The sequence below is a fragment of the Hordeum vulgare genome, chromosome 1H (genome assembly GCF_904849725.1).
Source record: "Hordeum vulgare subsp. vulgare chromosome 1H, MorexV3_pseudomolecules_assembly, whole genome shotgun sequence".
NCBI lineage: Eukaryota > Viridiplantae > Streptophyta > Magnoliopsida > Poales > Poaceae > Hordeum > Hordeum vulgare.
The window spans coordinates 403,479,050-403,551,138 of NC_058518.1; the positions used below are offsets into that span (position 1 = coordinate 403,479,050).

Consider the following 72,089-nt stretch of genomic DNA (forward strand, 5'->3'; position numbering starts at 1 on the left):
AGATGCTACTTTGCCTGATGTTCCACTAGGGGTGTTCCTTGATGCTCATATTGCTAGAGTTACTGCCAATGCTCGTGATGCTTCTGAAACTGCCGATACTATTGAGATAGAACCTGCTTTTGCTCCTGCTAGATCTAGCTCTCCTAGATATGAATTGCCTGATATACCTGAGGGTTATGTTATGGAGGGAGAGATAGCTGAGGATTTTCTTGCGTGTAAGGATGCCTATGACGCTGAGAAATTACTTCTCAAGTGGAAGGAAAAATCTCTGAAAGCTAGGATGAAATACGACCCGAAGTTTGCCACTTCACCTATCTTTATCACCGATAAGGATTATGAATTCTCTGTCGACCCTGAGATAATCTCTCTAGTCGAATCTGATCCTTTTCACGGTTATGAGTCTGAGACGGTCGTAACCCATCTTACCAAACTACACGATATAGCCACCCTTTTCACTAGTGAGGAGAAGATCCGCTACTACTATATCCTTAAGTTGTTTCCTTTCTCTCTAATGGATGACGCTAAAGCCTGGTTCACCTCTCTTGCTCCTGGATGTGTGAGTAATCCCCAGGATATGGTCTATTACTTCTGTGAGAAATATTTCCCTGCCCATAAGAAGCAAGCTGCCTATTAGGAAATATATAACTTTGCTCAACATCAAGAAGAGAGTCTCCCACAAGCTTGGGGGAGGCTCATCCAGCTACAGAATGCTTTGCCTCATCACCCTATTAAGAAGAACGAGATACTTGATATCTTCTATAACGGACTTACCGATGCCTCTAGAGACCACCTAGATAGTTGTGCCGGTTGTGTTTTTAGGGAACGAACTATTGAACAAGCTGAGACCCTTCTGAATAACATCTTGATCAACAATAATGCTTGGACTATTCCTGAACCACCTCCTAAGCCAACTCCTAAGAAAAGAGGTATTCTATTCCTCAGTCCTCAAGATATGCAAGAAGCCAAGAAATCTATGCAAGACAAATGCATTAGATCTGAAGATGTCAAAAATCTACCACATATCGAAGAGATCCATGGTCTCGATAACCCGATACAAGTAGTAGAAGTGAATTCTCTGCGTAGGTTTGATGAGAGTGATATTCCTTTTGACAAACGTTCTAGCCTATGTTTTGATGAATTTGACAACTTTGTTGCCAAACAACAGAGTTTTAATGATTATGTTAGCAGACATTTGGAACAAAGCACTCATATGCTTAGCCATTTAAGTGCTTGTGTAGACAGAAATGTCAATGACCTGAAGCTTCTGAGTAAACATGCCTCTATAATTACTACTCTGGTAGAACAAGTACTTAAAGCTCAGAATGACTTGATCAATGAATTAAATGACAACTCTGTCAGAGTCATTACTAGAGGAGGCAAAATGACTCAGGAACCTTTGTATCCTGAAGGCCATCCTAAGAGAATTGATCAAGATTCTCAAGGAATTAATGCTGATACACCCAGTCATCCTAAGGAGAAGAAGAAGGATGATAGAAACCTACATGCCAGTTCACCAAATACTGTCACACCTGAAGAACCTAATGATATTTCTGCGTCTGATCCAGAAACACAATCTGGTGATGAACATGAACCTGGTGACAATATGGACAGCGATGTTCATAATGTAGCTCAACCTAGCAATGATGAGGATGTGGAGATTGAACCTATGGTTAATCCTGATGACTCACAACCTAAGAGATATGATAAGAATGACTTCACTGCTAGGAAGCATGGTAAAGAAAGGGAGCCGTGGGTTCAGAGACCTATGCCCTTTCCTAAGCCATCCAAGAAAAAGGATGATGAGGATTTTGAGAGCTTCGTTGAGATGATAAGACCCATCTTCCTGCAGATGCGGTTAACTGATATGCTCAAAATGTCTCCGTATGCCAAGTATATGAAAGATATCGTGACCAATAAATGGAAGACACCAGATCTTGAGATCTCCACCATGCTTGCCAATTACACTTTCAAACGTGGAACTCCTAAGAAACTTGGTGATCCCGGAGTGCCCACTATACTTTGCTCCATTAAAGGGAACTACGTAAGAACTGCCTTATGTGACCTTGGAGCCGGTGTTAGCGTTATGCCGCTCTCTCTTTATCATAGACTTGAATTGGATAAGTTGACACCCACTGAAATTTCTCTGCAAATGGCCGACAAATCAACTGCTTTCCCTATCGGCATTTGCGAGGATGTGCCTGTTGTGGTTGCTAATACCACTATCTTAACAGACTTTGTTATCTTGGATATTCCCGAGGACGATGCCATGGCTGTCATCCTCGGAAGGCCCTTTTTGAACACGGCAGGGGATGTTATAGATTGCAACAAAGGCAATGTCACTTTCCATGTCAACGGTAATGAGCACACGGTGCACTTTCCGAAGAAACGATATCAAGTACATTGCATCAATGCTATCGAAAAGACTTCGTAGATTCTTATTAGGAGCTTTGAATGCCCTATTCCTCGTGTCAAGATGAAGTATGCTTGTTGGGGAGATACATATCCCCAATGAGGTGACTTAGTGGCTATTCGAAAATTCTCCGTTCTCTTCTTGCAATTCGAAAAGGTTTTGTCATGAGGGTTTGATCAACCCCATTGACGGATTTCTTTCGATGACCATGAAATGGATGAATCAAAGAGTCACATACCTTTGTTTTAAGCTTTCACTTTCCGTTACTTAGAAGAAAAATGATAGATTTAGTTTAGTTTTTCCTGTTTTCTGTTTTAGGGTCCCGGAGAAAAATACCCCGAAAATAAAAGTTCTCCGATGGTCCTGAAAATATAGTATGATTTTTTCTGGAATATTTGAAAAATACTGGGCCTGAGAGCTGGCCTGGGGGCCACACCAGTGGGCCACAAGCCCTGCAGCCGCCGCCCCTGGTGGCGGCTAGCAAGTTTGTGGGGCCCACAAGGACCCCCTCCACTCATTCCAGCTCCCATCCTATTCTTCCACCTCCAGAAAAAAAAAATCGCAGCTCAAACCCGTGTTCTTTCTCATTTGGCTATGATTTTTGATCTCCTTGCTCAAAGCACCATTCTCCGAACCATTTTGGGGAAATTACTCCTTGGTAAGTGACTCCTCCATTTGTCCAATTAGTTTTTTCTCTAGTGCTTTATCCTTCGCGTATTCTTGCTACCTTGGTGACCCTGTTCTTGAGCTAGAAATGTTGATTTTAGCTGGTTCCAAGTAGTTTTAGCGCGTGATACGGTCTCTAGGCACTAGTAGGAGTAGTTGCTACGAATTGGGTTAATCTTTATTCACTTTTCCTTCGAAGTCTCTAAAAATTTCAGAATTTTTCACAGCTAGAAAAGGAAAAAGATGAGGAGGTTCTTGAGAGGATCTTCAAGCCGTAACCCCAAGGAGGATGAGAAGAACCACCCCAAGTACGTGGTTCCTCGAGTCATAGAAGTTCGAGCGTGCGAGTGGCCAAGTGATGAATTTTTGCGCGCCGCTGGGCTTTATGAAGACTTTTATTACTTGGTGGAGAACGCAGGTCTTACTGCGTTCGTTGAATATAAGTGCTCACAATACCTCCTCCTCACCAATGTTTTCATTCAAAGCTTCAACTTTTATCCGAGGAAGAATCCTCCCATGGTTGAGTTCATGTTGTACGATATCCCCCAGTGCATGACACTACATGATTGTTGCAATGTATGCAAATTACCTTATGTTGGGGATATCTGTGACCCTCGTCCACGAGACTTGGAGGATTTCATAGGTTCTATTGCTGTTGGAGAGGAGAGAGGAGGGTCTCGCGCTAGAATTTCTAGCATACATTTTCCTGTGCTTCGGTACTTCTCATTATTTGTGGGAAAATGTTTGATTGGCCGTGGGGAGGCTGGATCACTTAGTTCTCCAGACCTTGCGGTTTTGCGCGAAGGCCTTTATAACGATAAGACTTATAGCCTAGGTGCTATAGTAGCCCAGCAGTTGAACACCAACCGTTCCAAGGGTGTCGTCTATGGAGGTATCTATGCTACCCGTCTTGCCACACACTTTGAGATACCCGTTAGACTGGGAGAGGAAGGAGAGATGCTTCTTCCTGAGAAATATCTGGATTATGACAGCATGGTTCGCTATGATTTTCTGGATAGAGATGCTAGTAGACGGATGATTTATAACCTGGTATTTAGTTAGGGTACTCGAGAGACTATTACTTTGCCTGCTCCTTCTTTGTTCGATCTTCATGCAGGCAGGTACACTATTATGCCCTCGGACATCTACGCATATTGGGGCTTGGCCCAACCACAGGTGCCCGTGCCCGAGCCGCCAGTCGAGTACCAGATGCCAGTTTATCAGTGGGAGCCAGAGGAGCTCACACAGCAGTGGCATCCACAGTCTGCTCCGGAGTATACCGCAGCTGGTTATTTTCCGCCTTGGGAGTAGACCAAGCTAGGCCAAAAGCCTAAGCTTGGGGGACTACGTGTTCTCACCGACCCTACATTCATGCTTATGCTTTCACTTTGTTAGTCGGTGTTTACACTTTGTCACCGTATTATCCATGCTAGTTTATTTTCGTTTTCTTGTTTTCTTGTTTTGTGTCCTTTTGAGAAAACCCAAAAAGATTTTCCTTTCTTCTTTTGCTTTTTGGGAGCTTTCTCGTGTAAATAGTTTTATTTTTCTTTGGGTCAAGGTAGAAGATATTGGTTACAATGTTTAGTGGCTCTTGCATGCATGCATGTTTAGCTTTCAAAGAGCCATATTACTTTGTCTTCTCCTTTGTGTTTGCCTGCAGATTCAGCTTAATCCAATGCACAAGCACTCTTATTATTGTTCACATCGTTCGATCGTGCAAATGAAAGGCAATAATGATGATATATGATGAAGTGACTGAGACTGAAAAGCTGGTATGAACTCTATCTATTTTGTTTTTGTAAATATGACTAGCTTGTCGTCCCAGATTCACCTTTGTTGTGAGAGAACCATGCTTGCAATGACAATTTAGAGATCATAGTTTCTGATGCCATGCTTAATTAGCTGAGAGTTTATAATGGTTTGTCTTGAATGCCAACATAGATTTTGAGATGACTATGATGTAGTATGATAGGATGGTATTCTCCTTTGAATGATTCAAGTGGCTTGACTTGGCACATGTTCATGCATGTAGTTGAAACAAAATCAACATAGCCTCTATGATGTTCGTGTTCATGGTGATTTATATCCTGTTCATGCTTGCATTCAATGTTAGTGAAACTCATTGCCTCTTGATGACTGTTGTCGCTCTCTAGTTGGTCGCTTCCCAGTCTTTTGCTAGCCTTCACTTGTACTTAGCGGAATACTGCTTGTGCATCCACTTCCATATACCCAAAAGTTTTTCCATGAGAGTCCACCATACCTACCTATTTGCGGTATCTACCTGTCGTTCCAAGTAAATTTGCATGTGCCACTCTCTAAACCTTCAAGAAATAATCTATTTTGCATGCCCGAACCGCTCATGTGGTGACAGGGGGCTATTGGTATCTTCCATGTTAGGCGTGTTATCCTAGGCATGTGTTTATTCACTGTCATTCATGAGAAAGGGGCTGGTAATTGGAATGCCCAGTTCCACGCCTAAATCAAAAACATAACCGTAAAACAAGACTCCCCCCGGATTGATGTTAGTATGGACGGTACCCGAGGATTCGGCTAGACGCCGAGTGTGATTGATTGGTGGTGGGGGAGTTAAAACTTTACTTTTCTGTTTGGGAACCGCCTATAGTATGAGTAGCATTGTAGCGACCCGACTCAAGACGAGTCAAGCCTCTGTGTTTCTGTGCCATCCCTGGATCAGTATGCTGGCACACACAGTACATCAATGTATATATCAAAGTGCAATCACATGTAAATAGCGTAAAACTGATATATACCTTAAATATCTCAGCGGAAGCAGTCAAGGGAGTGGAGTCCCAATAAACACCAACGGCAAGTTGAGTGTAGACCGTAACCCTGAATCGTACTCTTACTCGTCGAAGAAAAATATCTGCAACATAAGACATTGCAGCCGTGTGGGTCAGCATATTGAATATGCCGGCAAGTCACATATGAGAGGGGTGAAAAGTAATCATCTATACTATATGCATATATGGCAGGTGGGGCTATAAGTTTTAGCGTAAAGCAAATTTTCTCCTACAACAAGAGGGGCTAAAAGCAACATGTTACTACATTGTTGGTTGTTAACGAGATGGTTCCACCAACCAATTCTCGTACCCATGTTGTCAATAATACCCACATCAATATTATTATTTGTGTTGAGAATTTCAGATAACTTCAATTCCTTTGGCTCAAGTTGTCCATGACCGTGGACACGGCTAATCGATTAGGTTTGAGTACTCTGCAGAGTTTTGCACACGTTCCCCACAAGATTTGATCGCCTCCGTGTATGTCCTTGCAATTCAGGGTGTTTGAAGACCGGATGATCAAAACATGGTCTTTCAACGGGTCCCTCTGAATCCCTGTCGGTGCCCATCCAATCCTACCGTGCTTCTACATCTGCTAGCACCGCCTGTCCAGAGTCGCCGCGTTGTCCCACCAAGCCAGAGCCCATAATGACTTGTGGCTATGCAGGTAAGCCTTGGGTCTTGAAAATATCCGTCCTTCTCTTTGAGCCTGGGTGAAGCTTTCCGCAGGATGTCATGGCCTCTCCAGCATCTCGGGTCATCCACTGGGTTCTCCAGGGAGCCGATCAACCGTCCTTCACCCAGAGTTGCATTGCGTCCGAGGTCTTGAAAATCTTGTCTTAACTGGTCTTGATTATTTAATCAACCTCGCATCACTCGTGTTATGCACTCAACCTAAATCCCGTCTACTCAAGCATAGCAATATGAAATTTGTCGTCCCGGGGCCAAGTATCGGGGTTGTTGTGTGCCTACCACATGATACTACAATCTATACTAAAATTTCCAAGTACCTAAGCAGCATGCAATTGGGAAGAGGATGGTAGAACTACGATGCATAAAACATAGGTGATAGTATGATCAAAGTGACTTGCCTGGTGATGTTGACGAAGAAGAATTTCTCGAGAAATAACTTGATAGACTACTCGTCACTGTCCGATGTAATCTATATAACAAACATAGTATTCACATAAGCACTCACACTAGCAATCATTCTAGCAATCAATTAACAAATAGCAATAAAAGTTGATGCAATCAAAAATCAATAAGAGAGAGCGGATAAAAATCCAAAGGAAACTTCAAAGAAGCTAGGAAGCCTTCTACTACATCAAACACTATATAGTTTTTGTTCTAACTGAAAATAAAACACTAAAATAGAAAAAATAACAGAAAACAAAATATAAAATAACTAAGATAACACAAGTAAAATTTACAAAACAATATTTTTTATAAGTATTTTCAAAATAGGAAATCAAACTAGCAATGCAATCAATTCGCAAGTTAGTATAGAACTAGAATTGATTCCATGCAAACAAATAAGAATAAATAAAATAAAATTTTGTTGTTTTTGAAAAGTTACTGGTAAATATCAAAAAACAAAATATAACTTGTCACAATTACAAAAAAAAACAAATTAAGAACAATTAATACAAAAGAAATAGCAAGAAACCAAAAAAGGCTAAAACAGAATCTATGCTTAAAACCCTAAGTAAAAATATTTAAAAAAATGAAAATTAAACTACTGAATGATATGATCAATACGAAGCAGCAGCAAAAAGAATCAAATTAAAAGCTATTTTTAAACTCCCGGAATAAGCAAAACAAGCTTTAATTCAAATCTGATCTAACTCAATTTTTATAAATCCAAACATAGACAAATTATATATCTACAGAAACTACATAAAATTTGTGATCCAACGCAAAGAGAATCACCTAATTCGGAGTTTTAGACTAATAGATATGAATTTTCTAAGATTGCTATTTTCTGAAAAAACTGCAATACGGGATTTCGTGAATCTCAACATGGGTGACAGAGAGGAAGAACTCCGGCGAAGTAGCTGCTCCGGCGAGGTGGGGAGGGCGATGGGGTGCTGCAGGTTGGTGTAGGGGGCGACGTGGAGTACCAGGAGAGGGCTCGGCAGGGAGCCTGGGCGCTGGGGAAACTCCTGTAGAGCTCGGTGAGGCAGGGAAGTGGAGGGTGATGGCGAGGTGGCTGTGGGTAAGGAGAGGTCGTGGTGAGGGGGAAAATGAGACGAGGGGAGTCGGGGCTCTCTTATAGGGGGGTCAGGAGGCGCCGGGATGGAAAGGAGAGGGAGATCGGGAAGGTGGAGGTTCTCTGTCTCCATTGCTATGGAAGTTCGTGGGAGAGAGGGAGTATGTGAGGAAGAAGAAGGTCCTATTGGGCCAGATTTGGAAAGGCTTTAATGGGCCAGGGCAAAGTTTCCAATAAATTGTGATTTCTTTCCTATTTTCAAAAACCGGAAAGTAGACGATAAAAGGGAAACTAAATAAATTCGTAATATAGAGTTTCTATATACTAAAATTATCAGAAAAATAAAATCTTAATGATGGGCATTTTTCCACGGCAAAAATAAAAACTTCAGAAAAAATAATTTTCACAAAATTGCCTAAAAGATTTATTTTCTTTTGCAAATAATTTTCAAATGACCGTCTAAGTTTTAGGGTTCAAATGACTTTCAAAATGCCCGTGTGTTGGAGGGTCATGTTCCTCCTCTCTTTTCTGTTTGACAGAATTTTATTCCCCGGCATTTCTTGCACGAAGAAAACAAATAGAAATGCAAGAGAATTCAATTGCAAATATCTCCGTTCAAATCCTTTATAGTTGAAGAAGTCATGTCATCTTCTCTCTTTGCTTTTAAATGATTGTATTTGAATTCACCGAAGAAGGGGAAAGTCATTTTATTCCCTCTCATTCAAAAGTTTTTTTAAAAGTTTCAAATTTCCACTCAAGTTTCGATCACTCAAGCAAGCAAACAAACAAACTAATAATTATTTTAACATTCCAAAATTTGGGATGTTACAAGCATGGAAGATATTGAGAACTCTTGGTCATTGCGTCGACAATGAAAGCATGCCACCCAAAATTATTATCTTTGTTTTCAAAGCTTGAGTTCTGGCACCTCTGCAAATCAATGCTTCCCTCTGTGAAGGGCCTGTCTATTTATTTTCCTGTTGAGTCATCCTCTTCTTATATAAGCACCAATTAGAGAGCACCTCTGTCATTTTTATGCTTTGCTTTTGATTGATATTGAGTATGACTATGACTGGGTCTTCGTTGCTATGAATTACAATGTTTAGTCAGCCCTTGATCTTTGAAAGTGCTCTACATTTATGTTTTGCGGTCTCAGAAAGAGCTAGCGAGATACCACCTATTCATATTGCTTCATGCTTGTTTTGATTGAATTGTTGATATTTGAAAATCATTATTATTTGCTCGTTAGCTGATTATGCCATTGATATTAGTTTACCGTGAGACCTTTGTGTCACTTGCTTACGTGGTTAACTTGTGATCTTGCTGAAATTCTGGTTATGAGTTAGACATAGTTGCAACAACAAGATCAAACAGAGTTTGGCGAAGTTTTTCTTTCTCTCTCAGTTTGTCAACTGAGTTGCTTGAGGACAAGCAAGGTTTTAAGCTTGGGGGAGTTGATACGTCTCCATCGTATCTACTTTTCCAAACTCTTTTGCCCTTGTTTTGGACTCTAATTTGCATGATTTGAATGGAACTAACCTGGACTGACGCTGTTTTCAGCAGAATTGCCTTTGTGTTGTTTTTGTGCAGAAATGAAAGTTCTCGGAACGTCCTGAAAATTTACGGAGAATATTTCTGGAAAACATGAAAAATACCTGCGCAAAGATCCACCGGAGGGGATGGGCCAGTAGGCCACAAGCCCTGTAGCCGCCACCCCCTGGTGGTGGCTAGCAAGATTGTGGGGCCCACGTGGCTCTGCCACCCCCAATCTCAGCTTTATAAATTCACTTTCGTCCCAGAAAAAATAAAGATAGAATATTTCGTCGCGTTTGCGACACGGAGGCGCCGCCACATCCTGTTCTTCATCTGGAGGGTAGATCTGGAGTCCGTTTTGGGCTCCGGAGAGGGGAAATCGTCGCCATCGTCATCATCAACCTTCTTCCCTCTCCAATTCCATGAAGCTCTTCATCGTTCGTGAGTAATCTATTCGTAGGCTCGCTGGGCGGTGATGAGTAGGATGAGATCTATCATGTAATCTAGTTAGTTTTGATGGGGATTGATCCCTAGTATCCACTATGTTCTGAGATTGATGTTGCTACTACTTTGCCATGCTTAATGCTTGTCACTAGGGCCCGAGTGCCATGATTTCAGATCTGAAATTATTATGTTGTCACCAATATATGTGTGTTTTAGATCCGATCTTGCAAGTTGTAGTTACCTACTATGTGTTATGACCCGACAACCCCGGAGTGACAATAACCGGAACCACTCCCGGTGATGACCATATAGTTTGAGGAGTTCATGTGTTCACCAAGTGCTAATGCGTTAGCCCAGTTCTTTATTAAAAGGAGAACCTTAATATCCTGTAGTTTCCTTTTGGACCCCGCTGCCATGGGAGGGATGGACAATAGATGTCATGCAAGTTCTTTTCCCTAAGCACGTATGACAACACACGGAATGCATGCCTACATCACATTGACGAATGAGAGCTAGCCACATATCTCTCCATGTTATAACTGTTGCATGATGAATATCATCCAAACAAATCACCGACCCATTGCCTACGAGTTTGTCCCACTGCTGCTGTTACTTATCTTGCTCTGCTGCTGTTACTACTGTTGCTGCTGCTGCTACTTGTCTTGCTCTGCTGCTGTTGCTACTTGCTACTGCTGTCACTACTGTCGTTCCTTGCCACTGCTGCTACTCGTTACACTGCTGCTACCTGCTACAATAATTTTCTAGCGCCATTGATACAATCGTTAGGAATAGTCTGCCGTCAACAGATCGTTTCTGACACTTTTGTTATCATATTACTTTGCTGTTGATACTTTGCTTGCAGATAGTAATCTTTCAGGTGTGGTTGAATGTGACACATTCAACTGCTAATACTTGAGAGTATCCTCTCACTTCCTACTGGCGAATCAACAAATTTGTGTCGAATACTCTACCCTCGAAAACTGCCTCGATCCCACGCGCTGGTGGGTCATTGCAAGACAATTTATAATTGTTGAGCAATCGAGAATAGCATTTGTCTAGCCATTGCCAGAGATCTACTAAACACGCACCCCCTCCTGGTCCTCCGGGGTAAGGTGGAGCTGGAAGATGTTGCGATCCTTGGGGTCAATCGATGAAGTGGTCAGCGGATATTGTTCGAGTGACGCCCCAGCCGAAGCGACCGCATGCACTATAGGAGTCTTGGCCTTGATGTTCACTCAGCTAGGAGTCGGAGCCTGCTTCAACACTTCTCCACCTGCAGAAGGGACATCAACGTCGAGTCCTGCCAGTTCTTCATCGAGTCTGGAAACTCGTCTGGGGGAAGCTACTCTTGCCCCTGAGCTGAATGCCTAAACCACCACAAAGTTGCGCTACGTTGGCGCTCCCCCCCCCCCCCCCCGAGGAGGAAGACTGCTTCACGGTCATCACTCGACACGTGAAAAGGCGCTGAACAAACCCCAATGCGGGTGGCACCCGAGGAAATTCTCACACAGAGACACGAATTCTCATCTAGGGGAGGCAGGTGATGAAGCTGAGCTCCGAAGAAAGCAAGAAATGCTCGGAAAAAGGGGTGCGGAGGCAGAGAAAAATCTCTCTCAATGTGGGTGACCAAGAGCACTCGCTCGTCGTTCTGGGGCGATGGCTCTATCTTGCCGTCCCCACGCAGTCGCCAGCTCCCCTAGGCGATCAGGCGTTCACCCTCCAGCTCCAGCAGCCGCCCCTTCGAGACTTGGGATAGCCTCCAATCGCCCTGGATTCACCCTCGCGGGATCACTCCGACGCTCAAGGAAGATCAACGCGACCCTTTCTTGGCCCGCTCGGCCTTCAACGTCGCTCCCTTCACCATTCTGGGCCACGGAGAAGTTGGGGCCGGGAATCGACGGGGGCAGCCGACGGTTCTAGTCCTTGGTGGCAGGAGGAGGAAGCGGAGATGGAAAGGACCCGATTCTGAGACGCGGTCTCCTCTCCCTTCCTCCTCGCGTCTTAAATACCCGACGGTAAGATTCCCCATCAAGTACATCGCCGGACCGAAGAAGACCTGCAGTATCCCGAGGATGGCGCACACTGTATCATGACAGCGACATCACATGCAAGGGAATCGGGGCATCACCCCACTACTTCCACTACCTGCGTCTCCGCCAACCCCCCCCCCCCCCTCAATTCAAAACCTACGAAAAAATTGTCCCTCTCATTCCCCGAATGGATTCCGTGTCCACGACGTGTGATGAGGTGAGCCGAATGTTACTTTCGCTTGTCCCCCTGCGGGACCCTGATCATTTGGGTGGGGATCCGTCTCAACTCGCCAATTGAGCACGGAGAGTTCAAAGCTTTCGTCCGCCCAACTTGTGGAATCTATCTTCCCGAAAGATAGTCTATCACTACCGACTGCGGGCATACCCTTATGACCGGGTAGTCGGAATTCATCACTCTTGAATCCGTGGAGGTTTGTCGAGAGTCCGAATGACGCAGCCCGAGCTACAGCCCAAGAATCTCCAATTCACCGGAGGCATAGAAGGAAGTCATTCACTCGGTCTGCAAAACCTCAACCGATTTGAGGGTTACTGATGGGGTTGTACATTAGGGGTAGGCCTACGGACTTGATTCCCTATGCCCACCTAGGACCCCTTACGGACATCAGTGTCCTTAACGTCACCATTGTAGCCTCGACCTCACTCGGTTTAGCAACCGTCACTCGGCCTGCTAGAGTCACTAGAATCACCTTGTATTAGTCGGATGCTTCCTGGCACTCGGACCAGAGCAAGGCGAAGGCACCGAAGAGGCTGCAGCGGCTAAGGACCTGATCCATCACATGAAGTGCAGTGAAAGCCCGCGTTACCAGTAATGACGAGAGTTATAGCTGCTGTTTCTAGTAACTTATCTATTTATTAGCATTAACACACCTTGTAATGAAGCTTGGTCGGTCGTGGCAGCAACTATATATGCCACTCCCGGGCTCCAGTTCAAGGGTTCATCACCTTGTAATCTTTCATACCCCATAAGAAAACATCAACCTCAGGGTACGAGACGTAGGGCTGTTACCACTTTCGAGTGGGGCCTGAACTCGTACATCCGAGTGTATCTGTTATGCCTAGTTATACTTCGCCCTTTCGTTCCTACCCCTAGGTACTATTGTTAGGGTCATTCCAGGACAATTGCCCGGAGCGGCGGCAGCGATATTCGATGATTGTTTGATGGTGTATTGATTATCTCTAATGATTAAAGTTTTGGTATATTAAAAAAATGATCTCGGCCATGTGTTGGTGGTGCACTCCCAATCAATGATCTCGACCATGTTTTGGGTTGTTTGGACCACCAGAAACAATTTTACAATAGAATACATCTTTCACTCTAAGTCAGTTGACTGCATTTTCAAATTATCTATTACTCCTTTGGATCAAAATTATTTGTCGTATAAATGTATAAAAATAGATATATCTAGAATTAAAAATACATTTAAACAATTTATTCCTACGACAAGTATTTTTGGACATAGGGAGTATTTTGCAGCAGTTTGGATCATTGATTAAGGAGGGCAACAAGGACGGTGTGAAGCTGATGATCTATTGCGTTAAGGATACGCCGCACTCCATCTTGTTCTTCTGCTTTTACTTGTGTGTTTTCGGAAGCAGACCGACCTTGAACTTAATTGCTTGTTGTGGAGGTTGTACTCTTTCTTCTCTCTGGGTTGAAATATGTGTTATTTGCTTTGTACTGCCTCATGGTGCCTGTTAGATTTATTAATACAAAATAAAACCAGACGTATGTCTTTTATCTCAAAAAAATATATTTAAAAAAGTTCATAACTCACAAGGCTAACAAAAAGAATTCTCCATACATGATTAATGGATGTGAAGAAACATGTGCTCCAACATGTGGCGGACAGAGAGGCTGCCTCCCATTTTCACCTCCGACATGTTCTAACAGCCATACATCCTCATTGCTCCTTGTTTGGCTCCTTCCCATAATAACCTAGAAATGGCATTGCCCCTTCTCTCTGTCCCACCGGCCACCGGAGACCGAAAACCAAAAACCAAAAGAAAGGGAGAGCAAAGAACACGAGGGAGAAGGAAAGCGAAGACTACACTCGGCTCTGTTCGTCGGATTTCGATCAAATGGCCCGAGTTGCATCCAGCTGTGCCATCCTCATGGCACAAAGGTCCTCTCCGAAACTTTGCAAACGTACAGGTCCTATCATTCCGATCCACTCCGACGACAAACTCACCCGGCGTGAGGGTGTATGCATGGTGCAGGAGGGGATTCTCCGCCGCGATAACCGCCATCGGAGTGTCGTCGAAGAAGGTCGAGGAGAAGGCGGTGAAGCTGGGCACGGCGGCGACCGAGGACACGACGGAGGACAAGACGGCGTTCTGGAAGCCTGATCCCAAGACCGGCGACTACCGGCCGGTGACCGGCACCAAGGAGGTGGATCCCGCGGACCTGCGCGCCGAGATGTTCAAACGGAGGTTGCTGCAGCAGCAGCAGCAGCAGTGATGCGCGTGCTGCAAACACGCCACGGGCCCAGGTTCACTTTGGTGCAAGGCCATGTACAGCACAATGTTGACGGGCGTGCTAAGGAAGAGTATATTTTACTAGGCGCCATGTCGGACAACAACTTTTCAGGAAATTGCTTCCTGTATATACACTTTTACGTGTTCTACACAAATCGTCTGAAATTTCTCAGTGGTTTGGCAGACCACGACAAGATTTCAGCAATTCGATTGCAGGAATTGCTATCGAGCAACTTCTGAGTGCGCACGGACGTAGTACCTTCCATCTAAGCTTATAAGTTGTAAGAGCAACTTCAACCGGCCTATTCAAACAAACGTCCATTTTATCCGCCTTTTTTCGTTTGGATCGGTCTGGCGGACAACAACGTCTGTTTTCGTGTTTGGGTTAGCGCATGCGCAATGCCCTAACCCATTTTAACGACGTGCGAAAAAAAATATGCAAACAATTTTTAAAAAATAAAAACAAACATAAATTAAACATAAAGCCGGCCGCGAAGGCCGACGAGAGTCCACGTGTTCCCATTATATTATAATTAAATATAAAAAATAACTAAACACCCTAGGCGTCCTCGTCGTCGGCATCAGGGCCGGCGCGGGGGTGAGCTGTGCCGGCGCGGGCAGTGCTGGTGCGCCACCGCCGCGATCCTCCGCGAGACGCAGCGCCCTCTTACGTTGGAGGTAGGCGACCTCTTCCGAACGCAGCGCACGGGGATAGATGATCTGGAGGGGGGTGTTGCCGTTGTTTTGGGCGGAGCCAACCATGGCTGCTGGTGGCGCAGCACTAGCGTGCTCCTCCGCGAGGCGCAGTGCCCTCCTATGCTGGAGGTAGGCGACCTCCTCTGGGCGCAGCGCGGGGGGATAGCCGACGGCGAGCTTGCAATTGTTTCGGACGGAGCCGACCATGGATGCTCGCTAGGGTTTGGTCACTGAACCCTCTCCGCACGCTCGGATTCAAAAAGGCCGACCATGCTCGCTGACGCGTGGGCCCATGGAGGATGGTCGTCATTCATTAAGTTGACCGCGGGTAGTTGGATGACCGACGGTGTGGATGGGGCGGACACCGCTCGCGCGTGCGTCCGCTTCTTGTCCGCGCAGATGCATTTCAGTCCCAAATTTGGGTCAAAAATGGGTTGGCGCAGACGTGAAGCGGACGTGTTATGGCAATGGATCGGCCCGTTGGGTCATCACTTTTGTCCGCACGGACCTAAACGCACGGCGACGGACGAAATGGGCCGCCCCGTTGGAGTTGCCCTAAGAGCATCTACACCCGGACCCCTCAAACCCTCCTCAAACGACCGGGCAGTCACTGTCCGGTCACAAAAATTTGACCCAGACGGGCCTCTCAAACCGGCCTCAAACAAACGGGTAAACCAGCACCCCCCATTTCCAGCACAAATATGGGGCGGATATGGGGAACCCGGGCGCGTCCACCATGTTGGACCTGACAGCCCAGCCCTACCTCAAATTGCACCAAATCCTCCAAACCCTTTCCCCTCCTCCCGCCGCCCGCCAACATTTCCCGCGCCCGACCCCTCGTCGTCTGGCATCCTTGCTTTCCATCCTCACCACCTGTCCCGATCCGCCGCCATGATGTCTTCCACCCCGTCCCAGACAGTCGCGACAGAGACTCGGTTTGCCTCGTCCGTCGGCGGCCCTTCCCCCGCTTCCTCGTGCAAGCCGGAGAACATCGCTCGTGAGTTGCGTCGTCACCAGCAGCTACACAGGGAATTGGCCGCACATGTACATGCGGGCGTCCTCGGCGAGATGTCTCCCCCGACGCGTCGAGCTCCCCTCACCCCATACATGCAATCGCCAGCGCGTATTGTGCAGTTCCGCATCATCGAGACCGAGGAGGAGGAGGATGAGACGGTCGGCTGGACCCTTCCAGAAAGCTTTTCGGCCACGCAGCAGTCGTCGGTCCATGAGTGTGAGTCCCCGCGGCTTGTTTGGGAGCGGGTGAGCACGTGCAACCCCACCGCGCGGGCTGCACTCGACATGCTCGACAAGTTATCTCAACAAGATCCGGTACGTTTGCTCCTGTCCGATGTAATGATTAATGTTTCATATCGTTCACTATTTCACACAAGAGGATTGCTTGCAAACCATGAACGTTTAGGAGACATACTTGGCAAGTATGATCAATGAGAATGAAAATCCGGCCCATGTGGAATATGAAGTGGAGGAGACGAGTGCATTTGTGATTGGAGCAACATCCGATCCCAATCCTTCCAAGACGAAGAAGAAGGGCAAGACGATGAAGGCAAAAGGGCTTGCTTTCTCAACATATGAGGACATCTTGTTGTTCAAATCTTGGTTGAACACAACATTAGATCCAATAAGTAGCACCGAGCAAAAGTGGATCATTTATTGTGAGAAGATTTGGAAGGACTATCGTGAATGAAAGGAGTATGTGGAGCCGCATCCTATCATGAGCACCCGCAATGTGGAATCTCTCCAACATTGATGGGGGGTCATTCAAGGAGAAGTGAACAAGTACGTCAGTTACTACTCACAAGTGACCAAACGGTATCAAAGTGGGATGGGAGTGGCAACTCATGAAACTCGATTTCCTCATCTTATTGTCATTTCAATATGTTTTTGTGTTTTTATTCTTCTTCTCATACGTATGGTGTATGCTAGGCGGCGGTGGCAACCACTTTGTATCATGAGACTCAGAAGAGGCCATTTGCTTTTAGACATTTTTGGCTCTTATTGGATGGCAAGCCAAAGTGGCAACAAGTTGCGGCTGACCTCGAGGTCGGAAAGAAGAGGAATGATGGCTCAAGCTCCCACCAATCCATTGGGTTGGACGATGATGACGACGATGTTGTCATCACCAAAGGAAAAGCTATCATGCCACAGGATAAACGACTACTCATGGGAACTAAGTGGGAGAAGGCAAGGATCTCCCATGACGTCTCTGCTACAAAAATGTGATCCACATGGATGGGCATTTTTTCGGCAAGGGAGAGTAAGAAAGAGGAGGGGTACAATCTTATGTTGGATGCGCAATGGAAGAGGATGGAGTGGGATTGGACGAGGATAGAAAGGCAGCTTGAAATTGAGAGGGAGAAGATCGAGTTGGAGAAGCAAGAGGCGGCGATCAAATGGGAGCTCCAGAAGTCCAAAACATTTAGAGATATTGAGCTCAAGAAGGAGAGGTTGCAACTCTCACGACACGGAGGATGAAAAATCATGCTCGTGGATGAATTGACTTTGGATGAACATGCCAAAAAATGGCTTGTGGACAGGAAGAAGGAGATCAACGACCGTAGAGCGTTGGAGGCGGCTAGGGCGGCTACGACTACGGCAGCAGAGCAGGAGGCCAGGATGCATGCGGTGAAGGCATCCCGGATGCAATCGGTGATCATTGCGAGGATGCAACCCAGATGCACACGAATATGGATGCCCAGGCAGAGCAGGACGCATGGACGAACTCATCCGGATAGTGATCCTACAACACTTGTCGGTCTAACATTGATTTCATTTTGGCATGTCCGTTTATTAAAAACGATATCATTTGCTTTTGTTTAAAACTGTTGAATTTGAACAATTTGTATCGCTGATCGACGTGCATGGCTTTGTACGCATTTGAGAGTGTGTATATGAGGTATGTGGATACATGGAACGAAATATGAGGGGTTGTCTGGATGCATTCGCGGTCGTGCCCGGGCGCGTCCATGAGCGTATAGGGGGTGGATTTGCTTAGTCCGACTGTAGGTGCTCTAACTGAACTGAATCCACAACACATCCTTGAGAGACAAGTTTGTGGCTTCTTCAATTTGTATGGTCTTAAAACGAGGGAATAGCAATGAAAATTTAGGATCAGAATAACCTAGTCGCCCAGCCGACCCACAAAGCCGTTTTTCCACGAACTGTAAACGCAGTTTTGCGGGTCGGTGATATAAGGGGTCTGCTAGAGATGCTCTTACTAGGTTATTTCGATCCTAAATTTTCTTTGATATTCTCTCATTTAGTGAAATTGTAAAACGGAATACTCCGAGATATTCTGTTTTAAAATCCCGCCATGCGAGGTTTGCTCGGCCACAGCCTGCACCAACCCGTAAATCAGATGGGTTTTATCTGAATTTGACACATATGACACATATTCAGAAATATTAATTCAATATAAGATAAAATTGCGAGGAATGCCAAGACAACCAACGGCCGATCCTTCACGGCGAGGGCCATCACCAATATGTGATGTCGATGGTTCTCAAACAGTGTCTCAATATCCAAGTCGTCGGAATCGGATGAATCATCGAGGAAAAACCTCTCGCAAGGGCTTAATTCCATCTAAAATCACAAATATGAACACCACATGAACCAACTATGCATATCGCATCCGAAAGCACAAGGACAAGTACTCACCGATGGCTCCGGGCGGTGGCTCTGCGACGGTCGATCCCGGGGCGGCGACAGTGACTCAGGGCGGCTCGGCTCGGCGGATCCGGAGAGCCGGTTAAGCGGTTAGCTAGATTCGGGTGAGGGACGCCCTGACGACATGATTCTGTTCGTAGATAAGGGCGGTATCACCAGCAGCGGTCGGGGGCAACCGACGGCACGCGGCTGCAGACGGGGGTGGGGAACATGCGTGGGCTGAAATGTCCCTCCCGCGAAACGCTTTCGTGAGATACACTGCATCGTTGGGTCGAGAAAGAAACCTGTGTTTTCGTGGGTTGGAGGTGGGATTTTATCGCACCCCTCAAAAACAATTACGGGTCCGACACGTTTACATTGTTTGATCGGGCGGCTTTTTCGCATGGACCCCTATTTTGACGGCTATTTTGCGGGTAGGGGTATTATACGGGGGTCTGCTAGAGATGCTCTAAAATCTTCAAATGTTGAAAGATCAATGTAGCATAGAAGTGGTGAAAGTTCACGCAATGTAGCATAGTTCCGAACCCGCAAGTGTTTCAACCACTGAACCATTTTGTGCCCTAAAAATTCCACGCAATGTTTCGAGAATATATTCCGTTTTCTAAAAATAATTTCACCTACAAAACTCTAAAGAATCGATGTCTTATGCCTAAATTCTTGATCTTACTCTTACCTCTGACATAGGAAGACACTTTCTAATCTATCATTCTAATAGCCAGAAGAGTTTCGTGCTTGTAGAGGAGCCGATGAACTAAAACAACAGATGACTCCAGCAAACCTCAGTGGTAGTAAGGCACACCGCAACTTGCAAGCGCAAGTTAACTAATCTGGTCTAAGTGAGTAACTATAACGAAATGCCACTTCCACATCTGAGCCCTATTCAACAAGTTGGTTAATTCAAGTTCTGTCTATCAGTTGTGAGATTTTAAGCTGATGATACCACACTATATACTTGACCAGATACACTAGGCCAACTCCAACACGAGCGACCACAAATGATCCGGCATCGTCCGTTTTAGGGTAGATGGACACAAAACGCGACCCAAAGCGCGGGAGCAAATGAACAAATGCCCGTTTTCTGTCCACTCTTGACTCATCCTCGGTCCAAATTTGGACCGTGTATGCGCCGAAATGGATAGTGCTCGAATGGGTGGGACGCGCGCCCTTGTCCTTCCCTGACCCGCCCGTCTGGGAGATATACGCCCACTTTCCTTTCCATTCCCCAAAACCCTCCCCCACCCTCCCTCCTCCATGGCACCGAAGAAACCCGCCGACCCGGTCGCTACCGCTCCCCCCACGACGAAGAAGAAGGTCCTGAAGAAGCCGCGATCAGAGCTGATGTCGGAGGAGCAAGCGCACCTTGACCATGAATCGACCAGGAGGAAGGGGTGGTGGGTCACCGCGGAGAATAAGAAAGCTGCGACCGGCTATGCCACCGAGGTCGTAACCTTGCAACAGGCCACACACTACAAGGTCGCCGTCGACAAAAACGAGGCCATCCTAGCCAAAGCCACGCACACAACGACGATGTAGGCCCTCTTCGTTCTAGGGTTGGTTCGACCAGGAACGACCATTCTCTTTGCCGCCGCAATGGCCATCGCGAGCACAGGCTCGTCGGTCATTCGCCCTTTGCAGCACTAGCCCCAGTTGCCGGCCTCCTCCACAACATCTCAGACGCGTGGGTTCTTGATACGTCTCCAACGTATCTGTAATTTTTGATTATTCCATGCTATAATATTATCATTCTAGGATAATTTTTGGGTATCTATTTACCAATTAATATTATTTTTAAGCACTAAGCTATTAACCCAATGCCCGGTGCGAGTTGATGTTTTCTGCATTTTTCGTCTTTTGAGGTTTACAGTACCAAACGAACTCCAATTTCTCCAAAACTTTTTGTTGATTTTTATGGACCAAAAGAAGACCTGGAAACTTCGGGAGGAAATCATAGGACACACAAGGGAGCCACCACACATCAGGGAGCGCCCAGGGGGTGGTCGCACCCTGATGTGTGGTGGCCCCCTTGGTGCCTCCTGACGTCCCTCTCTTGCCTATCAATTCTAAAATATCCGAAAACCCTACAAGAGTCATGATGACCCACAAGTATAGGGGATCAATCGTAGTCCTTTCGATAAGTAAGAGTGTCGATTCCAACGAGGAGCGGAAGAAAATGATTATCGATTTTTAGCAAAGTATTCTCTACATGTGTTGTAAGTAATAGTGATAGATAGTTTTGTAGCAAGATAACTCGTAACAAGTAACAAGTAACAAGTAACAAGTAACAAGTAACAATAGTAGCAAAGTACAACAAGGTAGCCCAATCCTTTTTGTAGCAAAGGAGAGGCATGAAAGTACTATTATATAAATCAAGCGCTCCTGAGGACACATGGGAATTTATATCTGGTCATGTTCATCATATTGAGTTGATTCGGGTTCGCTACTTTGATAATTTGATATGTGGGTGGACCGGTGCTAAGGTGTTGTTCTTACTTGAACACACAACAACTTATCATTACCCTGTCTCACAAGTATCCGCAACTATGAAAGAAGAATTAAGATAAATATAACCATAGCATTAAACGCGTGGATCCAAATCAGCCCCTCATGAAGCAACACATAAACTAGGGTTTAAGCTTTTGCCACTCTCGCAACCAATCATCTACTTGTTACTCCACAATGACTTCCCTTAGGCCCATAACATGGTGAAGTGTCGTGTAGTCGACATTCACATGACACCACTGATGACCCACAAGTATAGGGGATCTATCGTAGTCCTTTCGATAAGTAAGAGTGTCGAAGCCACCGAGGAGCAGAAGGATCTAACAAGTGCTTTTCAGCAAGGTAATATCTGCAAGCACTGAAATTATCGGTAACAAGTAGTTGTGTGGTGAGATGATTCGTAGCAAGTAGCAAGTAACAAAAGTAACCACAGTGCAGCAAAGTGGCCCAATCCCTTTTGTAGCAAGGGACAAGCCTAGACAAAGTCTTATAGGAGGAAAAATGCTCCCGAGGACACACGGGAATTTCTGTCATGCTAGTCTTCATCATGTTCATATGATTCACATTCCTTACTTTGATAGTTTGATATGTGGGTGGACCGGCGCTTGGGTACTGCCCTTACTTGGACAAGCATCCCACTTATGATTAACCCCTCTCGCAAGCATCCGCAACTACGAAAGAAGAATTAAGACAAAGTCTAACCATAGCATTAAACTAGTCGATCCAAATCAGCCCCTTACGAAGCAACACATAAACTAGGGTTTAAGCTTCTGTCACTCTAGCAACCCATCATCTACTTACTAATTCCCAATGCCTTCCTCTAGGCCCAAATAATGGTGAAGTGTTATGTAGTCGACGTTCGCATAACACCACTAGAGGAAAAACAACATACAACACATCAAAATATCGAACGAATACCAAATTCACATGACTACTATTAGCATGACTTATCCCATGTCCTCGGGAACAAAAGTAACTACTCATAAAGCATAATCATATTCATGACCATAGAGGTAATGAGTAGCATCAAAGATCCGAACATGAACTCTTCCACCAAGTAATCCAACTAGCATCAACTACAAAGAGTAATTAACACTACTAGCAACCTTACAGGTACCAATCGGAGTCGCGAGACCGAGATTGGTTACAAGTGATGAACTAGGGTTTGGAGATGAGATGGTTCTGATGAAGATGTTGATGTTGATGAGTCCCCTCCGATGAGAGGAGTGTTGGTGATGACGATGGCGGCGATTTCCCCCTCCGGGAGGGAAGTTTCCCCGGCAGGATCGTCATGCCGGAGATCTAGATTGGTTCTGCTCAAGTTCCGCCTCGTGGCGGCGGCGAATCCTCCGAAAAGCCTCCTCCTGATTTTTTCTGGAACGAAACCCTTCATATAGCAAAAGATGAGCGCTGGAGGGGCAACAGGGGGCCCACACAGGCTTGTGGCCTCCTTGTGGCGCCCCTTTGGTACTTCTTCCGCCCAGTATTTTTCATAAAATCCAAAATAATTCCCCGTTGATTTTCACGGCTTTTGGAATTGCGCAGAATAGGTATCTCAAACTTGCTCCTTTTTCATGCCAGAATTCCAGCTGCCGGCGTTCTCCCTCTTCATGTAAACCTTGCAAAATAAGAGAGAAAAGGCATAAGTATTGTACCGTGAAGTGAAATAACAGCCCAAAAAGCGATAAATGTCAACATGAAAACATGATGCAAAATGGACGTATCAACCACTAAGAGAAGTAACAACATACATATCATCAAAATATCGAAAAATACCAACTTCATATGATTACTTATAACAAGACTTCTCTCATGTGCGTAGGAACAATAGTTACTACTCGCACCGCATGAACATGTCCAAGATCAGAGGTGTAATAATAATAATTGAGGATCTAAACATAATATCTTCCACCAAGTAATCCAACAAGCATCAACTACAAGATGTAATCAACGCAGCTAGTAACCCACAGGTACCAATATGAGGTTTTGAGACAAAGATTGAATACAAGAGATGAACTAGGGTTGGAGATGAGATGGTGTTGATGAAGATCGGTCCTCCGACGATGGAGGAAGCGTTGGTGATTATGTTGGCTTCGATTTGCCGCTCCCGGAGGGAAGTTTCCTCGACAGAATCTCTCTGCCACAGAGAAAAAGGGCATATGCACATGTTTCCACCTCGAGATGGCGGCGCTTCGTCCTGAAAAGTGCATCAAAGCCATATAAAAATATTGTAAACATAGGTGGATATGGCATGAATACTTCATAAATTATCGATACGTTGGAAACGTATCAGCATCCCAAAGCTTAATTCCTACTCGTCCTCGAGTAGGTAAATGATAAAAGAAATAATTTATGAAGTGTGAATGCTAGCATAGTATATAAGTTTGATCAGTGATAATTCCAATCACTTTTTCTAGCATCATAACCAGCAATTTTTTCTCATAAAACTTATCATGATAGAGTAGCAATCAATTCACATGTCATGGTTCAAATAATGCATTCTCTTCAAACTTAACAACCCATGTTCTTAGTCACCAAACAACTTCAATGCAACATCAATTCTAAGTAAGAGCTCCACATACTCAATTATCATATAGTCCTTTATGATTGCTAGTGCTCAAAGCATATTTTTAGAACAAACAACATCCATTAAACATAGAGAAAGATAGGGGCTTAATGTTTCGCCTCCCAACATAATTATCACAAAGATAATTGTCAACAATAATGAATCATGATCAAATATATTTGACTCATATATATGTTTGACTCTTTCCCCACCACATGGTGCTTGCAAACTAGTAGATTGAGATTAGAATAATAAGTTGACTCAACATGAAAAGTGAGTAACATGAAAGTAAATAGATTGTCCCTTCACACAGGGAAGCAGGGATTTGCATAAGTGCCAGAGCTCATTGTTCCAACATAGATGAATATATAATTTTGGGTGGTGTGCCTCCCGTGTCAATGCTACGACAAGAGTTTTCAACATCTTCCATACCAATCACATAATTGGCGGTTCCCAAACAAAATTGAAATTTTACTCCCCCTCAACCATTCAAACGCATTCCATGGCTAATCATATCCATGGGTGCCCTCCAAACAAACAAATTTCTAGGGGGGGTTCTTGTTTATTTATTTTTGTATTTATGCAGGACTGGGCATCCTTTTTACCAGCCTCTCTTGTGCAATGACAATTGAATAAACACTCATCTTGAGAATAAGTTTCTTAACATGGTAGATATTGACCGCCCCTATCGCTCCATGACCGGTACAGGCACACAAAATGGATGTTTACTTGAATGTTTAGAGGTGGGACATGCCAATCTACTTGGAATGGAAGTGAAATACCATAGATAGGAGGTATGGTGGACTCTCATGGAGGAAACTTGGCTCAAGGATTTGGATGCACAAGTAGTACCTCTACTTAGTACTAAGTTTTGGCTACCAAAAGGTTCTAAACAAGCAGCACACGTTGGTGGATTCATAACAATATAACTTCTATGCAAATATATCCTAACATAACCATTAAGTTGTTTTAATTGTCCAACTAAACTATTTGATAAAGTTCAAAAATAATTAATGGGTATTCACAATCATAACATATGTCCAAGATAATATATTTATATGTGAAAAATCTCTTTCTTATACTAATCATTCATGAATTGCTTGTATGACCAATATTGTGGTTGTCAAACTACAATAGATTTTACTTTATGAACCACATCTGAAACTACAACTAAGCAAAAAGCACATTGATAATTTCAGATTTATTATATTTTGTTTATTCACCATTTACTCTTAGGATATAAGTGTAGCACAAGAGTAAACATCAAACTACTCTAAAAAGATATAAGTGAAGATCAATGAGTAGTCAAATAATTAGGTAGCTATGTGAGGACTCTTTCCCAATAAATATTTGCATATCTGATATTTTATTTCAAACAGAAAAGAAAACAAAAATGCACCCCAAGAATAGCACATATCATGTCGATAAATAAAAATTTGGACTCAACATAAGCTAACTGATATTTGTTTCATGAAGAAAGGTGTGATGCGTAGCATCCTAAGCTTAGATGCTTGAGACTTCTTTAAATATTTACTTGGGGTTCCTTGGGAATTCACAAGCTTGAGCTTTTGTATCTCATTCAAGCCTCTCATATCCCGATTTCACTTAAGTCTCAGAAACTTCGTCCACACTAAACTTAAAAAGAACTCGTGATATAGGTTAGTATGCATAAGAATAAATCAACTCTTTATCAACTTCCAAGACAAGTTTCATGAAATTTTTAAAACATTATGTACCATATACTATTATTTCCATAATTTATATCTACCAATATAAGTCATGAAAACTCTAGGATAAGTAGATAACACAATTATGACAATAATCTGCCCAAAAAGAACAGTTTGTAGCAATCTATTAAAACAGTGTACTTTTGTAACTACAAAAATTATAAAAACTTAGGAACTAATAAGGAATTTGTGTCATAGTATTGTGTAAAAATTTCAGAAACTTTCCATGTTCCAATAAAATTTGATAATTCAAATACTACAACAAAAGGTTCGGTGTTTGTACAACACACATCACACATGCAATTCAAGCATTCTAAAGGCAATTCTTGGAATTTTTTATTGAAAAATATATTATAAATAACATAAAACATAGAACAAAAAAATAGAATGATGCTCCACGCAAAACACATATCATGTGGTCAATTAAAATAAAGATCCGGGTAAGATATACCAATAATGTTGGAGACAAAAGAGGGGATGTCTTTCTGGGCATCCCCAAGCTTAAAGGCTTGAGTATTCCTTGGATATTACCTTGGGGTGCCTTGGGTGACCCCAAACTTAGGTTCTTTCTGCTCCTTATTCACCTCTTATTGGTATCTCACCCAAAACTTGAAAACTTCAACCACACAAAAAACTTAACGGAACTTCGTGAGATGAGTTAGTGTAACAAAGATAGATCATTCACCTAAGTACTGCCAAGATAAGATTCATAATTTCTCTCACATAGTACCTAGTGTATTATATCATATCCATAATTTGTATCACTCTCTATAAGCTATGGAAACACTAAAACAAGCAAACAATGCACGCAAAACATAATCTGTCAAAAATAGAATAGTATGTGAAGATCTCAATGAACACCATAATTCCCTAAATCTAAAACTTCTGACAGATTAGGACAACTCCGATAATTTGCATGGAAATTTTGTGGAAATATTTCAGAATTTTTTAACTCCCCACAGAAATCACATAATTCATATACTTGATGCCAAAGTTTCTGGTTTTGTTGCACATAATCAAACAAACAAGTATCCACACTATCCCAAAGGCTTTACTTGGTACATTATTGAAATAAAAAGCATGAACATGATTACTAAAGTATATTAATCATGATAACACTCAAAAATAGTAGGTACAAGTGTTGGGTTGTCCGAACAAGCACTTTTCTTTAATGCCATTTAGCTAGGCATGATGATTTCAATTATGCTCACACAAAAAGTAGTAATTGAAACATGCAAGAGAGCATCATGAATCACATAACAAGAATATTTAAGTCTAAACCACATCCTATGCATAGGGATGTTTCGAGCAAACAAATTATGGGAGCAAGAATCAACTAGCATAGGAAGGCAAACCAAGTGCAACTTCAAAACTTTGAACACATAGAGAGGAAACTTGATATTATTGCAATACTTACAAGCATATGTTACTCTCTCAAAATAATTTTTAGTAGAATCATGAAGGAATTCAACAATATAACTATCACATAAAACATTATATTCATGATCCAGAATCATAGAAAAATTATTATTCTCCCCGTAGGCAATTTTCTCATACATAGTAGTAGGAGTGAACTCAACAAAATAACTATCATGTGATACTTGAGTGGAATAATCCAATTGAAAATTAAAATCATGATGACAAGTTTCATGGTTTTTATTACTCTTCATAACATATATGCCATCACCATAATCATCATATATAGCAACTTTGTTATCATAGTCAATTGAAGCTCTTCCAAAATAGTGGACTCATCACTAAACAAAGTCATGACCTCTCCAAATGCACTTCTATCACTATGAAAAGATTCAACAGCCTCTAGAATAGTGGGATCATTAGTATCTAGAGTTGACACTATTCCAGACCCACTTTCATCAATATAATCATCATAAATAGGAGGCATGCTTTAATCATAATAAATTGGCTCATCAAACTTGGGGGACTAAAAATATCATCTTCATCAAACATACCATACCGAAGCTTGTGGCCTTGCATATCATTAGCATGATGAATATTCAAAGAATTCATACTAACAATATTATTATCATGCTCATCATTCAAGGAATTAACATTAAGCATTTTTATAAAGTCTTCCTCTAATAATTGAGCACAAATTTTTGACATCTTATTGTGTGAGCATGTTGGTCTGCGTATCTTTGCTCATTCGAGGATATCAATTGTTGCTATTTGGCTTTTGATTTATATTTTGCCAGTTGGATGGACAATAATGCCTAGGACTCTTCTATAGCTATGTATGATTTCTCGTCTCAACTTATATTCATGCTACATCACAAAACTTGAACAAGCACTTCTCGATCCCTCTGTATGAGAAGAACTCGGAGTTCCGTATCGTTAAGGGCTGCTGTTGGGGATATTACCTGCGGTATGACCCGTCCTATTGGGTCGGATCAGGTAAACGGCGATTCAACATTAGTGATCAAGATAGGCCTTGGCCCAGGGTCTAAGATGCGTCAGGAGAACTTCAATGAAGAGCTCGCCATGGCCCATGAGCCTAGATGGCGGTTTCAGATTAACGGAGAAGATAAGTCGCCGAGGAGGTTTCCTAGCTTGGAAGACACGACGACTTAGAGATATGGCAGGCAACGATTTGTAATGTGGCCAGGACTTTGTAAACCCTAGGGCCTCGACCTGTATATAAAGGAGAGTCTCTAGGGAAGATAGGTTAAGTTAGAATCCATCGAGAGCTAGGTCAGGCGAGTTACACCCTTGTTGTAATCGAATCCACCATCAATATACACAAAGCAGGACGTAGGCTTTTACCTCCATAGGAGGGGCTGAACCTGGGTAAACCGGAGTCTCGCTTCCGCTTAACCCCTTTGAGTCGCCACCAAGGTGCGATGGCTCCATCACTAAGTCCTTTCATGAGGACATTTGCCGTGACAAACCACGACAGTTGGCGCCCACCGTGGGGCTGGCGCACAGTGTAGTTGAGTTCTCAAAGGGAGCCCTTCCAGGGTTTTGATGCTACACGGTCGGCTTCATAACTAAGGGACGTCGTGGGAAGTAATACATCGACAACCCTCAATGGGGGCCTGAGGCTGATTCAATCGAATCTGGATATAGGGTCCCCTTCGGCAAGATTCACGTCTTCATTGCCAAGTTTGGGGCTCCCGTACCTGAGTGAGACACCTTCATTGACACCGTCGAGACGGCCCGATACGCCCATCCTGCCAAGCATCAGGTCAGGAAACTCCATGCTTTCGTTGGTTTTATGCAAGGAACCGACCTACCGGACGAGCCGGTGATCCAGGAGAACACCCCTGTCAACTCGGACGACGAGTCATCCATGGGCGACAGAGATTCAATCTATCCTCTCCACGAAGGACAGCTCGGGGGATTGCCTGAGGCAACAGTTTCCGAGGATGTTGAAGGACCCCATCGTCAGGTCGCCATTTACATGGCGGGAGCAGCGGCCCCTCAACCAGACATGGCTGGCAACAACGAAGCCAGCGGATCAGGGAAGACCCCGGCTCAAGCCATGGCTGAATTGGTAGCAGAGGTGGCCAAACTTATGGTGATTCCTCTGACGGCGGAGAATCAGGAACAAATCAACGCCGAGTTAACAAAACTAAGGGAGGAGATGGCCAAAATCCAGGGCGATATTGAAGGTGAAGCCGCCAGGATGGCAACCCAACAAGCCCTGATCACTGCGGAGACAGAGCGGTTAAGTGTTGAGGGATAGCGGCTTGAACGACAACAGCGGGCTTCCGATGCGATTCACCAGAGGAGGCACCGCAATCGTCTGCCAGCTGATCTGAACCCAACTCGACTCTTCGATAGCCCACATGCGCCTAGGATGGAGCCAACCGGCCATGGCAAGTCGCCTAGCACGTTGACCCAGCTCAGGCGCCGGCCCACCTACATGCACCTCAGCAAACATCGGCTCAATCACCGCGTTTTCAGACGCCATGGGGTCCCTTTTAAAGCCCCGTGGACAATGTGCTAGTAGCAACCCGCAACCTAGAATCTTTACCCATCCACGGAAACTCTCCGGCTGAGGTAGAGGCGAGGAACGCCATTGTGATGTTGAAAATGGCGGTGGTCCAACAGGCGCAGTATACGTATAGCCGCAAGTGGCTACACTCCACACCCCAAGCAGGTCGTACCAGGAGTCGTCATGATGACCCGCCCGCAGTGTCCATCAGTGAATGGCGATGCCCTCCGTCGGTCAACCCGCCCGAATACCTGACACACGGGCTCAAGAACTCGTGGATGCAGCATGAGCTGCCTGCTTGATGGAGACAGCGGTCGCGGCAGGTCAAGGTTATCCGACTTATGTGTTGCCTTCCCTCACGCAGGCTGAGTCAGGTGGTAGGAACATTGGGATACCTTGTCTACCACCCGCCCTCCGCAACGAGCGTATGCCTAAGGATTTCAAAGGCCCACGCAAAGTTCCTAATTACACGCTGGATCTAGAGCCACGGGCATGGATTGAAAGCTACGAGCTTGCAATGGATATGCTTGATGTGAATGAGGCAGTGTGTGCCAAATATTTTACAATGATGCTTGAAGGGACGGCGCACACTTGGCTGAAGAACCTGCCGCCCAACTCCATCAACACCTGGACCGAGTTGAAGGAACGTTTTGGTTAAAACTTCAGAGGGACTTGCAAGCGCCCGATGACTATCGTCGACTTGCAGCACTGTGTCCAGTGCCCGGATGAGTCAGCCCATAATTGGACGCGGCGGGTTGCAGAGGTGATCCACTCATCGGATGGCATTTCGGCGGCTCAGGACGTGCTGATCTTGGAGAGAAACTGTCATTACGAGCCTTTGGTGTTGAAACTTGGGCGACTCAAGTGCAAGGTGTAAGACATGGGGGAATTGATAGACACTCTGACTAGCTATGCCGAGTCAGACGATACCAAAGATCCCGGGGAGGATGATGACAAAATCAGCACCGCCAGGAGGAACAAGTCATCCAAAGGCCACCCTCAGTTCCAGGGGCGAGGCAACTACAACCCCGCGGGACAAGGGAAGAAAAGGCAGCAGGAAGGCGCCACTAATTTCGTTGCCAATACTAACACTGGGAACGGGAACCAGCATAAGAAGAAAAGGGGCTTTAGCGGGAAAAATCCGCGCAACTATCACAAGATGCTCAAGGGTCCCTGCCCACATCATACCACCGCGGAAGGTCCATCCATTCATTCTTGGGAAGACTATTACGTGATGCAAGAGTTTCGTGCCGAAGCGCTCAAAAACGGTCAAGGAGGCAATCATAGCGGACACCCGAATCAGTTCGGTCCGGGCCGCTCACACAGAAACTTGTTTGGTGGTTTTCCTAACCCAGGGCCACAGGGTGGGTCGCAGGCTAATGCTGGGCAGTATCCGGTCCGGAACAGTCAACAGTATAATGCGCAGGGCATTTTTCAGCAGCAACTTCCACAAGGCGGCTCCCAGCAGCAGAATGACAGCGGCGGCTTTCAAAACAATCCTAAGCAGTTGAATGGCGGGCAGTATCACGTGTTCACCACTAGTACTTGCAAAAGGGACCAAAAGGTCAGGCACATAACCTTTAGCGTTATTGAGCAGGCGCTCCCCAAATACCTCAACTGGTGTGAGGAGCCCATTGTTTGGAGTAGGGAGGATCACCCGCCACGGGTTGACAACCCTGGCGACTTAGCTTTGGTGGTGGCGCCACAGGTAGGGGGCTATACCCTCTCCAAGGTCCTCATGGACGGAGGCAGCTGATACGTCCATTTTGCATCATGCTTTCATGTTGATATTTATCACTTTTTGGGCTGTTATTTCAATTCACGGTACAATACTTATGCCTTTTCTCTCTTATTTTGCAAGGTTTACATGAAGAGGGAGAATGCCGGTAGCTGGAATTCTCGCCTGAAAAAGGAGCAAGTTTGAGATGCCTATTCTGCGCAACTCCAAAAGCCGTGAAAATCAACGTGGATTTTTTTGGGATTTATAAAAAATATTGGGCCGAAGAAGTGCCAGAGGGGCGCCAGCAGGTGGCCACAAGCCTGCTAGGCGCGGCCACCCCCTGGCCGCACCTAGGGGGCTTGTGGGCTCCCTGCTGGCCCACTGCCCCCCTCTTTTGCTACAAGAAGGGTTTCGGTGTGGAAAAAAAATCAAGAGGAGGCTTTTCGGAGGATTCGCCGCTGCCACGAGGCGGAACTTGAGCAGAACGAATCTAGAGCTCCGGCAGGACGATCCTGCCGGGGAAACTTCCCTCCCGGAGAGGGAAATCGTCGCCATCGTCATCACCAACACTCCTCTCATTGGAGGGGACTCATCACCATCAACATCTTCATCAGCACCATCTCATCTCAAAGCCCTAGTTCATCACTTGTAACCAATCTCCGTATCGCGACTCCGATTGGTACTTGTAGGGTTGCTAGTAGTGTTAATTACTCCTTGTTGTTGATGCTAGATGGATTACTTGGCGGAAGAGTTTATGTTCAGATCTTTGATGCTACTCATTACCTCTCTGGTCATGAATATGATTATGCTTTCTGAGTAGTTACTTTTGTTCCTGAGGACATGGGATAGGTCATTGCTATAAGTAGTCATGTGAATTTGGTATTCGTTCGATATTTTGATGTGTTGTATGTTGTTTTTCCTCTAGTAGTGTTATGTGAACGTCGACTACATAACACTTCACCATTATTTGGGCCTAGAGGAAGGCATTGGGAAGTAGTATGTAGATGATGGGTTGCTAGAGTGACAGAAGCTTAAACCCTAGTTTATGCATTGCTTCGTAAGGGGCTGATTTGGATCCACTAGTTTAATGCTATGGTTAGACTTTGTCTTAATTATTCTTTCGTAGTTGCGGATGCTTGCGAGAGGGGTTAATCATAAGTGGGATGCTTGTCCAAGTAAGGGCAGTACCCAAGCGCCAGTCCACCCACATATCAAACTATCAAAGTAGCGAACGCAAATCATATGAACATGATGAAAACTAGCTTGACAGAATTTCCCATGTGTCCTCAGGAGCACTTTACGTCCTATAAGAGTTTGTCCAGGCTTGTCCCTTGCTACAAAAGGGATTGGGCCACTTTGCAGCACCGTTGTTACTGTTGTTACTTGCTACTCGCTACGAATCATCTTGTCACACGAACTACTTGTTACCGATAATTTCAGTGCTTGCAGATATTACCTTGCTGAAAACCACTTGTCAGATCCTTCTACTCCTCATTGGGTTCGACACTCTGACTTATCGAAAGGACTACGATAGATCCCCTATACTTGTGGGTCATCAGCAGCAACATCAACATCTTATACTATGATACTTTTCGACGGATGAATTTCTCGGAAGGAGATTTGATGCCATCCTCCACGGTCTTCCACGACATTGTCTCGGGTAAGTCGGCATACCCTATTGGGCGGATCAAGCTTAGTGTGTCCTTTGGCATAGAGTCTAACTACAGGAGTGAGTCCCTCATGTCTAAGGTGATCAAGATCAAGAGTCCTTACCACACGCTTTTCGATCGGCCGGCTTACGCCCGTTTTATGGCCCGCCCATGTTATGTATACCTCAAGCTCAAGATGTCGGGCCCTAAGGGAACTATCGCGATCAGTGGAGACCAGAAGATAGCTCAAGAATGCAAAGAGGGAGACGCATCTTATGTTGAGTCGGCTTGCGCAGCTCAGGAACTCAAGTTTCATCAGGCCAATGTTGACCCGGCGGATATGACACCGCTCAAGAAACCCACGATTGATTCAGAGCCGCCCCTCAAGTTCAAACCGACAGATGACACTAAGTTGGTGGATTTCACGTCCGGTGACTCTTCCAAGCAATTCACCATTGGGACGGGTCTGGATCCCAAATAGGAAAGCGCGCTCATCGAATTCATCCATGAGAATCGGAACATCTTCGCATGGAAACCTTCTGACATGCCGGGTGTATGGAGGGAATTCACTGAGCACCATCTTAACATTGATCCTAAGATGAACCGGTTCGATAGTATCTTCGCCGGTTTAACGAAGAAAGGCGTAAAGCGATTGGGGAGGAAGTCGCCCGGCTTTTGGCCGCCAGATTCATTGTCGAGGTTTTTTCATCCTGAGTGGTTGGCCAATCCGGTTCTGGTACTCAAGAAGAATGGTACCTTCCGCATGTGCATTGACTACACCGACCTCAACAGGGCTTGCCCAAAAGTTCCTTTCGCCCTCCCTCGTATTGATCAAATCATTGACTCTATGGTGGGTTGCGAGCGGCTGTGTTTCTTGGATGCTTACTCAGGATACCACCAGATCAAAATGGCTTTGGAGGATCAGGAGAAGACGTCGTTCATAACTCCCTTTGGAGCCTTTTGCTATGTGTCTATGTCGTTCGGGCTCAAGAGCGCGGGGGCGACTTATCAATGTTGTATCCAGAATTGCATGCACAGTCAAATTGGGCGCAATGTTCATGCCTATGTTGATGACAAAGTGGTGAAATCCCACAAGAAAGAGTCACTCTTGGAGGACCTTAAGGAGACTTTTGACAACTTGCGCGTATATCAGATGAGACTTAACCCGACCAAATGTGTTTTTGGTGTTCCTGCAGGGAAGTTATTGGGCTTCTTGGTGTCGGAACGAGGCATTGAGGCTAACTCGGACAAAATCAAGGCGATTACTTCACTTGGCAAGCCGGCCAATATCAACCAAGTTCAACGCATGGCGGGTCGTATTGCGGCTCTAAGCCGTTTCATAAGTCGCCTTGGGGAGAAGGTCATCCCTCTTTATCAACTGCTCAAGAAAACATCCCGTTTTGTCTGGACGAATGAGGCCAATGAAGCCTTCGAGGCCTTAAAGAAACAACTCGCTGAGCCGCCTATTTTAGTTGTTCCTGTTGACAAAGGGCCTATGCTCCTGTACATTGCTGCCAACTCTAAGGCAGTAAGTGTAGCAGTGGTCGTCGAGCGCAGGGAAGAAGGAAAGGAAGATCTGGTCCAAAGACCGGTATACTTTGTCAGCATAGTCTTGACACTCTCCAAACAACGTTATCCGCACTGGCAGAAGTTGGTTTTTGGGATCTTCATGGCGAGTCGAAAACTAAAGCACTATTTTCAGGAGCATCCGATCATGGTAGTCAGCTCCGCGCCGCTCGGCGACATTATAGAAAACCGTGAAGCAACTGGGCGAATTGCTAAGTGGGCCATTGAGCTTGGTCCCCATCATGTGAAATATACGCCCCGCACGGCCATCAAGTCTCAGGCCTTAGTGGATTTCATCAACGATTAGACCGAGCTGCAAATTCCAGAAGATAGACCTGACCACACGTATTGGACTATCCATTTTGACGGGTCTAGGCAGCTGGAAGGCTCGGGGGCTGGCGTGGTATTAACTTGACCTTAAGGTGACAAGTTTCGCTATGTCCTCCAACTCATGTTCCCGTGTACTAACAATGCGGTGGAGTACGAAGCTTTGCTCCATAGGCTTCGAATCGCCAACGAGATGAATATCAGTCGAGTCAGATGCTTGGGCGACTCAGATATGGTTTCACAGCAAGTCTCCGACACGTGGGATTCCAGAGATCCTTTGATGGCGGCCTACAGGCGTGCCGTGTCAAACGTGGCAGGTCACTTTCATGGTTATCAGGTTGATCATATTGATCATCTACTCAATGAGGCGGCTGATGCTCTTTCACGACTTGGGTCGCAGCGTAAGCCAGTTCCCCATAACGTCTTCTTGGATATTTTGCGTAACCCGTCGGTGAAATTGCCTTTGGAGGAGCATATAGCGGTTCCTGACCCCGAGTCTCACCTTGTGGCGGCTCTCCGTGCCACTCGGGATTGGGCGGTCCCTTACATGGCATATCTGGCGCGAGGCGAGTTACCTGCTGATGAGTTGCTGGCCCGCCAAATTATCCGGCGATGCAAATCCATGGTGATACATAAAGGCGAGTTGCATAAGCGAAGCACTTCTGGAATCTTTCAATGGTGCGTCTCGTCGGAAGAAGGGTGTGCGATTCTTAACGAGATTCACGCAGGTGATTGTGGTCATCACGCCGGGTCGCGCTCTTTGGTATCCAAATCCTTTAGGCATGGATTTTACTGGTTGATAGCTCATGCAGACGCTGAGGACATAGTGCGCAGATGTAACGGATGCCAAAAATTTAGGCATCACATGCATGTGTCGGCTCAGGAACTGCGGATGATCCCAATTACATGGCCTTTTGCGGTCTGGGGACTGGACATGGTTGGCCCCTTCAAGATGTCATCTAACAAAAATACTCACCTATTGGTGGCGGTTGACAAGTTTAGCAAGTGGGTTGAAGCAGAGTCGGTCAGTAGTTTTGATGCAGACACGGCCGTCAAGTTCCTCAAGAAGTTGATTTTTCACTTCGGGTATCCTCATAGTATTATTACTGATAATGGCACTAATCTATCCAAAGGCGTTATGCAAAAAATTTGCGAGAAAGAGCACATTTGGCTTGACGTCTCTGTAGTTGCACACCCCCAATCTAATGGACAGGCAGAGAGGGTGAATCAAGAAAATTTGCGGGGGATCAAGCCCCGACTTATGGTGCCTCTAGAACGTACTGTGGGATGTTGGGTTGAAGAGCTACCTTCGGTTTTATCAAGCATCAGGACCACCCCTAATCGATCTACTAGTTACACGCCCTTTTTCCTGGTTTATGGAGCTAAGGCGGTGTTACCAAGTGACATCGGGAACGACTCGCCATGAGTCGCCGCTTATGTAGAAAAAGACAATGAGCTGGCGCGTCAAGATTCATTGGATGCCTTGGAGGAGGAATGCGACTTGGCAGAGTCACGATCGGCGATTTACCAACAAGAATGGTGACGCTATCATAGCCGTCGAGTCAAAAGCCAAGTCTTTCAGGAGGGCGACATAGTGCTCCGGTTGATTCAGGATCATACTGGTATGCATAAGTTATCCCCTCCGTGGGAATGACCTTTTGTCGTCAGCAAGAGTCTTCACAATGGTTCCTACTACCTGGTGGATCTCCGCCCAGATAGGCCAACAACAAAGGTTGAAACAACCCGACCATGGGACATTTCCCACTTACGACCTTACTATACTTAGAGCCACTCGCTCCTTATGTGTGTATAGAACTTAGTCATTGTAATCTCTTTCTATATATATAAAGCAATAAAGCCGGAGCCCACGAACTTCGGGGTCTCTGCGTTTCAGTTTCTTGAGAGCATGAGTCTTTATTGTTTCATAAGTCGTCCAAGCATGGACTCTATCAGTATCAAAGAGCATAAGTCGCCATGTGATTGCAATCTCTGGCGATGGCTAGACGAATGCTGATGACAACAAACCTTCCCTTGCAACGGCACTAGAAGAATGCTGCTAGCACTCCCCGGCAACGGAACTAGAAGAATGTTGTTGATGGCCCACCAGCGCGTGGGTTCGCAACAGTTTTCGAGGGTAGTGTATTCGACCCAAATTTGTTGATTGGGGGCGGCAGAGCCGTGTGGGCCCCACAAGCGTGCCCACCGCCACCAGGGGGTGGTGGCGGAGCCAGGGCTTGTGGCCCACTGGCCCACCCCGTGAGGTGGAACTTGGCGCAGATATTTTTCATATTTTCCAAAACTACTCCCCATAAATTTTGAGGACGTTTGGAGAACTTTGATTTCTGCACAAAAATAACACCAAGGCAATTCTGCTGAAAACATCGTCAGTCCAGGTTAGTTCCATTCAAATCATGCAAATTAGAGTCCAAAACAAGGGCAAAAGAGTTTGGAAAAGTAGATACGATGGAGACGTATCAACTCCCCCAAGCTTAAAACCTTGCTTGTCCTCAAGCAACTCAGTTGACAAACTGAGAGAGAAAGAAAAACTTTGACAAAATCTGTTTGATCTTGTTGTTGCAACTATGTCTAACTCATAACCAGATTTTCAGCAAGATCACAAGTTAACCACATAAGCAAATGACACAAAGGTCTCACGGTAAACTAATATCAATGGCATAATCAGCTAACGAGAAAATAATAATGAGTTTCAAATACCAACACTTCAATCAAAACAAGCATGAAGCAATATGAATAGGTGGTATCTTGCTAGCTCTTTTTGAGACCACAAAACATAAATGCAGAGCACTTTCAAAGACCAAGGGCTGACTAAACATTGTAATTCATAGCAACGAAGATCCAGTCATAGTCATACTCAATATCAATCAAAAGCAAAGCATAAAAATGACAGAGGTGCTCTCCAATAGGTGCATATATAAGAGGAGGATGACTCGACAGGAAAATAAATAGACAGGCCCTTCGCAGAGGGAAGCATTGATTTGCAGAGGTGCCAGAGCTCAAGGTTTGAAAACAGAGATAATAATTTTGGGTGGCATGCTTTCATTGTCAACACAATCAAGAGTTCTCAATATCTTCCATGCTACTCAAGCTATAGGCGGTTCCCAAACAGAAAAGTAAAGTTTTAACTCCCCCACCACCAATCAATCACACTCCACGGCTAGCCGAATCCTCGGGTACCGTCCATACTAACATCAATCCGGGGGGAGTCTTGTTTTATAGTTACGTTTTTGATTTAAGCGTGGAACTGGGCATTCCAATTACCGGCCCCTTTCTCGTGAATGACTATGAATAAACACATGTCGAGGATAACACTCCTAGCATGGAAGATACCAATAGCCCTCTGTCATGACATGAGCGGTTCGGGCATGCAAAACAGATTATTTCTTGAAGGTTTAGAGAATGGCACATGCAAATTTACTTGGAACGGTAGGTAGATACCGCAAATAGGTAGGTATGGTGGACTCTCATGGAAAAACTTTTGGGTTTATGGAAGTGGATGCACAAGCAGTATTCCCACTTAGTACAAGTGAAGGCTAGCAAAAGACTGGGAAGCGACCAACTAGAGAGCGACAACAATCATCAAGATGCAATGAGTTTGACTAACATTAAATGCAAGCATGAACAAGATATAAATCACCATGAACACGAACACCATAGAGGCTATGTTGATTTTGTTTCAACTACATGCATGAACATGCGCCAAGTCAAGCCACTTGAAACATTCAAAGGAGAATACCATCCTATCATACTACATCATAGTCATCTCAAAATCTATGCTGGCATTCAAGACAAACCATTATAAGCTCTCAGCTAAATAAGCATGCATCAGAAACTATGATCTCTAAGTTGTCGTTGCAAACATGGTTCTCTCACAACAAAGCTAAATCTGGGTCGACAAGCTAGTCATATTTACAAAAACAAAATAGATAGAGTTCATACCAGCTTTTGAGTCTCAGTCACTTCATCATATATCATCATTGTTGCCTTTCATTTGCACGATCGAACGATGAAAACGATAATAAGCGCATTGGACTAAGCTGAATCTGCAGGCAAACACAAAGGAGAAGACAAAATAATATGGCTCTTTGAAAGCTAAATAGGTAAGCATGCAAGAATCAATAAACATTGTAACCAATATCTTCTACCTTGACACAAAGAAAAAGAAAACTATTTACACGGGAAAGCTCCCAACAAGCAAAAGAAGAAAGAAAAATCTTTTTGGGTTTTCTCAAAAGGACACAAAACAAGAAAACAAGAAAACGAAAATAAACTAGCATGGATAATACAGTGGCAAAGTGTAAACACCGGCTAACAGAGTGAAAGCATAAGCATGAATGTAAAGTCGGTGAGAACACGTACTCCCCCAAGCTTAGGCTTTTGGCCTAGCTTGGTCTACTCCCATGGTGGGAAATAACCAGCTCCAGGATACTCCGGAGCAGACTGTGGATGCCACTGCTGTGTGAGCTCCTCTGGCTCCCTCTGATAAACTGGCGTCTGGTACTCGACTAACGGCTCGGGCACGGGCGCCTGTGGTTGGGCCAAGCCCCGATATGCGTAGATGTCCGAGGGCATACTAGTGTACCTGCCTGCATGAAGATTGAACAAAGAAGGAGCAGGCAAAGTAATAGTCTCTCGAGTACCCTGACTAAATACCAGGTTATAAATCATCCGTCTACTAGCATCTCTATCCAGAAAATCATGGCGAACCATGCTTTCATAATCCAGATATTTCTCACGGAGAAGCATCTCTCCTTCCTCTCCTAGTCTAATGGGTATCTCAAAGTGTCTAGCAAGACGGGTAGCATAGATACCTCCATAGACAACACCTTTAGAACGATTCAGGTTCAACTGTTGAGCTACTATAGCGCCCAAGCTTTAAGTCTTATTGTTATAAAGACCTTCACGCAAGACCGCAAGGTCTGGAGAACTAAGTGATCCAGCCTCCCCACGGCCAATCAAACATTTTCCCACAAATAGTGAGAAGTACCGAAGCACAGGAAAATGTATGCTAGCAGTTCTAGCGCGAGACACTCCTCTCTCCTCTCCAACAGCAATAGAACCAATGAGATCCTCCAAGTCCCGTGGACGAGGGTCACGGATATCCCCAACACAAGGTAATTTGCATACATTGCAAAAATCCTGCAGCGTCATGCACTGGGGGACATCGTATATCATGAACTCAACCATGGGAGGATTCTTCCTTGGATAAAAGTTGAAGCTTTGCACGAAAATATTGGTGAGGAGGAGATATTGTGGGCACTTATCTTCAAAAAACGTAGTAAGACCTGCGTTCTCCACCAAGTAATAAAAGTCTTCATAAAGTCCGGCGGCGCGCAAAAATTCATCACTTGGCCACTCGTACGCTCGAACTTCTGTGACTCGAGGGACTACGTACTTGGGGTGGTTCTTCTCGTCCTCCTTGGGGTTACGGCTTGAAGAGCCTCTCAAGAACCTCCTCATCTTTTCCCTTTTCTAGCTCTGAAAAATTCTGAAATTTTTTAGAGACCTCGAAAGAAAAGTGAATAAGGATTAACCCAACTTGTAGCAACTACTCCTACTAGTACCTAGAGACTGTATCACGTGCTAAAACTACTTGGGACCAACTAAAATCAGCATTTCTAGCTCAAGAACAGGGTCACCAAGGTAGCAAGAATTCGTGAAGGATAAAGCACTAGAGCAAAAACTAATTGGACCAATGGAGGAGTCACTTACCAAGGAGTAATTTCCCCAAAACAGTTCGGAGAATGGTGCTTTGAGCAAGGAGATCAAAAATCACAGCAAATGAGCAAGAACACGGGTTTGAGCTGCGAAACAACTTTTTCTGGAGGTGGAAGAAGAGGCTGGGAGCTGGAATGAGTGGAGGGGGTGCCTGTGGGCCCCACAAGCTTGCACCCCGCCACCAGGGGGGTAGGTGGTGGTGGCAGGGCTTGTGGCCCACTGGTCAGGCCCCCAGGCCAACTCCTAGGCCCAGAAATTTTTAAAAAATCCAGAAAAAATCATACTAAATTTTCACGACCATGGGAGAACTTTTATTTTCGAGGTATTTTTCTCCGGGACGCTAAAACAGAAAACAGGAAAAACCAAACTAATTGTATCATTTTTCTTCTAAGCAATAGAAAATGAAAGCTCAAAACTGAGGTATATGACTCCTTGATTCATCCGTTTCATGGTCATCGAAAGAAATCCGTCAATGGGATTGATCAAGTCCTCATGACAAAGCCTTCTCGAATCGCAAGAGAAAACGGAGAATTTTCGAATAGCCACTAAGTCACCTCAATGGGGATATGTATCTCCCCAACAAGCAAATCATACTTCATCTTGACACAAGTAATACGGCATTCAAAGCTCCCAGTGAGAATCGATGAAGTCTTTTTGATAGCATTGATGCAATGTACTTGATATCGTTTCTTCGGAAAATGCACTGTGTGCTCATTACCGTTGACATGGAAAGTGACATTGCCTTTGTTGCAATCTATAACAGCCCCTGCCATGTTTAAAAAGGGTCTTCCGAGGATGACAGCCATGGCATCGTCCTCGGGAATATCCAAGATAACAAAGTCTGTTAAGATACTGGTGTTAGCAACCACAACAGGCACATCCTCGCAAATGCCTATAGGGAAAGCAATTGATTTGTCGGCCATTTGCAGAGAAATTTCAGTGGGTGTCAACTTATCCAATTCAAGTCTATGATAAAGAGAGAGTGGCATAACACTAACACCGGCTCCAAGGTCACATAAGGCAGTTCTTACGTAGTTTCCTTTAATAGAGAAAGGTATAGTGGCACTCCGGGATCACCAAGTTTCTTAGGAGTTCCACCTTTATAAGTGTAATTGGCAAGCATGGTGAGATCTCAAGATCTGGTATCTTCCGTTTATTAGTCACGATATCTTTCATGTACTTGGCATACAGAGACATCTTGAGCATATCAGTTAACCACATCTGCAGAAAGACGGGCCTTATCATCTCAACGAAGCGCTCAAAATCCTCATCATCCTTTTTCTTGGATGGCTTAGGAGGAAAGGGCATAGGTCTCTGAACCCACGGCTCTCTTTCTTTACCATGCTTCCTAGCAGTGAAGTCATTCTTGTCGTACTTCTTAGGTCGTGGATTATCAAGATTAACCGTAGGTTCAATCTCCACATCCTCATCATTGCTAGGTTGAGAATTATTATGAACATCATTGTCCATATTGTCACCAGGTTCATGTTCATCACTAGATTGTGTTTCTGCATCAGACGCAGAAATATCATTAGGTTCTTCAGGTGTGACAGTATTTGTTGAACTGGCGTGTAGGTTTCTATCATCCTTCTTCTTCTTCTTAGGATGACTAGGTGTATCAGCATTGATTCCTTGAGAATCTTGATCAATTCTCTTAGGATGACCTTCAGGATACAAAGGTTCCTGAGCCATTTTGCCTCCTATAGTAATGACTCTGACAGAGTTGTCATTTAATTCATTGAGCAGGTCATTCTGAGCTTTAAGTACTTGTTCTACCTGAGTAGTAATCATAGAGGCATGTTTACTCAGAAGCTTCAAATCATTGACATTTCTGTCTACACAAGCACTTAAATGGCTAAGCATACGAGTACTTTGTTCCAAATGTCTCCTAACATAATCATTGAAACTCTGTTGTTTGGCAACAAAGTTGTCAAATTCATCAAAGCATAGGCTAGCAGGTTTATCAAAAGGAATATCACTCTCATCAAACCTACGCAGAGAATTCACTTCTACTACCTGTATCGGGTTATCGAGACCATGGATCTCTTCGATAGGTGGTAGATTTTTGACATCTTCAGATCTAATGCTTTTCTCTTGCATAGATTTCTTGGCTTCTTGCATATCTTCGGGACTGAGGAATAGAATACCTCTTTTCTTAGGAGTTGGCTTCGGAGGTGGTTCGGGAATAGTCCAAGCATTATCGTTGATCAAGAGGTTATTCAGTAGGGTCTCAGCTTGTTCTACAGTTCGTTCCCTAAAAGCACAACCGGCACAACTATCTAGGTGGTCTCTAGAGGCATCGGTAAGTCCGTTATAGAGGATATCATGTATCTCGTTCTTCTTAAGAGGGTGATGAGGCAAAGCATTCTGTAGCTGGACGAGCCTCCCCCAAGCTTGTGGAAGACTCTCTTCTTGATCAGGCAATTCATATCTAGGAGAGCTAGATCTAGCAGGAGCAAAAGCAGGTTCTATCTCAATAGTATTGGCAGTATCAGAAGCATCATGAGCATTTGCAGTAACTCTAGCAATATGAGCATCAAGGAACACTACTAGTGGAACATCAGGCAAAGGAGTATCTCTAGCAGTATCAAGCATAGCATCATCAGGCAAAATAGCATCTCTAACATCATCAGGCAAAGCAGTATCAAGTATAGCATCTCTAGCAGTATCAAGCATAGTATCAAGCATAGTATCATCAGGCATAGTATCAAGCATAGCATCTCTAGCAGTATCAGGCATAGTATCAAGCATAGTATCATCACGCATAGTATCAAGCATAGCATCTGTAGCAGTAGTATCACAAGCATCATCAAGCACAGGCGACATATCAAGATTTCTAGCAGGAGGTGATGTCGCAAACTTACTCATAACTGAAGGTGAATCAAGTGCATAGCTAGATGGCAATTCCTTACCTCCCCTCGTAGTTGAGGGCAAGACTTTGGTCTTCGGATCCTTCAGAATCTTCATAGTGATCAGCAGATATAAATCCCAAGTAACTGAGAGAATATAGCAATACCTCCCCGGCAACGGCGCCAGAAAAATGCTGATTGCAATCTCTGGCGATGGCTAGACGAATGCTGATGACAACAAACCTTCCCTTGCAACGACACCAGAAGAATGCTGCTAGCACTCCCCCGCAACGGAACTAGAAGAATGTTGTTGATGGCCCACCAGCGCGTGGGTTCGGAGCAGTTTTCGAGGGTGGAGTATTCGACCCAAATTTGTTGATTCGTACGACGGGAGGTGAGAGAATACTCTCAAGTATTAGCAGCTGAATTTGTCAGATTCAACCACACCTGAAAGATTAGTATTTGCAAGCACAGTAGTAACAGCAAAGTAGCGAGTAACGGCAGTGTAACGAGCAATAGCAACGGCAAGGAACAACAGTAGTGACCGCAGTACCAAGTAGCAACAGTAGCAAGCGAAAGTAATAGCAACAGTAGTAGAAGCAACAGAGCAAAACAAGTAACATCAGTAGCAACAGAGCAAGGCAAGTAACAGCAGTAGGACAAACTCGTAGGCAATGGGTCGGTGATTTGTTTGGATGATATTGATCATGCAACAACTATAACACGGAGAGATATGTGGCTAGCTCCCATTCGTCAATGTGATGTAGGCATGCATTCCGTGTGTCGTCATACGTGCTTAGGGAAAAGAACTTGCATGACATCTATTGTCCATCCCTCCCGTGGCAGCGGGGTCTAAAAGGAAACTACGGGATATTAAGGTTCTCCTTTTAATGAAGAACCGAACCCACGCATTAGTACTTAGTGAACACATGAACTCCTCAAACTATGGTCATCACCGGGAGTGGTTCCGGTTATTGTCACTCCGGGGTTTCCGGATCATAACACATAGTGGGTAACTACAACTTGCAAGATTGGATCTAAAACACACATATATTGGTGACAACATAATAATTTCAGATCTGAAATCATGGCACTCGGGCCCTAGTGACAAGCATTAAGCACGGCAAAGTAGTAGCAACATCAATCTCAGAACATAGTGGATACTAGGGATCAATCCCCATCAAAACTAACTCGATTACATGATAGATATCATCCTACTCATCACCGCCCAGCGAGCCTATGAATCAATTACTCACGAACGACGAAGAGCTTCATGGAATTGGAGAGGGAAGAAGGTTGATGATGACGATTGCGACGATTTCCCCTCTCCGGAGCCCCAGACGGACTCCAGATCTGCCCTCCATATGAAGAACAGGTGGTGGCGGCGCCTCCGTACCGAAAACTTCTCTCTTTGTTTTTTCTGGGACGAAAGGAATCTTATAGACCTGAGATTGGGGGCGGCAGAGCCGTGTGGGCCCCACAAGCCTGCCCACCGCCACCAAGGGGGTGGTGGCGGAGCCAGGGCTTGTGGCCCACTGGCCCACCCCCTGAGGTGGAACTTGGCGCAGATATTTTTCTTATTTTCCAAAACAGCTCCCCATAAATTTTCAGGACGTTTGGAGAACTTTGATTTCAGCATAAAACTAACACCAAGGCAATTCTACTGAAAATAGCGTCAGTCCAGGTTAGTTCCATTCAAATCATGCAAATTAGAGTCCAAAACAAGGGCAAAAGAGTTTGGAGAAGTAGATACGATGGAGACATATCACCATGTTGCGCTTATTTCAAAAATGGATGTTGGTACGCCAAAGAGGACCAATGTTGCCACGTTGAACGGTTCAAACATAGGCACCCTATATGGTTTTGAGAATTAAGCCGGCTTACTTGGGGGCTACTAGCTAACAAGTCATTTTGAAGTAAGGGCGTAAACACTTCTATAATCCTATGTGTGGCTTTTCCCTAATCATAGGTCACTTTGGGGCTTCTACACATTGAGTTCAACCTGAATACCCTCTTGGCTAGCAAAAATTAACGCATTACAATGATCATACTGGACTATGTGTTTGGCGACTTGCCCTATGGTCCCATGTACTCTTAGCGAGTCAATACACCTTCTGGACACTGAACTTTCCTAGGTTAAAACATGAAGGGTGCTACCGGGAGCCGACATATGGAAAATAAACAAACCATGGGTTCACTGAACCTGCTTCAGTGAATCTTGACTTGCGCGTGATCAGTCGGTCTAAACAACTCAGGCTGTTGCAAAAGCCTTCCTAGGTAGCACTAGAGTTTTGCAAGCTCATCCTACCCTGTCGTGACTCACTCAGCCGACAGCCTTTATGACTACAAAGTATCTTTGTAGCATAGCCAAGAGTTTTATAAAAAAACTCCATTCTAAACTGCCGCGACTCATTGAGCCGGCTCATCTTTTCTTCTCTCACAAACAAGGGAGGTGATTATCTGTCAAACATGGGAAAAGCACCTGGTAAGGCGATTCATGCTAATAAAAGGGCGGGACCTTAAAATTCAGCAAAAGGTACAGTTGTATCATAATATTGTTTCGACCTCTAGCCTATTACATGGCTCGGAAGGCCATATCAGGTGACATAACCCGGCGTTGGATGTTTAAACTAAAATCCACGGGTGATCATCAAGTAGCTCCTGACTCAAGCCGCCTCCGGATTATCCTGCCTCGAGCTTTCGCCATCTTGGATCTGTAAGTCGCCCAATTTCCAATTGCAATTGGTCAGGGCATGGAACTCATCCTTGGCAGTCAAGATGGTGGACAGATCGGCATCAGAGTCAAAAGGATGCTTACGACACTGCGGGGTTAGAACGGTGATTTCATATGAAGGAGTAACCCGTTTGCTGTGCTCATCATAAGCCGCCTGATATTTGGCTAAGTCCAAGCCAGCTGCCAGTTGAGTCGCTGCGAAGCGAAATTCTTTCACACAGCGATGGTAATCCTCTTCGGTAAACTCTGACCCGTCGTCTTTAAGTTCTGGAAATCCCCCAGTTATTTCCTCCAGCTTAAGCTTTGGAGCATAGGCCAAGCACCGGCTCAAGGCGGTCAGTGCTCCTTTACGGGCGACTGGCCTCTTCAGCTCCTCTATCTGGGGTTGCAGCATGGACAAGCATCCCAACATATACTTGATTGATTTTATGGGCTCTTTATCGCCCATCACGGCCTTCATAGTCATCACGCCACCAGTGTACAACTGCTCTGTCAAACTATAATTGCCTTCAACTTCAAAATACAATCATCTTGAAGAGTGGCAGCTCGAGGACCTGTAGTAAAGAGGCACGATCATAAGTCGCTGAAAGATCTTACAACACGACTTTAGAAGGAAATAGCAGATACTTAGAGAACACAGCATGGGCCATCTTTGAGGTATGATGTTTTAATCCGGACAGCTCTTTCTCGGCGGCTTGCAACTTCTCTTCGGCCTGTTCCGCCCTTTTCGGCAAGGCGGCTTGCTCAGTGTTGGCCTTATTCTCAAGCTCTTCGTGCTCTGCCTTCATTTTTTTCATATCAGTCAATGCAAGGCGAAGTCTCTCTTTAGATTTAGCTCGAGCGTCCTACTGCTCAACCAAACTTTGTTTCAAGCCGGCCACAGTTGAGTCGACCCGAGACAATGATTGCTGCAAAACATCAAGGAAAGCAAGTTTCATGCACATTGCAAGCAACATCCCTGACACTTGGGGGCTAATGTACCATTCATTTTTTTCTAAGGTAATACCTTCAAGCAAGACCCGAATCATCTTTAAAAAAAGATGACCCGGCCCTTGGGGGCTATAGGTTGAAGCTCTTCTCCAAATACATGCTAATGACTCGGCTCATCTTCGAAAAGATGACCCGGCCCTTGGGGGCTACGGGTTGAAGCTTTTCTTCAAGTATAAACTAAAGACCCTGCCCATCTTTAAAAAGATGACCTGGCCCTTGGGGGCTATGGGTTGAAGCTTTTCTCCAAGTATAAACTAAGGACCCGACTCAACTTTAAAAAAAGATGACCCGACACTCGGGGGGCTAATGATTGAACATTTTCTTCAAGTACAAACTAAAGACTCGGTTCATCTTTAAAATGATGACCCGGCCCTTGGGGGCTACACGTTGAAAGATTACACAAAGCACGATTTGTCATGGATGACTCGCCCTTTGGAGGGATAATGGGAGGACATGTCAAGAAGGTTAAACAGGAATCATACCTCATGTTTTCTTCGCATCATGTTAACCAAGCTTTTTCCATTTCATGGCTCGTCTCGAGGCGGCTCACAAAACCAGAGTACACTTCATCAAACTCCAATTTCTCATAATTGGGAAGCTTCAGTTTGGTGATGTCTTTTTCTGCAAAGACTGGGACGTCTTTGGGTGCATGCTTGGTTAAAACCGCGGTTGCAGGCTTAGAATAACGGTACCAGTGACGACGACTGGATCCGGGTCAGGTATCACGTCTTCAACCGCCTTATGAGAACTGGGCGGGTTGAGGTCTTCAGTTAACTCTTTTTGAGGACTTGGAAGCTCGTCTCGGATGTCAGGGAAATCATCAAAGGCACCGGCATGAGTCTCAGCTGGCTTGCCTTGAGCTTCTGGGATGGAGGTACTCATTCCAAATATTTCAGCCACCTTGGGAGGAGAATATGACTTGCCGGTTTTCCTGTTCTTTGCTTGAGCCCTATGGAACGATGGTACAAATGTTAAAATAGAAACATTTACACCCGAAGGAACATGTTAATAAAGGAACTTACCCCTGAAGACGGATCAATGGGGGAAGAGTTGAGGCAGCTGAGTCACCACATGAAGGAGCTGAAACCTGTTGGATGTAGGATTGAAAGATTGGGTAAATCACAAGAATGGTTTGCACATGAAGAAAAGATGTTTTATAAAAATGTGCCTCGTTCTGTCGTTTGCGACCAGTTGTTTTCTCGGGCAAGCCGGACAAAAGCTCCCCAGAGTGGCTTCGAGTATGACGCTTGGGCGTAAAACTCACCTTATTCAAAAGGAAATTGGGATCCAGATAAGCATCCGAGTGAGACAGGGGAACTTTCCTACAAATTCGCCTTGCCGGCTTGGGAGGAGAAGAGTTTGAGTCAGAAGAAATGGAAATTACCTTGACGTCTTCATCTTGGCTCTCAAAGTCATCATCCTATAAATATAGGTCGCAAAGCATGAGTACAATTCAAATTAAAACAATAAAGACAAAGGACATTTACCTCTGATTGTTCTTCGGCGACCCGAGACTCGCCCACAACGGATGACTCCTTTGTAGTGGCCTTGCCCTTGGCTTTCTTTTTCTTTGGGGCGGGTTTGGGCGCTTTCTTGACGACGGTTTTGGGCCTTCGGTTCTAGAATGTTGAACCCCTCTGATTGACATAATTAAAGCCCGGATCCGAGATAAGCATGAGTATATTAAAAAGCTAGAAGGGCGAGTTGGGATGTTTTACCTCTGGAGCCGGGTTAGAAACGCAGAAAGGTTTCAACCCGATTTTGGAGCAGTTTTCAACAGTCTTGCCACTTAGCTTCTTCACAATTTCAACAATATCTTCTTATTCAAGCCTCACGTTGTAGAAACATTGAGTGTGGTTTAAGTCGCCATTGAATTCACACATTAAGCCGTTCCGGTGGCTCAAAGGCATAATTCTCCACTCCACAGCGGATCAGATCAATCCCGGTGAGACCATTGACGGTGAGGGCCCTGAGCTTTGCGAAGACATGGACAAATGAAGCTTCTTCTTCTTAGTTTAGCTTTTCATGCAGCTTGAAATCCATGGGCAGACATTCCTCCCTGAAACCTGGTAAGGGGTTCTCATTGGGTGGAGAAGTGTCGCGGCAGTAAAACCAAGTTTTTGCCCAACCCTTGGGATGACTGGGCAATGCAACAGCTGGGAACCCGCATTCTCATCGTCGCTGGATGTTGACTCCCCCAAGCTTTAGGCAGGGCCCGTTGGCAAACTCTGTTTGGCGGTTCAGATAAAAGAACTTCCTGAACAAAAGTACAGTAGGCTCTATCTGCAGGTAAGCCTCACAGAACACTTGGAACTGACAAAGGTTGTTGATGGAGTTTGGCCCAAAGTCTTGGGGATGAAGGTTGAAGAAATGCAAGGCGTCCCTGAAAAACTTTGAGCCGGACGATGTGAAGCCTCGCTTGCTACTCCCCCTTCGGCGGGTTTCGGACGTTGCTCTCCTAGGGCGGTTCGCCAGCCGATCGTTTCTTTAGGTGCAAGGTTTCCCACTTTCACAAAGTTCGCAAGATAGGCATCATCAGCTTTTGTTGGCAACCAGTGGCACTTAGAGATGGAACCCATGATTACTAGTTTAAAAGGAGGTGGACGGAGATCTGCATAAGAAGGATTGGCGGGTTGTCAGGACCTACGAAATGGTAACTCGTCGGCGAGTAGCTGAGAGCGTGTCTAAAGGGGAATTGTGACTCGCCACAACATTGAGGGCGGGTTGCGATTCTGAAAATTTGCCTTACTTTCTAATCGAGGATAAATACGTTTCTAATGCCAAGACAAAGTTCACGGATCTATGGGTGATTCTATTGAAGAAAATAAACTTGCCGAAATAAAAGCTCTAAGAACACACGGACACTGTGGAGCAATGTGGTGGTCCTGTGGAACAGTGGGGGGGACAACAGATTTACCAAGGGTTGTTGACAGGACTACCGCAGTTCTTTGCTAAAGAGAAGGATCTAAAAACCGTACCTATACGGGTCGATGGTGCAATGAGCCAATGCTCATGGAGTTACGGTGCTACCCTAAGAACTGGGGAGGTTCGAGATTTAGATCTATCAGAGGAGAAGGAGTTACCTGCTAAGGGAAGGTGATGACAGAAGCAGGCCGCAAAGGTTTGCGCCGAAGACCATGCCCTAGATCAGCCCGAGGAGCACCGGGCCCGAAGCAGAGGTTCAGTAGCGGCACGATGTTCATGACGCGAGATGGAGGAAGAAGACGCAGTGGAGGCAATGGAATAGAGGTAGGTGGGCATGCCCCCTCCCCCCTACGGCTATTTAAAGACCTAGGGCAGAAATCGAAACGGCACGCGCGGGTGTCAAGGAGGCACATTGAAAATCGGAAATGATGGCGCCTAGATTCTCGGGATAAGATGATAAGACAAAAAACCGTTGGAAGTGATGTCATCAAGATCCCTGGAATAGTGGAGAAGATGACGTCATCAATAAAGACCTCGTGACTCAGGCGATTTATGAAGATTGGCGGCTCGTCACTCGTTGAAGAAGAAAGATCACAGATCGTGTATGAAACGCCATAGACAAGCATGAAGGTTTATTGGCGTGAACAAATTCAAGTCAATTTGGGGCCTAATGTTGGGGATATTACGTGCGGTATGACCCGCCCTATTGGGTCGGGTCAGGTAAACGACAATTCAACATTAGTGATCAAGATAGGCCTTGGCGCAGGGTATGAGATGCGTCAGGAGAACTTCAACGAAGAGTCGGCCAGGGCACATGAGCCTAGATGGCGGTTCAAGATTAACGGAGAAGATAAGTCGTCGAGGAGGTTTCCTAGCTTGGGAGACATGCCGGCTTAGAGATATGGCAGGCCACGATTTGTACTGTGGCCATGACTTTGTAAACCCTAGGGCCTCGACTGGTATATAAAGGCGAGTCTCTAGGGCAGATAGGTTAAGTTAGAATCCATCAAGAGCTAGGTCAGGCGAGTTACACCCTCCTTGTAGTCGAATCCACTATCAATATACACAAAGCAGGACGTAGGCTTTTACCTCCATATGAGGGGATGAACCTGGGTAAACCTGAGTCTCGCTTCCGCTTAACCCCTTTGAGTCGCCACCAAGGTGCGATGGCTCCATCACAAAGTCCTTTCACAAGGACATCTGCCATGACAAAACCACGACAGTTGCCTTCCAAAACCTCTTTGGGACTCTCGGTGTAACCAACCACAAATTATCGGTTCCACCGACTCTCAAACTTAATCTAGGTTTTCATCTCGGTACCACCGATACCATAATCTCGGCTTCATCGAGTTTCCGTGTCAACACACAACAGTGGAACTCGGTGGCACCGAAATTTTAGTCTTGGTGGCACCGACTGTGAGCGGTACTTATATCCGCGGACCCGAAGCTTTGAATTTCTATCTTCAACCGTCAAGTCCCCAACCCAAATATGTCGCACGAGGACCCCTTCGTCATCGCCCTTGCATCCCGGAGCGCCTTCGCCGTTGGGAATCGCCACCTTCGATGGAATCTTCACCGCCATCATCGCATAGCGGATTCATCACCAAGCTAGGGTATGAATCTGACCCCTTGTTCGCTCCTCTATCTGATTCATGCGCATTAGGTTACTCCCATCTACAATCCACAATTTAAAATTCTTCTATGCCACAATAGAATTCCATAGAATGGAGAACAAAGAAATTTTGGATTCGATCTCCTGCAACATGCATATCAGTGATACCGAGTTGGTAAAATCGGTTCCATCGATTCTGTTTTAGGGTTTCTGAGAACCACTTCGGTGAGACCGAGTAGTTCTTTTCGGTTACACCAAAAAGGTTACCCAAGAGTATGTTAATGCAAGTGGTCAGTCTCGGTGACTCCTAAAACTACAACCCGGTGCTACCGAAATACATTCTGTAGTAGATCATATCCATAATTTCTAAGTTCAAATTTTTGAAAAATTTCTGCAATTTTGTGATGCTCATCTTTTCAAGCTCTTCCATATGTTTTCACAGGGTCGGCCAGTCTGTGTGTTAGCTCTGCTTGGTTTGCAAGATGTCAGGTTCCGATGACAGTCAGAACAACTTCAGTGAGACCCATGTTGAGTCTGTTTGAGGCACTAGACCTGAGAGGACCCCTTCTGATCCAGGAACCCCTAGCTCAAAACCAGAGATGAACACATGTTTTTCTTGGTTAGCACCATCAGAGGGATGGAGAATAATATTTTAGAGATTCTGCTAAACCGGAAGAGCCTAGAGAGGATCGTGGAAACAAAGTTCCATGACCTGGAAGTGAAGCTTACGGAGTTGACCACCACTGTTGAGATGATGAAGATGATGATGACGATGACGATGATGATTCCACTCTCAGATGATGAAGACGATGATGACGATGATGATGACGAATATTCCACTCTCAGATGATGAAGATGATGATGACGATGATGATGATGATGATTCACCTCTTCGTACTACCACATGGTTCACGATCCACACCAGGTCACCGGTTGTGCCAGTACCGTAAGATAGACCATCTTCATCAGCTCAAGCTTCAGCTCCTGCTCCACCACCTCAAGTGTCTACACCTCCAGCTCCTGCTCCAGCGACATCAATTGAAGCCATCATCCATGCTCTCTTGTCTATTCCAACTTCTGCTATTGTAGGAGATCATGTCGAGAGACGCTTAGATTAGACCTTTGAAATTTTTGGAACTTGTTGCGAAAGGTGGACAAGTCTATAGATCATAGGGATTTGAGAGAGGGGACCTTTTGACCTTATTTGCTCTCGTTTGGTGTTCAAAACCTTCTTTGGTAATTTGGATGACATTATCAGTTTAGATGTGTGTTTGATCATACGCTTTGATTGTTTAGATTCTACCACATTAATACCTTTGAGCTATCTACATCATGATCATTCACTTGTTTGTTGGTGCTATGTGCATTGCTATTCTTTCTTATCATTTATGTACACCACCAAGTTGTATGTGACATGGAAGAGTAACACGTGATCCTAATCGATTGTGCATTTGGATTCAAATGCAAATTTAAAATAATGCACACATTTAGGGGGAGCTCTTGCTTTTCACATACCTCTCGAAGCATCGATGCTAATCATGTTAGGATCTACCGTAGGTGCATCGCATGCGAATTAAAATTCCTACACGCACAACATCCAAGAACATGCTATGGAGATGGATCATAGATTGTTACCACTAGACGAGTAGTGCCGTGTGATACGCCCCAAACGTATCTATAATTTTTGGTTGTTCCATGATCTTTTGGGTGGCATTGTTATATGTTTTGCTACACTTTTATATCTTTTTACACATATTTGGACTAACCTACTAACTCAGTGCACCCAGTGCCAGTTCCTGTCTGCTGATGTCTTTTTTTGCAGGGAATCTTACCCAAATTTACGGAGTCCCAAAAATCCCGAGAAAAATATATAAAAATCAGCGTGACGGAAGCTTCTAGATCACCAAAGATGGGCCAGAGGGGAGCCACGGGCTGCCCAGGCGGCCTCCCGGCGTGGCCTGGCCCCTGGTCGTGCCCACAGGTCGCCTGGGTGGGGCCCACCTCCTCTGGTGCCCTACCTTGGCTCCTATTTTTACCCCCGTAAAGGAAACGCTGATTCCGGAACCCTTTTCTCCAGAAGCAATTCCGATCTCCGCCGCCATCGCCAACAAGTTTTGGGGGACCAGAATTCCTGTGTCGACACCCTATCGGGACGAGGAAGTGCGCCCGGATTCATCTCCACCGACGTTGCTTCCTCCCTCCATGAAGCGGGAGTAGTTCCTCCTCGGGGTTGAGGTCTTCTACAGTAGCTATGTGGTTAATTCTCTCTCTCATGATGTGATCTTGATTGTGATCATGGGCTATGTTATTCTAGGGTGATCCCATGATGTTTCCCTTTCTTCTATGTATTGGATTGATGTACTCACTTGATCTTATCTAGTATAATCCCCGAGACCATGGTGACAGTAGTCTATTGGACATGGATTAGAAGAATATTTTCATGAGTGTTTTCCTCTTTTGTGAAATTATTGAAGATTGAGAGTCTCTTGGTGCTTGTCTTTGACTATCCTTGAGATACGTTGTGGTGATTGTGGTACTCTCTTTGGATGGCCGCGGTGACATTGGGAAATCCATAGATGAGAACTACGAACTCTGAGGTGTGCTTTTGTAGCCCTACATCATTCTCGTCCTCTCTTGATAACAAAGGAATGACCTTCGAGTACGTCTCCATTGCATGTTTCAGTGGAAATATCATGTGATTAGACTATGTTAATGTTGTTGGGAGTTGCCACTAGTGGAAGTAAGAAGCCTAGGCCCTATTTCTAACCATTGTTACACTGTTTGTGCTCACTTTTAACACTTGCTACCTTGCTGCCATTTTTATTTCAGATTTATATTACCTTGCTTTGCCACACCTATCATCCATATTTTACCATCTCTTCGCCGAACTAGTGCACCTATACAATTTACCATTGTATTAGGTGTGTTGGGGACACAAGAGACTTCTCGTTTCTTAATTGAAGGGTTACTTGAGAGAGACCATCTTCAACCTCTACTTCCCTAAGTTCGATAAACCTTAGGTCATCCACTTGAGGGAAATTGCTGCTGTCCTACAAACCTCTACTCTTGTAGGCCCAACATAGTCTACAAGAATAGAAGCGTGCGTAGACATAAAGCTATTTCTGGCGCCGTTGCCGGGGAGGTGAGTGCTTGAAGGTATATCTTTAGATCTTGCAATTAAATCTTTTTGTTTCTTGTTTTTATTTCACTAGTTAGGCTTAATGGAAAACAATAAAAATATGAGAGAGTGTTTGAGGAGAAAATTGAAAAACCTATGGAACTTCATTATTTGCATAACAATTATGATGGTGGCAATGTTATTAGTATGCTTCCTTTGAATACCAATATTGCTAATGACATAGAAAGCTCTACGCTTGGGGATGACGAGTTTCATAAACATGATATTTTTAGTCCTCCAAGTTTTGAGGAGAAATTTTGCTATGATGATTACCATGATGATAATGATAGTCCTACTCCCACTATTACCAATGAGAAAGATTATATGCTTATGTGGAGAGTAAGAGTACCTTTTTGCATGTGGATCATGGTAACAATACTTTATGTGATGCTTATCTTGTTGAGTTTATTCATGATCCCACTGAAAATTATTATGAGAAGGGAACATATGCTGTTAGATATTTCAATAATATCAAGTTCCCTCTCTTTAGTCGAAGGTTTTGAAGTTGCACTTGTATTGCCTTCCTGTCCTTATTGCTTTGTGCTGCATTGAATTATTCTATTGCAATATTCCTATGCATAGGAAACATGTTAGACTTAAATGTTTTTGGTATTTGCTTCTTGATGCTCTCTTTTGTTATACAACTATTATTCCTACGAGAGCATCATTATAATCTAAAGGCTAACTTTATGGCTATAAAGAAAGAGCTCTAGGGAGACAACCCCTGATATCTTTACTTTGAGTTTTTACTTTAAGTTTTCGTGGTCTTGATGCTTGTTACTACTGTATCAAAATAATTGTATATTTATTTTAAAGCTTTATGCCAAGTTTTAGCCTCCGGTTGCAAGAAAGTTCAAAAGTTTTGACATGCTTTCCAGAAACAGATTATGTCTGCTTGACGGAAACATTCGCCAAAAATCACCAGATCATCTTTTTGATCTGAATTGCTTTCACAGCATGCTCTATGTAATTGTATTTGTGGCATCTCGTCTGAGTTTTTTTATTTGACTTGCATAAGTGCCCCAAAAAAATTATTTACTACCTGATGTTCGGTTTTTCACAGATTCTGCCACGTTTTGCCTTTTCATCATTTTGCAAACCTTAAGCTTGCTTTTCCTTTGCAAAAACCTTTTGGCAATCATGAGAAATAGTGTTTTTTCATGAAAATCTTTATTTCCAATAGATAATGAATTATTTTATCATGGGTACTAACCACTCTAATCAGCTTATGATGAGTTTCGTATGAAGGGAGTTTTCAAGTATGCGATGGAAGATGATGAAAGAAGATTGATAACCCACAGGTATAGGGGATCGCAACAGTTTTCGAGGGTAGAGTATTCAACCCATATTTATTGATTCGACACAAGGGGAGCCAAAGAATACTCTCGAGTATTAGCAGTTGAGTTGTCAATTCAGCCACACCTGAAAGACTTAGTATCTGCATCAAAGTTTTAGTAGCAAAGTAGTATGATGGTAACGGTAGCGGCGGTAACAGTAGCAGTAGTAATTTGTATAGCAAGTGCGACAGCAGTAGTGGTAAAGTAACTTAGCAAGGACCAGTATAAGAAAAGCTCGTAGGCATTGCATCAGTGATGGATAATTATGTCGGATGGCACTCATCATGTAACAGTTATAATATAGGGTGATATGTAACTAGCTCCAGTTCGTCAATCTAATGTAGGCATGTATTCTGTATTTAGTCATACGTGCTTATGGAAAAGAACTTGCATGACATCTTTTGTCCTACCCTCCCGTGGCAGCGGGGTCCTAATGGAAACTAAGGGATATTAAAGTCTCCTTTTAATAGAGAACCGGAACAAAGCATTAGCACATAGTGAATACATGGGATCCTCATACTATGGTCATCTCCGGGAGTGGTTCCGGCTATTGTCACTCTGGGGTTGCCGGGTCATAACACATAGTAGGTGACTACAACTTGCAAGATAGAATTAAGAACACACATATATTGATGAAAACATAATTGGTTCATATCTGAAATCATGGCACTCGGGCTCTAGTGAAAAGCATTAAGCATAGCAAAGTAGTAGCAACATCAATCTTAAAACATAGTGGATACTAGGGATCAAACCCCATCAAAACTAACTCGATTACATGATAGATCTCATCCAACCCATCACCGTCTAGCAAGCCTATGATAATATTACTCACGAACGATGGAGAGCATCATGGAATTGGCGATGGAGGATGGTTGATGATGATGACGACGTCGATTCCCCTCTCCGGAGCCTAGAACGGACTCCAGATCTGCCCTCCCGAGGAAGAACAGGCGGTGGCGGCGGCTCCATATCGTGAAACGCGATGAACTCTTCTCTCCTATTTTTTTCTGGGCGAGAGAAGTTATATGGAGTTGGAGATGAAGTCGGGGGAGCCACGTGGGCCCCACGAGCCTGCTAGGCGCGCCCTAGGGGGCGCCTGCACGGCTCGTGGCCCACTAGCAGCGTATCTTTATCTGATTTTGTTTCTCTGATATTTTTTATATATTCCATAAAAAATCCTCGTTAGTTTCCAGGTCATTTCGATAACTTTTATTTCTGCACAAAAACAACACCATGGCAGTTCTGCTGAAAACAGCGTCAGTCCGGGTTAGTTTCATTCAAATCATGCAAATTTGCGTTCAAGACAAGGGCAAAAGAGTTTGGAAAAGTAGATATGTTGGAGACGTATCAACTCCCCCAAGCTTAAAGCCTTGCTTGTCCTCAAGCAATTCAGTTGATAAACTGAAAGAGACAAAATAAAAACTTTTACGAACTGTGTTTAATCTTGTTACTGTAATTATGTCTAACTCATATTCAGATTTTCAGCAAGATCATAAGCTAACCACATAAGCAATGACATTTAGGTATGATGGTATACTCATATCAATGGCGTAATTAACTAGCGAGCAATAATAATAAGTTTCAAATGTCAACACTTCAATCAAAATAATCATGATACAATATGAATAAATGGTATCTCGCTAGCCCTTTATGAGACCGCAAAACACAAATGCGGAGCACCTTCAAAGACCAAAGGCCGACTGGAAATTGTAATTCATGGCAAAGAAGATCCAGCCATAGTCATACTCAATATCAATTAATAAAAAAGCATATAAATGACGGATGTGCTCTCTAACTGGTTCTTTTTAATAAGAAGAGGATGACTCAACAGAAACGTAAATACATGGGCCCTTCGTAGAGGGAAGCATTGATTTGCAGAGGTGCCAGAGCTTAAGCTTTTTAAAACAGAGATAAGTAATTTTGGGTGGCATGCTTTCATTGTCAACGCGATGACCAAGATTTTTCACCATCTTCCATGCTACACATATTATAGGCGGTTCCCAAACAGAATAGTAAAGTTTTGACTCCCCCACCGCCGATCAATCACACTCCACGACGAGCCGAATCCTCGGGTGTCCTCCATACCAACAACAATCCTGGGGGAGTTTTGTTTGCAATTATATTTTTGATTTGATTTGAGCATGGAACTGGGCATTCCGATTACCGGCCCCTTTCTTGTGAGTGATAGTGAATAAACACGTATCGAGGATAACACGCCTAGCATGGAAGATACTGACCACCCCTTGTCACCACATGAGCGGTTCGATCATACAAAACAGATTATTATTTGAAGATTTAGAGAGCGGCACATGCAAATTTACTTGGAACGGCAGGTAGATATCGCATATAGGTAGGTATGGTGCACTCATATGGAACAACTTTGGGTTTATGGAAGTGGATGCACAAGCAATATTCCCGCTTAGTACAAGTGATGGCTAGCAAAAGATTGGGAAGCGACCAACTAGAGAGCAACAACAGTCATTAATATGCATTGAAATTAACCAATGTTGAGTGCAAGCATGAGTAGCATATAAATCACCATAAACATGAATATCGTAGAGGCTATGTTGATTTTGTTTCAACTACATGCATGAACATGTGCCAAGTCAAGCCACTTGAATCATTCAAAGGAGGATACCATCCTATCATACTACATCATAATCATCTTGAAACTCATGTTGGCATCCAAGACAAACCATTATAAGCTCCTAGCTAATTAAGCATGGCATCAGAAACTATGATCTCTAAGTTGTCATTGCAAACATGTTTCTCTCATAACAATGCTGGATTAGGAACGATGAGCTAGTCATATTTACAAAAAAAAATAGGTCGAGTTCATACCAGCTTTTCCAGGCTCAGTACCTACATCATATATTGTCATTATTGCCTTTCACTTGCACAACCGAATGATGTGAATAATAATAAGAGTTTTCGTGCATTGGACTAAGCTGGAATCTGCAAGAAATTTAGAGGAGAAGACAAAGTAATATGGCTCTTTGACGTATAAACAATAATGCATATGAGAGCCACTAATCATTTTAATCATGGTCTTCTTCCTCGACCCAAAGAAAAACAAAACTATTTACACGGGAAAGCTGCCAACAAGCAAAAGAAGAACGGGAAATATTTTTGGGTTTTCTTTTTAATCACCACTAAGCATGCTGGAAAGTAAACTTACAACTAATTTTTTTCTCATTTTTAAACAAACACACGAGAAGAATGCAAGAAAAATAAATAAACTAGCATGGATGATACAATGGAAGAGTGTGAACACCGACTATCAAAGTGAATGTGTGAGCATGAATATAAAGTCGGTGAGAGACACGTACTCCTCCAAGCTTAGGCTTTTGGCATAAGTTGGTCGAGTTCCACGGCTGGTCCGGGCGATATCCAAAATCATAATGGGGGTTGTACTGGGACGCGGCAGCTACCGCCTGAATAGCTGCCTCACGGAGGCGAGCAGCCTTCAGCTCCCTCTCATACTCCTGTGCCTCTCCTCTGGTTATGTAATATCTCCGTTTTCCCTCAAAGTCAAAGAATGCAGGAGCAGGAAGGGTAATATGGAAAACACGTTGTCGGTTAAATATTAACCGGTATAGGACGGATTCACTATCCCTCTGAATGAACTGATAACGTATCATAGCGGTGAGATCAAGGAAAGTTGTGTGGAGCGGGGGATCTCCTGTGTGGATGGGTATTCCAAGAGAATTTCCTATGCAAGTGGCATAGATCCCATCGAAGAAATCCCCTTCATTAGCATTATTATTTAGCCTCCTAGCAATTATAGCTCCCATGTTGAAACTTCTATCATCCGCTACTGAGCTCTTAAGAATACTAAGGTCACGTGCGCGGAGGTGACTATGGTCATGCTTGCCGTTAATGCATCTACCTATGAAGAGGGCAAAATAATGTAAGGCGGGAAAATGAATGCTCCCCATGGTAGCCTGCGTAATATCTCTAGTTTCTCCAACAGTTATACTAGAAATAAAATCTCTAACCGGAGACTTAGGAGGGTCATTGGGACTACCCCAATCAGGTATCTTGCATAATCTATTAAAATCCTCTAAATCCATAGTATACGATTTGTCATAAAGATCAAACAGTATGGATGTGTCACGGCCAACTAAAATTTTAAATCTACGAAGAAAAGAGGCAGTGAGTGTAGTATATTGTTCACATTTATTGGAGATGAATTCTTCGAGCCCGGCGTTGCGAACAAATGTATCAAACTCGTCCTTGAAACCTGCATCAATCATGAATTCATCGGAAGGCCATTCACATGGTTGCACCGGTGCGTTCCTCGGCTGATAAGGATCGGGCTCCCGAATCGCGAGACGGGGACCCCTTTTGCTTGAGGAACCACCATGATAGTTCTTCCTAGACATCTTCCTTTTTCTCAATGGGGGTGTGCATATCCCCAATAACAAGTATATCATATTTCATCTTGACAGTAGGTATAGGGAATTCAAAGCTTCCAAAAATAATTGATGAAGATTTTTCAATAGCATTAATGCAATGAACTCGATATTGTTTATTCGGAAAGTGCACCGTGTGCTTATTACCATTAAGATGGAAAGTGACATTGCCTTTGTTGCAATCAATAACAGCCCCTGCAGTGTTTAAAAAAGGTCCTCCAAGGATGACCGCCATGGCATCATCCTCGGGAATATCAATAATAACAAAGTCTGTTAAGATAGTAACGTTCGCAACCACAACAGGCACATCCTCACAAATGCCGATAGGTAAAGCAGTTGATTTGTTGGCCATTTGCAAGGAAATTTCAGTAGGTGTCAACTTATCCAATTCAAGTCTACGATATAAAGAGAGAGGCATAACACTAACACCGGCTCCAAGATCACATAAAATAGTTCTAACATAATTTCCTTTAATGGAGCAAGGTATAGTGGGCACGCCGGGATCACCTAGTTTCTTAGGAGTCCCACCCTTAAAAGTGTAATTAGCAAGCATGGTGGAAATCTCAACATCACGTATCTTTGTTTTATTAGTCACAATATCTTTCATGTACTTAGCATAAGGAGACATTTTAAGCATATCAGTCAAACGCATTTGCAAAAAGATAGGTCTAATCATTTCAACAAAGCGCTCAAAATCCTCATCATCCTTTTTCTTGGATGGTTTGGGAGGAAAGGGCATGGGTTTCTGAACCCATGGTTCTCTTTCTGTACCACGCTTCCTAGCAATAAAATCATTCTTATCATATCTCTTGTTCTTAGGTTGTGGGATATCAAGATCAATAGCAGGTTCAATCTCCACATCATTATCATTACTAGGTTGAGCATCAACATGAACACCATTATCAATATTATCACTAGGCTCATGTTCATCACCAGATTGTGTTTTGGCATCAGAAATAGAAACATCATTTGGATTCTCACGTGTAACAGCAACAGGTTTACTAGCATGCAAGTTCCTATCATCTTTCTTTTTCTTCCTATTTCCAGGATGACTAGGTGCATGAGTATTAACTCCTTGAGAATCTTGTTCAATTCTCTTAGGATGGCCCTCGGGATACAAAGGTTCCCGAGTCATTCTACCACCTCTAGTAACAACTCTAACAGCATTATCATTCAATTCATTAAGCAAGTCATTTTGAGCCTTAAGTACTTGTTCTACTTTAGTGACCATAGAAGCACGTTTACCAATAAGCTTAAGATCATTAACATTTCTATCCACACAAGCACGTATATGATTAATCATACGAGCATTTTGTTTCAGTTGTCTGCTAACATAATCATTAAAAGTTTGTTGTTTGGCAACAAAGTTATCAAATTCATCTAAGCATAAGCTAGCAGGTTTATCATAAGGAATATCACTCACATTGAATCTACGAAGAGAATTTACCTCTACTACCTGTGCCGGGTTATCAAGACCATGTATTTCTTCAATAGGTGCTAGATTCTTAACATCTTCAGATTTAATACCTTTCTCTTGCATAGATTTCTTAGCTTCTTGCATATCTTCAGGACTGAGGAATAGAATACCTCTTTTCTTTGGAGTTGGCTTCGGAGGTGGTTCGGGAATAGTCCAAGCATTATCATTGCTCAAGATATTATTCAATAGAATTTCAGCTTGTTCCACAGTTTGTTCCCTGAAAACACAACCAGCACAGCTATCTAGGTGGTCCCTAGAAGCATCGCTTAGTCCATTATAAAAGATATCAAGTATTTCATTTTTCTTAAGAGGGTGATCAGGCAAAGCATTAAGTAACTGGACAAGCCTCCCCCAAGCTTGTGGGACACTCTCTTCTTCAATTTGCACAAAGTTATATATATCCTGCAAGGCAGCTTGTTTCTTATGGGTAGGAAAATATTTCTCAGAAAAGTAGTATATCATATCCTGGGGACTTCGCACACAACCAGGGACAAGAGAAGTAAACCAAGTTTTAGCATCACCCTTTAGTGAGAAAGGAAACAACTTAAGGATATAGTAATAGCAATTTTTTTCCTCATTAGTGAATAGGGTGGCTATATCATTCAGTTTAGTAAGATGTGCTACAACAGTTTCAGATTCATAACCATGAAAAGGATCAGATTCAACCAAAGTGATTAACTCAGGATCGACAGAGAATTCATAATCCATATCAGTAACAAAGATGGGTGAAGTAGCAAACTTAGGATCATATTTCATTCTAGCATTCACAGGTTTTTCTTTCCACTTGCGTAATAAATTCTCAAGATCATAGCTATCCTTACAAGCAAGAAAATCTTCAGCTACCTCTCCCTCCATAACATAACCCTTAGTTATATTAGGCAATTCATATCTAGGAGAGCTAGGTCTAACAGGTGTCACAGCAGGTTCAACTTCAATAATTTCATCAGTTTTACAAGTATCATCAGATTCAGCAGTAACTCTAGCAATTTGTGCATCAAGAAATTCACCCAGTGGCATATCATTATCAAGCAAAGCATCATCATAAGCATCATGGATAGAAGAAGTAGCATCATCAAGCAGAGGCGACATATCACAATTACTAGTAGGTGGTGGTGTCGCAAATTTACTCATAACATAAGGTGAATCAAGTGCAGAGCTAGATGGCAGTTCCTTACCTGTCCTCGTAGTTGAGGGCAAGACTTCAGTTTTTTGGATCTCTCGGATTCCTCATAGTGATCAACAGATATAAATCCCAAGTGACTCAGAAAATAGAGCAATGCTCCACGGCAACGGCGCCAGAAAAAGGTCTTGATAACCCACAAGTATAGGGGATCTTAACAGTTTTCGAGGGTAGAGTATTCAACCCAAATTTTACTGATTCGACACAAGGGGAGCCAAAGAATACTCTCGAGTATTAGCAGTTGAGTTGTCAACTCAACCACACCTGAAAGACTTAGTATTTGCACCAAAGTTTTAGTAGCAAAGTAGTACGATAGTAACGGTAGCGGCGGTAACAGTAACTGTAGTAATTTGTATAGCAAATGTGACAGCAGTAGCGGTAAAGTAACTTAGCAAGGACCGGTATAGGAAAAGCTCGTAGGCATTGGATCGGTGATGGATAATTATGTCGGATGACATTCATCATGTAACAGTTCTAACATAGGGTGATATGTATCTAGCTACAGTTTGTCAATGTAATGTAGGCATGTATTCCATATTTAGTCATACGTGCTTATGGAAAAGAACTTGCATGACATCTTTTGTCCTACCCTCCCGTGGCAGCGGGGTCCTAATGGAAACTAAGGGATATTAAGGTCTCCTTTTAATAGACAACCGGAACAAAGCATTAGCACATAGTGAATACATGGAATCCTCATACTATGGTCATCTCCGGGAGTGGTTCCGGCTATTGTCACTCCGGGGTTGCCGGGTCATAACACATAGTAGGTGACTACAACTTGCAAGATAGGATCAAGAACACACATATATTGATGAAATCATGGCACTCGGGCCTAGTGACAAGCATTAAGCATAGCAAAGTCGTAGCAACATCAATCTTAGAACATAGTGGATACTAGGGATCAAACCCCATCAAAACTAACTCGATTACATGATAGATCTCATCCAACCCATCACCGTCCAGAAAGCCTATGATAAGATTACTCACAAACGATGGAGAGCATCATGGAATTGGCGATGGAGGATGGTTGATGATGACGACGGCGTCGATTTCCCCTCTCCGGAGCCCAGATGGGACTCCAGATCTGCCCTCCCGAGGAAGAACATGCGGTGGCGGCGGCTCCGTATCGTGAAACGCAATGAACTCTTCTCTCCTATTTTTTTCTGGGCGAGTGAGGTTATATGGAGTTGGAGATGAAGTCGGGGGAGCGACGTGGGCCCCACGAGCCTGCTAGGCGCACCCTAGGGCGGGTGCCTGCAGGGCTCGTGGCCCACTGGCAGTGTATCTTCAGTTGATTCTTTCTCTGATATTTTTTATATATTACATAACAAATCCTCGTAAGTTTCTAGGTCATTTCGAGAACTTCTATTTCTGCACAAAAACAACACCATGGCAATTCTGCTGAAAACAGCGTCAGTCCGGGTTAGTTTCATTCAAATCATGCAAATTAGAGTTCAAGACAAGGGCAAAAAGTTTGGAAAAGTAGATACGTTGGAGACGTATCAAAGATATAGGAGTGTCAAGCACTCAAGCTTGGGGATGACCCCTTGCACCCCCAAGAAATATTCAAGGAGACTCAAGCGTCTAAGCTTGGGGATGCCCCCGTGCATCCCCTTCTCTATCAACAATCATCAGTTCGTCCATCTCCATGCTATATTTTTATCACTTCATATGTTATGTGCTATGATTGGAGCGTCCCACTCTTTACTTTTTAGTTTGTTTTAGTTTTGCTTGTTGTTCATAACAAGTCGGAACCTAGCCTTCCTTGTTTGGGAGAGAAACACGCTCCATTCCACTGTAGAACACAACATAGGTTTTCATGCTTATCTTTTTGTTTTTTCTCTATCTTTACATAGCTGATATCATGCTTACCTCTTAGATTTCATGCTTTATCTTTTAAGAGCTTTTATTTAGGTTGCTTTTGGAACTCTCTTGAGTTATCATGCTTATCTTGTTTAGAGAGTTGGCCTATTGCACTGAGTTGTGTGTCTTGCATGAGTAGGTAATTGAGGTTGCTATTTAAGTATAGTAGTAACTTGCAATAGTTTTGAGGTATTGATTTGAGTAATGTTTGGACTATTGGTGCCAAGATCTTGAGCCTATTAGTGATAGGTGTCGTATTTTGGGAAATCCGTGTGTTTTTAAAAAACTAAAAGAAATTAGTTTAGAACTCTAGCTACTAAATAAATCGCTAACCTCTGGAGGAGTTGGAATATATAGAGTACCCTCACATTACCATGAGTCGAGGATGCGCAAGGATAACCAAACCCCTAAGCATTCTTCCTCGGGGTACTTGTCTCTTTGTGAATTTCCTGACTAGATAAAGAGTTACCTATAATAAGTGTATGAGTTCTTCGGACTACTGTGAGTATTTGATTGTTGGCACTTCCACCATCCATATTTTGCTAGACTCTTCGGTACCGTGCATTGCCCTTTCTCACATTGAGAGTTGGTGCAAACTGCACCAGTGCATCCAAACCCATGACATGATACGCTCTATCATACAAAAGCCTCATTATATCTTTCCTCAAAATAGCCACCATACCTACCTATCAAGGCATTTCCATAGCCTTTCCGAGATAGATTGACATGCAACATCCACCATCTCATGAATTGATCTTCATGTTATACATGCTTTTGCTTGATCATAGAGCCTCATCCTAGTTGGGCCTTGCCCTCATTATTGCTACATGACGCGCTAGTATCATTGCATATCCTGCTACACTGGAAGAGGCATACATTTGCATACATCATGATAATTTTCACTTGTATTTATGTTGAGTACTTCTTATGAAGTGTGATGATTTTCTTTCTATTCATGTAAAATATAGAGTGTTACCCTTAAGTGAGGAAAAGATCCCAAAGTGGACAAAACAAAAGATCCCAAAGAGGACAAATGAGAGATAAAAAGAAAGAGCCAAAGAGGCCACAAAAAAATAAAATAAAAAAGAGAAAAATAAAAAAAAGAGCAATAAAAAGAGAGAAGGGGGCAACACTACTATTCCTTTTGAAAGATCCACACTCATACTCCATTACTATATTGGTACTACATAGAGATTATCATTCATGCATAACTATGTGGGGTTCCTTACACTATAGAACTTGGTTTGCATATTCCAATGATGAGCCTCCTAAAATGAGCTCTAGGTCTTCATGAGCAAACAAGTTGGATGCACCCTCACTAGTTTCATTGGAGAGCTTACCTTAGCTCATATGTGCATCCGTTACATGGCAATCCCTACTCCTCACATCATATCTATCATTTGGCTTTCTCTCGCCTATGGTTGTCCTCATTGATGTGAGCCTTTCACACCTTTTTGTCTTCCTTCCCCATCATTATTCTATTTGCCATCCCAAGTGCCAACATATCTTGCTTATGCTCATCCATTGCATGAGTGCTCAAAATCGAAAGGGAGAGGATCATTTTGACTTGTGCGTGACAAGTGGTCTCGGGATGAGTCAAAATAAGATTCCAAAGGAGACTAAGTGTGAGGTTTAGTAGATTGAGTTATCAATTAAAAAATGTTTTATCTATGAACCCATCTCCCACTTATTGCACGCAAACACCATTTGGAGACATTCGAGTCACGGACAGCGAGAGCTCTTGCACCTTTATGTTCTTACCTTGCCAAATTCAATACTAAATATAGACTCTTGCTTGTTATTGTCTTGACTTGAATTGCATATCTGACTTGCTTTACTTTGAAGTTCTTATATGTGTGTTAGCATGTCACCATAGAAATTATTGTGTTCTCATTTATCTACTCGAGGACGAGCAGAAATTAAGCTTGGGGTGTTGATACGTCCTAAACGTATCTATAATTTCTGCTTGTTCCATGATCTTTTGGGTGACATTGTTATATGTTTTGCTACACTTTTATATCATTTTACACATATTTGAACTAACCTACTAACTCAGTGCACCCGGTGCCAGTTTCTGTCTACTGATGTATTTTTTGCAGGGGTTTTTACCCAATTTTTCGAAGCCCGAAAAAATCCAGGAAAATATATAAAAAATTAGCGAAACAGAAGCTTCGGGATCACCGGAGGAGGGCGAGGGGCCTCCCAGGCGGCCTGCTAGCGCGGCCAGGGCCCAGGCCGTGCCAGGAGGTCGCTTGGGTGGGTCCCACCTCCTCCGGTGCCCTCCATTGGCCTATATTTAGACTTCCGTGAGGAAACCCTCCCAGACTTTATGGAATCGCGAATTTCTCCATTGTTTCGCCGCCGCATCGCTTCCAAGATCGGGAGCATCAGGAGACCTCTTCCGGGCACCCTGCCGGAGGGAGGATTGACCTCCGGGAGCTTCTCCACTGCCATGGACGCTTCCAGGACGTGTCGTGAGTAGTTTCCCTTGGATCATGATTCCATGACCAGTAGCTATGTGATGTCTTCTCTCCAATATTGTGCTTCAATGGTTAGTCCTTGTGAGATGTCCTACATGATCAAGGCATTTATGTAATTCTCTTGCTTTTGCTATGCTCGGTTTGTTGGGATCCGATGGATTATGAGATTATGTTTAGATTGTTATGAGTTATATATTTGATTATCCTTTTATATAATGTTCCTTAGTGATTCATGCATGTTCTCCATTGCTTTTTATTGCTTGGACCAAGTAGTAAATCGTGAATCTAAGAGGGAGCGTTATGCATGATTGTGGGTTCGGGCCCCTCGATGTCTAGCTTGAGTGATAGAAACATCAGACTAGGGGATGTTCTTGTTGCCACCAAGGAGAAAACAACGGTGCTTGTGACCACGGTTGCAAGGATTGTTTACCTTACGCATAGTTCGTTAATGTAGTTGTCTGTTGCTTTGAGTTTACACTTTGGGTGGGGCTTGCAACTTAATACCGGAGAGATGTTCTAGATAGATATCTAAAGGTGGATGATTAGTAAGTAGATGTTGATGAATAAACGTTCTACTTGTCTTGGCGTACTGCCCATTACTATTGAGCCTCATACTATCAAGGAGCATAATTAGCATTGCGGTGCGATCATAATTCTATCAATTTGCCAACTGTGATTTGTTTACCCTAGCATAGTTGTTTATCGTCTTTTGGGAGAGAGACATCACTAGTGAACATCATGTGACTCTGGTCCATATCACCATCATTTCTTACACATCCACCGTTTACCGCTTTATTTACTTTTACAATGCAATCACTATTACCTTCCTGCTTGTGTTTTGATCCTTTGCAAACTACAAGGCCGGAGAGATTGACAACCTCTCTGTACTCGTTGGGAGCAAAGTTATTTGTTGGGTGTGCAGGTCCACGTCTTCTGCTAGCGCTAGGGTGGGAGACACCTACTTGTTGAGCCTAGGAGTCCTCCTCGTTCGATAAACCTATAGTCTTCGTGTATGGAAAATTTGTTGCTGACTATATCTCTACCTTCCACTTGGGGTACAACGAGGGGCGAGAAGTATATACATCAACTCGTCATCACCTCCTGACCGAGAAACTCTTTCTCTAGGAAAACCCTGTTCCGAGCAAGAAACACTTTGTTCTCTTCTCGGTTGTAGAAGCTATATCCCAAGGTTTCCCTCGGATATCCCACGAATATGCATTTATCCGACTTGGGTGTAAGCTTGTCCGACATGAGTTGCTTGACAAATGCTTCACAACCCAAAATCTTTAGAAAAGACAAACTAGGACTCTTCCTAATCCACATCTCATGTGGTGTCTTGTCTATGGATTTTGATGGTACTCTGTTAAGTGTGAAAGTTACAGTTTCTGGAGCATATACGGAGAATGACAAGGGTAAATCCGATTTGCTCATCATCGATCGGACCATGTCCAACAAGGTTCAATTTCTCCGTTCTGACACGTCGTTATTTTGTTGTGTGCTCAGAGGTGTGAGGTGAGGTACTATACCTCGGCTTTTGAGATGATCATCAAACTCATGGCTCATGTACTCACCTCCACAATCTGATCGTAGGAGCTTTATCGTCTTGTCGAGCTGATTTTCCACCTTTTCTATGAAACTCTTTGAACTTTTCAAAATCCTCTGACTTGTGCCTCATCAAATAGATATATCCATATCTACCCAAGTCGTCGGTAAAAGTCACGAAGTACTGATAGCCATCCCTGGCCGTTGTGCTCACTGGACCACACACATCACTGTGTATAAGTTCCAACAGCTCGGACGCCCTCTCGCAACTCTTTGCAAAAGGAGACTTAGTTATCTTTCCTAGCAAGCATGATTCACATGTCTCAAATGAACCGAAGTCATACGATGTTAGGAGTCCATCATCATGGAGCTTATTCATGCGTTTCAGACTAATGTGTCCAAGCCGGCAATGCCAGAAGTATGTCAGATTTATCTCATTAGGCCTATGCCTCTTGACATTCATGTTATAGACTGGTCCCATTTATAGATTCAAAATAAATAGCCCATCTACAATGGGTGCGTAGCCGTGGAACATTCCATTCAAATAAAATGAACAACCATTGTCCTTTAAATTGAATTCTAACCTTGACTCATCAAGAATGAGGCAAACATAATGTTCCGACTAAGTGCAGGAATGTAATAACAATTACTCAATTCCAATAAATCCAGAAGGAAGCTGGAGCTGCATTGTGCCGACCTCCAACGCAGCAACTCTTGCTTTGTTGTCGACCCCGATGTCAATCTCCCCTTGTGCCAAACGCCTAGTTCTTACCAGCCCCTGCATCGGGTTGCAAATATGAACAATCGATCCGGTATCAAATACCCAAGAGCTACTAGGTATGTCAGCAAGGTAAATGTCTATAACATATGTAACAAGTGTACCTTTGCCCGAAGAAGCATCTCCGGCCTTCTTGCCATGCTCAGCAAGCCACTTGCTACAATTCATCTTCTAGTGACCAGTTTCCTTGCAATGATAGCAAATGGTCTTTGAGTTCGGTCCAGACTTCGGCTCAGCGGCCGAGACAGCCTTCTCTGTGCCCTTTACCTTAGCCTTTTCCTTGGACCAACTCTTCTTGAACTTAGCCGAGTTATGCACCATCAACACTTGATGTGTGCCTTTTTTAATATCCTGCTCTGCCACCTTGAGCATCCCATGCAATTCAGTGAGCTTCTTATCCATGTCGTGCATATGATAGTTTGATATGAACGTCCCATAGCTAGCTGGAAGAGAACCCAGAACTGCATTTGTTGTCAGCTCATCCAAGAGTGGGAAACCCAACCGATCCAAAGCTTGCACGTATCCGATCATCTTGATCACATGCGGGCTCAGTGGATCACCTTCCTTCAGCTTGCAATCCATCAAGGATCGCCAGACGTTGAACCTTTCGGTCCTAGCCTACAACTGAAACATGCTCTTGAGACCCTCGATCATATCGAAAGCCGCAGTGTGTTCGAAATGATGTTGCAAATCAGGATCCATACAAGCCAGCATGGGGCAGCTGATCTCGTACGATTCATCAACGAGTTTATGGTAGGCATTCTTGGTTGTGGCATTAGCATTATCTGAGGTGCCTCTGGAAGTGGATCCTCTAGATCATGTTCCTTTATATCGTGCTTGAGAACAATTCTCAGAATTTGATACCAGGTGGTAAAGTTTGTTCCATTCAGTTTATCTTTTCCATAATTTATTTCAATGCAAAGTTTTGAGCAGGTGGTGCCATTGATCTACAATAGAAAATATTCTATCACTAAGTAATGTGTTTATGTGGAGTAATTCAAGCCTTAAATATAACTACTCCCACTGAAGTCGGCATCCCTCCGCAAACTCTTAGTGATTCAGGATCCGTCTAGCGCGAGCGACTAGTGAGCTTTAGCATCACTTCTAGACAACTTGCATATACGGTAAGCAAGTCCTTGCTAATCGTATCTCTATACGACTCCTCTCGGTCGGGTAGGTATCTCATACCCCGGCTCCCGACCTTCTTTGCCACAAGGCCCAAAACCATTTTGATAGCCTTGTCAAGTTAACCTCATGTAGCGCATGTCCGTGTCCGACACGATCCCTCCAGTTCAAGGACATCTAGTGGCACCTCAATTTTATGAGCCCACTAGCAGACGTACTTGACGTGCGAAGGTGCAACATCCGGAATGGCAACATGCTTGACATTAATGAGGGATCTTTTTACCATACTAACATGTATAGAAATAAGAAGAAATGTCAATCACATATAAACAAAAAATATGTGAAATAGTATGGCTCCTTCATGGACATCCTTCCAAGGACGGCTCCAACTCTAATGACCAGGGCGATACTCCATCTTGTCCATCATGTCGGGATGCCAAAGAATCGAACTTGATCTCTGTTCACCAACTACTACTACTAGTGATGAATTTACACAGGATCACAAGTCAACACGCAGGTTGTTATACAATATAATGACAGCTCTTTAGCTCTTGCCGGCTGACAATCATCACACGCAGGTCATGTTAAATTACACACATGCATCACATACATATGAGCCATACTATTCACATCAAACCTGCAAAACAAACAGATCCATAGAGTCGCATTCTACCGGTTTGTGTGATCATGTATCAAGTACAAGGCGCTACGCACATGGCAGTCCGGCAAGGCCATCCTCGTGAGCCCCCACCTCGTGAGTACACAAGGCTACGCACACAGTGGTCCCCCACGTGAGGTCTCCTCACGAGATCTCCTCATGAGGACTCCTTAGGAGGACTCCTGAGGAGGTGTCCTCGTGAGGTACTCAGGAGGTCTCCTCGTGAGGTCTC

At 44.0% G+C, this 72,089-nt stretch overlaps 1 protein-coding gene across 1 annotated transcript; it reads left to right on the forward strand.

The window, feature by feature from the left end:
- The first annotated feature begins 14,088 nt into the window (after positions 1-14,088).
- LOC123412208 (late embryogenis abundant protein 2-like) lies at positions 14,089-14,846 on the forward strand. The gene is made up of 2 exons (XM_045105151.1): positions 14,089-14,237; positions 14,332-14,846. Exons 1-2 carry the CDS (start codon positions 14,194-14,196, stop codon positions 14,570-14,572), a joined length of 285 nt encoding a protein of 94 aa, XP_044961086.1. The 5' UTR covers positions 14,089-14,193; the 3' UTR covers positions 14,573-14,846.
- Positions 14,847-72,089: the final 57,243 nt, after the last annotated feature.

Coding starts and splice junctions, on each gene's coding strand:
- LOC123412208 (XM_045105151.1), top strand. CDS start 14,194: ATGGCCCGAGTTGCATCCAGCTGTGCCATCCTCATGGCACAAAG. Junction 14,238..14,331: donor GCCATCCTCATGGCACAAAG/GTCCTCTCCGAA, acceptor TGCATGGTGCAG/GAGGGGATTCTCCGCCGCGA.